This window comes from Zingiber officinale, chromosome 6A, assembly GCF_018446385.1.
Source record: "Zingiber officinale cultivar Zhangliang chromosome 6A, Zo_v1.1, whole genome shotgun sequence".
Lineage (NCBI taxonomy): Eukaryota > Viridiplantae > Streptophyta > Magnoliopsida > Zingiberales > Zingiberaceae > Zingiber > Zingiber officinale.
The window spans coordinates 79,106,307-79,178,084 of NC_055997.1; the positions used below are offsets into that span (position 1 = coordinate 79,106,307).

At 39.9% G+C, this 71,778-nt stretch overlaps 3 protein-coding genes across 7 annotated transcripts; 1 reads left to right on the forward strand and 2 right to left on the reverse strand.

Annotated features, from left to right (window-relative positions):
- Positions 1-9,648: 9,648 nt before the first annotated feature.
- Positions 9,649-11,577, reverse strand: LOC121994108. Of its 3 annotated transcripts, XM_042548264.1 has the most exons (5): positions 11,482-11,577; positions 11,367-11,406; positions 11,151-11,287; positions 10,285-11,067; positions 9,649-10,206 (listed from the first exon to the last, which is right to left on the reverse strand). In XM_042548264.1, exons 1-5 carry the CDS (start codon positions 11,518-11,520, stop codon positions 9,763-9,765), a joined length of 1,443 nt encoding a protein of 480 aa, XP_042404198.1. In that variant the 5' UTR covers positions 11,521-11,577; the 3' UTR covers positions 9,649-9,762. The 3 variants fall into 3 exon arrangements, with proteins under 3 accessions (XP_042404198.1, XP_042404197.1, XP_042404199.1); XM_042548263.1 differs by having other exon boundaries at positions 9,649-11,067; XM_042548265.1 differs by lacking the exons at positions 11,367-11,406; positions 11,482-11,577 and having other exon boundaries at positions 9,649-11,067; positions 11,156-11,282.
- Positions 11,578-11,994: 417 nt separating this feature from the next.
- LOC121996681 (DNA replication ATP-dependent helicase/nuclease JHS1-like) lies at positions 11,995-28,545 on the forward strand. 3 transcript variants are annotated; one of them, XM_042550725.1, is made up of 35 exons: positions 11,995-12,393; positions 12,471-12,641; positions 12,728-12,928; positions 13,029-13,082; positions 13,164-13,361; positions 13,448-13,501; positions 13,600-13,661; positions 14,364-14,496; positions 14,630-14,740; positions 14,848-14,944; positions 15,040-15,122; positions 15,701-15,766; positions 19,852-20,007; positions 21,640-21,695; positions 21,812-21,872; positions 21,940-22,050; positions 22,126-22,182; positions 22,281-22,415; positions 22,498-22,731; positions 23,524-23,598; positions 23,811-23,932; positions 24,013-24,085; positions 24,159-24,263; positions 24,502-24,669; positions 25,254-25,323; positions 25,409-25,560; positions 26,073-26,150; positions 26,230-26,322; positions 26,427-26,564; positions 26,641-26,680; positions 26,757-26,830; positions 26,985-27,119; positions 27,413-27,632; positions 27,751-27,955; positions 28,100-28,545. In XM_042550725.1, the coding sequence occupies exons 1-33, from the start codon at positions 12,076-12,078 to the stop codon at positions 27,419-27,421; spliced, it is 3,690 nt and encodes a 1,229-aa protein (XP_042406659.1). In that variant the 5' UTR covers positions 11,995-12,075; the 3' UTR covers positions 27,422-27,632; positions 27,751-27,955; positions 28,100-28,545. The 3 variants fall into 3 exon arrangements, with proteins under 3 accessions (XP_042406659.1, XP_042406657.1, XP_042406658.1); XM_042550723.1 differs by having other exon boundaries at positions 26,985-27,632; XM_042550724.1 differs by having other exon boundaries at positions 25,412-25,560; positions 26,985-27,632.
- Positions 28,546-30,778: 2,233 nt separating this feature from the next.
- Positions 30,779-31,766, reverse strand: LOC121994109 (ethylene-responsive transcription factor 2-like). Its single transcript, XM_042548266.1, has one exon. The coding sequence runs from the start codon at positions 31,697-31,699 to the stop codon at positions 31,067-31,069; it is 633 nt and encodes a 210-aa protein (XP_042404200.1). The 5' UTR covers positions 31,700-31,766; the 3' UTR covers positions 30,779-31,066.
- Positions 31,767-71,778: the final 40,012 nt, after the last annotated feature.

The following is a 71,778-nucleotide window of genomic DNA, read 5'->3' on the forward strand; positions in this document are numbered from 1 at the left end:
CAATAAGTATTTCCTAATAATAATTATTCTCTAATAACTAGGAAACAAATAACTATTTTCTAATAATAATTATTCCCTAATAACTAGGAAATAAATAACTATTACTTATAATAATTATTTCCTAATACACCCGAGGTCCCAGAAATGACACTAATCTTGCTGTAAATAGTAAACAACCGAGGTCCAGAAAGCGACTTTGTAAGTGTATCAGCCAACTGATCCTTAGCAGGAATATGAGTAACTCGTAGTTCGGAGGCCTGCACCAGATTACGAACAAAGTGATAGTTAATAGCCAGATGCTTCATCCGAGAGTGAAAAATATGATTAGTTGAAAGATACGTGATACCCAAAATATTAGTAAAAAGCACAACAGACGTGGTAACCGGAAGAAGTAGATCTGTCAAAAGTGACTTAATCCATTGGATCTCAATTGCTGCGGAGGCAATGACATGATATTCAGCCTTAGTTGAAGAGCGTGCAACTATGCGTTGTTTGGTAGATTTTCAGGAAATTGAATTAGCACGTAGAAAAATAATAAATGTACCCGTAGAACATCGTTCATCTGAATCTCTTGCCCAGTCTGCATTGGAGAAACCATGAAGAGTAAAAGGTGTATCCGCAAGAAGATGAATGCCAAGATCCTTAGTAGACGCTTCACAGCACCCTAATCCGTCTCTAAAGGAGCATGCATAAACTGTGAAAGCTTGTTGACCGTAAAGGAAATATCAGGACGAGTCATACGAAGATATTGTAAGCCTCCAACCACTTGTCGGAACTTAGTCGTATTAAAAGATGAAGACCCATCATGCAAAGTAAGATGAGAGTCAACAACAATAAAAGTAGAGACCATCTTGGAATCATGCATGTTGTGTTTGTAGAGAAGATCAGTGACATACTTTTGCTCAGACAAGACAAAACCATTTGAGTTTGGGCGAACTTCAATACCGCAGAAGAGGGAAAGAGCTCCAAGATCCTTAATCGTAAATTTTGCATGAAGTTTACATATTATAACGTCAATAGAAGAAGCATCACTCCCTGTAATGATTAGATCATCAACATATACAAGGAAATAGATAATAGTATCATCCCGAGAATGAACAAATAAGGAGGTGTCATCTTGGGATGCGATAAAGCCAAGAGAGACCAAGAAAGTGCGAAACTCCAAATACCAGGTGCACGGAGCCTGCTTCAGACCATAAAGCACCTTATGCAAATGACACACATGATTCGGAAACTCAGCACTGCGCATACCCGAAGGTTGCACCATATAAACCTCCTCTGCAAGATGACCATTAAGAAGTACATTGTTTACATCAAGTTGACGAAAACACCACTTCCGATTCACAGTTGTTACTGGATTAATAACAGGGTTGAATGTATCATGAAAGTCGACACCAGGGCGTTGATGAAAACCCTTGGCAACAAGGCGAGACTTATACCGATCAATTGAGACATTAGAATTATGCTTAATGCGAAACACCACTTATTACCCACAAGATTTTGGTCTGGCGAAGGTGGGACAAGAGTCCAAGTATGATTACGGAGAAGAGCATCATACTCTTTATGCATGACATGTACCTAATTCGGATCTTTGAGCGTCTGCGTGACAGAGGAGGGTTCAAAAGGTAGGAGAATCAAGAGTATTTGTGAGAGATAGTCGGCGGGTGATATCGTGAGTGGCGGCCATTGTAAAAGGTGGCTGGAGCCGGCGGTTGATGTCGTCGGCAACAGCCATTGTAGAAGGCGTCTGGTAGATATTGTGGAGAAAAGAAAGAAAGAAAAGAAAAAAAGAAAAGAAAAAAAAAGTTGTTGTTAAGTTTAGAGGTCTGATACCATATTGACGATAGAATTCATACATATTATTAATGATAGCATATGGTATATATAAATATTATTACAAGTGAAAATAGAAAAATACATAAATTAGGAAAATAATAATTATTCTCTAATAACTAAAAACAAATAACTATTTTCTAATAATAAATATTCCCTAATAATTAAAAAATAAATAATTATTTACTTATAATAATTATTTCCTAAAACTAAACTCTCTAATATGGCATCTATCAGTCGTTGAGCTACCTTTGGACTTCCACCGCATACTTTCCCATTTTTTCTCTGGTCATGAGACTTTTGAAAGTTGTTAAATGTTGGAACCCCGAGGTGTTTTGATGTGATCAAACAAGTTAAGCTATGTCCTGCGTTGTTCAACTCTTGTGTCTAAGTGTGCAGGACCTTAGGAACACAGGAAGTCGAGTGGAAGACGCGGCTAACGAGAAGGACGGCACGGGGAGAGAGCCGACGGACTCGGTGCGTCCGAGGGACGAGGTGACCGCGGAAGAGTACACCGGCGGACGAGAAGAACGTGCGCGGCGTTCGAGGAACGAGAAACCGGGAAGGAAGGCTGCTCGAGGAGAAGGCCGGAACATGGGTTCGGGTGAGCCCTATTCCGGAAGGCCGAGATCACCCAAGCAAACGGAGCCGGAGCAAACAGACCCGGACCGAGATAAGCTGGATCGAGACGAGCTGAACCGGAGTCGAAAAGTCAACCTATGTTGACCTTAGGGCTCCGGGCGCCCAGAACCGACCGGGGCGCCTGGAACCCTTCCGGGCGCCCGGAATCGACTTTTCAGCAGGATCGAGTTTTGACTCGATCCGACCGTTGGGGGATAAAATTTATCCCCCCAGGGCGCCCGGAACCCTTCCAGGCGCCCGGACCAAGATTATAAATATAGCCTTGGTCCAGAAGCAATTATCAATTAAGAACAACTACTTGTAATCCAGTGCTTTCATTTGTGTTATTTCTTTCTGTGCTTTCAACGCTGTAAGAGACTACTCCGCCCAGAGGAGAATCAATTAGTGCGCCTTCTTTGTCTTGGATTAGCAATCCTCTGATTACAAACCAAGTAATTCCTCTGTGTCTACTTTCTGTTTTAATTAGTCTCTGCCTTTTTAATTACAAGTTCTTTTAAGTTAGTTGAATATCCAAGAAAGATTTTTGATTTTATTTTTTAGGGCAATTCACTTCTCCCCTTTTACCGGCCTCCAAAGGGACCTACATTAAACACTTGTATGCAATGAGCTGAAGAGAAATTAGACATAACTGTTAACATATGCATTATTTTATATTTGCATTTGTCCCACATCAGTAGATGTGAATTATAGAATTATGTTTTAACCTTATATAAAGGGATGTAATATCTTCTTTCAAGTACATCAATAGATATTAAATTAGACTTTTCTTTTTGACATACTTGTAAGGATTCATGAATTCTAATTTTTAATTCATGAATTCTAACATGGTATCAGAGCCTGTTTAATACTTGCTGTTTCACTGCTCGTGGGTTTATGTTTTGATTTATCTCCACCGCTTCCGCATCTGAATTGTTAGATCTGCCCTAAATGTTTTATTTCGTTTGAGATTGGATATTGTTTTGATTGCCTTGATCGTTTGTTAGCTGGGATTTGAGACTCGTATTGGAATGACTGGAGGTGACGATTCGTTGCAATCTATTGGTGTTCGTTTAGATGGAAAAAATTATTCGTATTGGAATTATGTGATGACTAATTTTCTGAAGGGCAAAGGAGTTTGGGAATATGTTTCTGGAAAAATCAAATGTCCTGTAGTTGGTGTTGAAAAATTTGATGAATTGTTTCGTATTTGGGATACAAATAATTCAAAGATTATCACTTGGATCAACAACTCTGTTGAACACAGAATTGGTGTTCAATTGGCAAAGTTTAAAACTGCAAAAGAAATTTGGGATTATTTGTCAAAATTATTTGTGCAAAATAATTTTGCTGTCAAGTATCAATTACAATCTGAAATTCGTGCATTAGTGCAAAATGACTTGAGTATTCAGGATTTTTTCTGTGCAATGACTACTCTTTGGGATCGGTTAGCATTGACAGAATCTGTTGAATTACAAACATGTGATGCTTATATTAAATGTAGAGATGAGGATCGCCTTGTTCAACTACTTATGGGTCTTCGTCCAGAATTTGAAAATTGTCGCTCAAGTCTTTTGCACCGTAAACCTCTACCATCTGTTGAAGATGTAATAAATGAACTCATGGCTGAAGAAACTTGTTTGAAGACTCTAAAAGGGGTGCATAATATTTCTACTTCGGTTTTGGCAGCCTCTCCGTCTGCACCGATCATAGCAGCTCCTGCACACCAGTATAAAACATCTGTCACAGGAAACTGTAATTATTGTAAGAAACCAGGGCACTGGAAGAATCAATGCCCTGAGCTTCGGAAAGAATCGGCTAGGAAGCTTCCAGGGCACGGACGGAAGTCTCCACAACAATATCAAGGCGGGCAACAAAAAATGTATTTTGAGGGTCCATCTCAAAATCTTTATCCATCTACTCCGGCAGCTTTTATGCCCTCCTTAAACCACTCAGCTTCAGCTTCAGAGTTTTCTGTGAACACTGGTACTAATTCTATTGTCGACCAATTTCAGAAGTTCCTCGCCTTTCAGCAATTTCAAAAGGACCCTCATAATTATGCTCTTTCTGCTCCTTCCAGCTCATCTTCGTCTATTGGGTCAGGTATTCCTTCATCTCCCTGGATTTTAGATTCTGGAGCTGGTAATCACATGTCTCATGATTCTTCCTCTTTTACATATATGTCTCCTGACCCTCCATCTATTTCTGTCATGACTGCGGATGGTACACAAATGTCATTGAAAGGAACTGGCTCTATCCAAACACCCTCTTTATCTCTACATGATGTTTACTTTATCCCTAAATTACATATGAACCTTGTTTCTGTTGGTCAATTATGTGACTCGGGGTGTTTTGTTGGTCTTCTTCCAAATTCTTGTTATGTGCAGGATCTAAAATCCAAGAGAGTGATTGGGACAGGGCATAGAAAAGGGAAAGGTCCTTATGTGTTGGATGAACTGCATCTTCCCACTCACGTAGCAGCAATGCCTGTCAATTTGTCTTCTTTTCATTTGACACCTTCTTCTTCAAAATTTTATTTGTGGCATTCTAGACTTGGTCATCTATCAGGTTCTCGTTTACGTTCTATGTGTACTTCTGATGTACTTGGTGATTTACCACCTGATGATATTTCTGATTGTAGTGGATGCAAACTTGGAAAATTTTCTGCTTTGCCTTTTATTTTAAGTACTTCCACTTCTTCGGCACCTTTTGATTTAGTTCATTCTGATGTTTGGGGACCAACACCTATTCCCACTAAGGGAGGTTCTCGATATTACGTTTCCTTCATTGATGATCATACTCGTTATTGTTGGATTTATTTAATGAAACGTCGTTCTGATCTTAGTCATATTTATGCTGAGTTTAAGGCCTATGTAAAAACTCAGCACTCTGCCACTATCAAGTGTTTTCGAGCTGATTTGGGGGGAGAGTATACTAGTGGAGATCTTTCTGGTATTTTCAAAGCTGATGGTACAATACATCAGTCCTCTTGTACTGATACCCCACAACAGAATGGAGTAGCCGAGAGAAAGCATAGGCATATTATTGAGACCGCTCGGTCTATGCTGTTATCCGCCAGTGTTCCTAGCGAATTTTGGGGAGAAGCTGTCCTTACATCTGTGTATCTTATTAATAGGATCCCTACCGCTCATAACTCTGGGATTTCTCCATATGCTAAATTATTTGGTCACACTCCATTATATTCTCATTTAAGGGTTTTTGGCTCTACATGTTTTGTTCTTCGTCCACATGCAGAACGTTCTAAGTTATCATCTCGTGTGGCCATTTGTGTTTTTCTTGGATATGGGGTTGTGCAGAAAGGTTATCGTTGCTATGATCCAGCTTCTGAAAAATTGTATGTTTCTCGTAATGTTTCTTTTATTGAACATATTCCTTTCTTCACTATCCCACCTACCTCACATGACATGTCGAAATCTGATCTCATTCAGATTGATCCTTTTATTACTGATTGTCCATCTGAAAATGCTAACCCTCATGAAACTATTGCTAACCCTCATGAAACTATACCGAATGTTCCGCTTCATTCTACTTGTAGAACAAATGATGTTGACACCCATCCCCTTTCTACGACTGCTTCAGAACCTCCCATAATTACGGATCCAAACTTATCTCGATATCCTACACGCACTCGTCGATCTACTCAGGTATCTGATTTTGATTACTCTTGTTATACACCATCTTTCGCTTCCTTTTTAGTTTCCAACAATTTTCTTCGTGAGCCCACCTCTTACTCTGAGGCATCTCGTGATCCTCTTTGGCAAGAGGCCATGAATGAGGAATTGTCTGCTTTGGACAGAACTGGTACTTGGGATTTGATTTCTCCACCGGTTGGTAAAAAAATTATTGGTTCTCGATGGGTATACAAGATTAAAACCAAGTCTGATGGCTCTATTGAGCGATATAAAGCTCGTCTGGTTGCAAAAGGTTATGCTCAGGAGTATGGTATGGATTATGAGGAGACTTTCGCACCTGTTGCAAAAATGACATCTGTCCGGGTTCTTATTGCAGTAGCTTCTGTTCGTCGCTGGAATATTTCACAAATGGACGTCAAAAATGCTTTTTTGAATGGAGATCTTCAGGAGGAAGTTTACATGGTCCCTCCACCTGGTGTTTCTCATCGGCCAGGACAAGTGTGCAGGCTTAAGAAAGCCCTGTATGGTCTTAAACAAGCCCCGAGAGCTTGGTTCGACAAGTTCTCCTCTGTAGTATATTCACTTGGTTTTACTTCTAGCTCTCATGATTCAGCATTATTTGTTAAATCGTCTCCTGCAGGTCATATTATACTCTTGTTGTATGTTGATGATATGATTATTACAGGAGATGATGCTGACGGTATCTCAGATCTAAAAGCTACTTTGTCTCATCGTTTTGAGATGAAAGATTTAGGTAATCTACGTTACTTTCTAGGTATTGAGGTAGCTTATTCTGAAAGGGGATATCTTCTATCTCAGTCTAAGTACACTTCAGATATTCTTGAGCGGTCTCGTCTCACAGATACTTGTGTTGTTGACTCTCCTCTTGAGGTCAACGCTCGTTACAATCCTACTGATGGGGATCCTCTTGCTGATCCAACTTTATATCGATCAATCGTGGGTAGTCTGGTGTACCTCACTATTACTCGGCCTGATATTGCATATGCCGTTCACATTGTCAGTCAGTTCGTTTGCTCACCTACATCTGTTCATTGGGCTGCAGTTATGCGTATTCTTCGTTATCTTCGGGGAACGCTATATCAGAGTCTCTTATTTCCATCGACCTCATCCTTGGAGCTTCGCGCTTTTTCTGATGCCGACTGGGCAACTGACCAAACTGATCGAAAATCGACTACGGGTTATTGTGTATTTTTAGGTGATTCACTTATTTCATGGAAAAGTAAGAAACAAGATGTTGTTTCTCGCTCTTCAACTGAGGCAGAGTATCGCGCTATGGCTTCTGCTACAAGTGAGATTATATGGTTACGCTGGCTATTGACTGATATGGGCGTCTCCCTTAGTGGTTCGACACCGATGTACTGCGATAATAAGAGTGCTATTCAGATTGCGCACAACACAGTCTTTCATGAACGTACCAAGCATATTGAGATCGATTGCCACTTTACTCGGCACCATCTCGAGCGAGGCACCATATCCTTACCTTTTGTCTCATCCTCGATGCAGCTTGCAGATTTCTTCACGAAGGCACACACCATCAAGCGTCACCGGTTCTTTCTTGACAAACTCTCAATGTTTCTCACTACACCATCACGAGTTTGAGAGGGGATGTTAACATATGCATTATTTTATATTTGCATTTGTCCCACATCAGTAGATGTGAATTATAGAATTATGTTTTAACCTTATATAAAGGGATGTAATATCTTCTTTCAAGTACATCAATAGATATTAAATTAGACTTTTCTTTTTGACATACTTGTAAGGATTCATGAATTCTAATTTTTAATTCATGAATTCTAACAATAACGACAGGGGCATAGCTGCAGTCTTCTGGTGTCGAAGGCCAGAATTTGATCCAGTGGCTAAGTGGATTAGCATAAAGTTTTAGAAAGGTCGTGTCCTTGGTGCCATCATCCATGAATCCTTGGCCATATCTCACAGACTTTCTTACATCATCTGATGCAAATTGTGTTTTTGCGGCAGCTCGAAGAAAATACTGGCAGCTTCCAGCGCACCCTTTACGATTTATCCATGAATTCCATGATTGACAACCTGCAGTTCGCAAAGGTGACAAAAACAAGCTTATTAATTTGATTGCGCTTACACTTTTCAGCAAGCTCGTCTGAACTTGTAAGAATTTGGAAGGCCAATAAGTTGATATAGAAATGCAAACCTCAAAGCAGCCGATTTTCTCACATGCTTCGACGATATCTTGGATTGCCAGATCTCTGCTGATCGAGATCGATCACAGGGATATAGAGATGTTCTCCACTTTGTGCGGCACATCAGTTCCAGGACCATTCATTGGGAATGGTGGTGAATAGAGTGGAGGACTAAGAGCTATTTATTAGCATGCCATTCTCCCCTTGCATTGAACCTGACAATGGCTGCTGTTGTTCCAGGCTACTGACCAGGGTTCCAGGGGAGGGAAAACCTGAACCTGCACGAAGAGTTTTCTGGGTCAACAAAGTCTTGGAAGTAACAGATCAATGATGCAACGGCAAATTAAACCCTAATATCCATTACGAGATTTACATCCAAAAAGTTGGTAGATTTCTGGTTGATGTTTGTGGTTTTCTGATCCTACTGGTTCTGCGATCTCAGTGGTTTTCTGCATTGAATTGGACCTGCATGAAGAATTTTCTTAGGGCATCTCCTATGGGAGTTTCTAAAAAATTTATGAAATGAAAAATTTGAAGGAAAAAAAAATCTAATTACGTAGGCAAAGTTTGAGGTTTATAATTTAAGAGGGTAGAAAAATCTTACTCAATCATCTCAAATTAATAGTATATAAAAAAATTTGATAATGCAGGATTTATAAAAATGTTAGAGGGAGATTTTTTTTTATTACGGAAAGAAAGATAGAAAATTAGATGCCCTTATAATTAAAAAAAAATAATAAATCTAGTTAATTTCAATAACTAGTCTAGGATGATCGGTTCCATCGATTACTAAGGTAAATTAAAAAACATGATCAATAGATAATTAAAAATCCAGTATTATTTAATTGCACGTCTTATTTAGTAGAAAAATTTCTACAAACATAACATAATTAGAAAATGAACTATGGATATCTAAATAATAATTTAAATATTTTATCACAGTATCATAGTCCCGGAAACAAAGGCAATAGAAATAATAACGCAAGGTCAAGAAGTAAATAAACTGTAGCCTATTGTTTTATATATATAATGATGATGATGATGATGATGATGATGATGATGAGAAAATAACTTTTACTTGAATAAAAAATATTTTTCATGCACTTAGAAATTGACACATTGGCAAATATTGAACTAAGGGTATCAAAGCTTCCATCGTGAGCAGGTAATGTCAAAAAAAACCCCTTCCGCTATGAAAGGAGTTTTTTCGATTTAATCGAAAAAATAGTTCCATGGTTATTTTTTTTTAAAAAAATTTATATTAAAATATTTTTTTAATATTTGGTAAAGAAAAAAGAGACAACGGCTAATAAAATACTTTTAACATGTGAAACCTGTTAAACTTTTTAACATGGCACGAATATAATAACAAAGAACTCTCGCCTTCAACGATTGTGGAGGCTCTAACAGGGCAAACCAACAAAACCATAAAAGCTACAGACTTTGAAAGGTTTTAAAATGGGTGTTATGAACATCTATATGATCCTGGAACGGCTGTTAAGCAGCCGAAACCAGCGATCTAGCCGGAGTTGCTTCATCGGAGGACCTATATCAGCTTTTGCCTTCCGGGGACATTGCCATTCATCAGGGATTTCTTCTTCATTAGATCTATCCACCAAAGCACTTCTGCTTCCACCATGAGTTTGGTCCTCCTGTGCCAATGTTTCATTGTTCCCTTTCCAAGTTGTAGCAGCCTCAGACGGGGAAATTGATTTCAGTTCGTCAACAGGACCTTCTCTTTTGCCTCTGCACTTTATCGAGATGAAGCCATTTGTTGCTTTTGGCACTTGAGCATTTATATCGAAACATGTTGGTTCCATCTGTGGGCTACCATTTTCACCCTTATCAGCATTGCAATACATGGTATCACTTTCTCGAACACAACTTTTGTTCTCCCCCACCAAAGCTTCATTCTTGCCCTGCAATGCGAGCAATGTCAGTTCATGTATCTCTTGATTACCTGTTGCAGTCTTAGAAGCTACAAATCCATAATTCACCTGCAAACTTGACTCTGATTCAAGCATAAGATCTTCTCCTCTACAGCTTTCAACCTTGTTGTTAGAATTGCAATGCATAGTCTCACTTTCTTGAATCCAGCATCCGTCTTCCTCCATCAAAGGTTCATTCTTGCCCTCCAATGTGGGTGATGACGGCTCATGCACCTCTTGATTAGTTGTTGCAGTCCTAAAAGCAGTGGAACCATAATTCGTTGGCAAGACTGATTCCGATTCATGTACAGGATCTTCTTTTCTACTATTTGGTTCTTTCAGATCTTGAGCATTGACATCACCCCGTAACTGAACCTCCTGCTGGTCAGCAATTTTTTCCTTATCGATGTTACTGACCGGCAACATATCAATCTTCTTCATGGAACTTCCATCGACACCCTCGCATCCTTTTGAATCTGATAATATCAAGTTTGAATGACTAGCGACGAAATCCTCACCAAGAAGCTTCCGCAAGCTCACTTTTTTCTTTGGTTGTGCATAGGGAGTTCTTGCAAATTGCTCTTTTTTAGTGCTTCCATTGTTCTTCCTCCTGCTTGAATAGTCTTCAGCTGTTTGCATTTGCGAGAGACCATCCTGCCCCTCTTCATTGTATGCAGTTAATTTCCTTGAAGAAATTTGATCATCGTTTCTAGATATATTCACCTTCTTTACAGGCACGAAACCGTCCTTATCAACATGATTCACTCGATATTTGCTGTAAAAATCATCACCTGCAACTTGGACAAGTGGATTCTTGGTGTCGTATGGTGGAAGATCCATGAAAGTGTTCTTCTATTGTTCCAGAAACAATAAAATAACAATAAATTCCTCGCCTTATCACAAGAAACAATCAATAGGAATACAAGAAGCGGTACCTCACATTCTGGCGGTTCTTGGGGTTCGCTCTCATCTTCTTGGTGCAGCATGAAACTACCAATCGGATCAGGAAGACCCAAAGACTCCGGTGACTCGTACACATAGCTCGAGAACCAATTGGTGATATCCGGAGGTTCTGAAGCACATCAAAAATCGCAAACCTGAGACTACTCTGTCCAACAAAAGTATCGAATCAAAAGGAAAGTAGGACTCACGGGAGGGCAAGGAGAATGGCAAAAAGCGATCTTTCAAGCCCTAGGCGGAAGAAGGATCGTGAGAAAATCGGAGAAAGATTTAATAGGAAAGAAGCAAAGGGAGTACACTTTCTACCTGGGAATGCTGCCGAGAGAGATCAGGCGATTGCGCCATGGCGACGAAGCGATGGCAATGAGGGATTGTAGTTCTTGAGGAGGCGCTTCTCCAGGGGTTTCTGTTTCTTTTGAATGCTTCGATCTATTTCCCGCCGCGAGCAGCGCGCGTTTTTTTTCATGGATTTTGAATTTAGCGCGTCAGATCGAAACGAAGCGCGCCGTTTGGGAAGAGAGGCCGGTCTAGTTGGGCTAAATTTAGACCGGTCGAGCAAGCATCCAGATGGGGCCATGTCAATTGACCTAGTTGGTCCAATTAAAATAAAACAATTGGTTAGTGAGTTAATTGATTTCGATAAATAAATTTGTTTAGTTCGAGTCGATTAATTAGCCTAAGTGGTTTAGTCAAAATTTATCCGACCGGTTTGATTTCTGTCGTTACTCCGGCCGGTTCAGTTCCAATTCCTCACATTTTTATGTTTTTTTAAACGGGAAAAATGTTCCATTCCACTCCCGCCTTCTCACCTGGCTTTGTCGCGCGCTCAATCGCCGCCGCGTTCTCCGCCTCGAAACCCTAGCTCTCCTCCTCTTCGTCGTTGTCCACCTCTTCCTTTCCATGCCGCCTAGAAAGAGAGCTGCTGCCGCCGCCAGCAGAAAGCCGAACCAGGGCAACCAGCCATCGCAGCCTTCCAAGTACGGGATCCAGCACTTCTTCGAGCGACACTCCCAGTCCCAGGCTGCCGCTCCCTCGGTCGCAGCAGCGGGACCCTCAAAGCCTCACCCTGTTAGGAATCCTAACCATCCTTCTGCTAATGGCCAGCTGCCGCATTCGCCAGATAATGCCCCTGCCGATGGTGGCGAAGAGTCGTCGCAGATCTCTCCGTCGGTGGTAAAGTCGTCCGCTAAAAAGCGATTTAAGTTCTCCCCTGGAATGGTTAGATTCTTGATGCATCCATCGAAAAAGTCTAAAGTTTTCTCTTTCCTGATCTTCTAGTCTGTTTGGCTTGTTAGTTGATAAAGCAAAGTCAAGATGATGGGGTAGACGAAGTTACTTGGAAGATCTCTCCGGTCAATGAACGACTTCGCTCGATCTCCTCGAGACAGTTGTCTGGGAAAATGAAAGGCTTCTGCGACACATCGAGGCCACAATTATCCACCCTTCGTCCTTGCTCTTCGAATCAGGTACACTGTAGATAGTTTACTTCCATAGGATATGTGGAATGTTCCTTTTTTGGCTTTGGACTTGACATGTTCCATTTTTGGGTTAGGATCCTCGTTCTAATAGCAAATTCGAGAAGTGGATTTGTTCCGAATCAACTGTTACTAGTGATAGACCCTTGGAATTGTCAGAAAATATATTTAAAGAAACAGAGGCATTCCCCAGCCAGCAGAGCAATGTCGATTCTTCTGCAGTGGACTTCAAGAGACCTTTTAGAACTCCCCCATCTATGCCGTATGAGTCCAAAGAGGTCATCATCCTCATCTTTAGACAGTTTTTTCTAGTCAAAGTCTCAGGAAATTTCTTATTTGGTGACATTTTCTTCTATGCTATCCATCAATGGCTATCAGTTCATTGGTAGTAGTGGAGAAATGGAGCAGTTGGGTTCCCAGAAGTACCAGAAGGTTTGAGTTTCTGTTGTTGCCCATTTCAGTTGTGCAGATTGATTGAAACAGATGGCATGGCTTTTATTTATTTATTTATAGACATTACTGGAGCTTCTAGATCAAGTTGAAGATGCAATCACCGATGAACCAGTTCCAGGTAATCAGAAGGAATGTGAGCATCGTCATGCTACAAATGCAAAAAATCAGCCTGAACCCAGTGTTTCTGGCAGAAGCATTGGAGGCATGTCTAAAACAGATCCATCGTATACACATTATGATACTTTTCTGGTGCTCGAGGTACAATTCTTTTTTTCCTTTCATTGGCATTTCTTTTTTCAAGGTTTGTACACTTTAATTGCCACTCTCTTGGCCTTGAATTGTAGGTATCAGAAAAACATAAGAGCAGTGATCCCTTGTGCTGCCAAAGTCCTGTAAAGGTACATCTTAATTTGGAAAAACACATGTTGTCCTTTTTTAATTTTCATACAAATTTTGGCCCAAACACGAAATGGAAGGTGTTGTTTCTTATTTCTAGATTATTCGGTTGCTGAATGAACAAAGTGGCCAGGAGAGGATTTTGCATCTATGTGATGAGTGGTTAGTTTAGTCTTCTTAAGCACACACGTATCTGGTTGGCATCAATATTTCACAAGCAAAGTCTCTCTTTTTAGGTTTTTTTTTCTAAAACTTTTGAAGAATTGGAAGCAATATAAGAAAATGTTGCTTTGACCCCTTTTTTTATTCAACTAATGTTTTGTTCGATGGAATTTTTGAATAGCTATCTCAACATACATTATATTGCAAATAACTTAAGACAATTTTTTTCTGTTGCTTTTCCTGTAATATATTGTTTCTATGCTTAAATGACATTAAGTTGAGCTTAGCTCTTCTACATTGTCTTCTAAGAAAAGTATATTGATATGACCAAACTTGTCAGATTGTCTTGTTTCATTACAATTGGGCACTGATACAAAATAATCATTAAAATATAGAAATCTTGTTTTTTTTATATATGCACCTCTCAATTTCCTTTATTTACAGTAGCTAGTGGTAAGATAATTTCCTATTCTGTTTCAACTGTTCATCCTGTTTGTATTCATTTTTATGAGGCAAATTTGTTGTTCTTGAGAAAGCTAAGATTTTCTAAATGGTTGATTTTACTTTAAAAGCCTCGACTTAAACTGTACTTGCACTCACGGAATAGGATTTCTATTACTATAATTTATTTTTTTTCCTTTCATGCTCAATGAATATTCTATCTGTCTAAACTTGCTGTCAATGGAATTCCTTATCTTCTAGGTTCTATAGTGTCATTGGACCTGGTGATACTTTAAATGTGGTTGGAGAGTTTGATGATGCAGGGAGATGCACTGTTGATCGTGTTAAAAATCTTATCATTGTTCATCCAGACATACTCCTATCTGGAACTCGGGTAATGCTTTGATTTTCTTTAATAGTTTGGTATATCCTTTGCCATTATTAAGCAAGGATACTAAACTTTGATCTTCAAACTTTTAATATATTTTTTGCTATGTTAAAGTTGATATGCTTACATTAATTTTTAGGTTGCCTCCAGTTTTACTTGTCCTAGACGAGCTGTGCTAGATGAGAGGTTGAAGACTACTGAGCATTCTTCTGTTGCATTACTTGGTACCTTGCTTCATCAACTCTTTCAGGTTCTTGATTCAAGAATACTAACCTTATTAACCATGCAACTTTCTCTTAGCTCTGATAATCAGTCTTCTATAGGCTAGAGTCATCAATAATTTTGCTATATCTATAGGCTGGACTTCTCAAGGATTTGCCTTCTAGACAGTTCTTGGAGGAGTATGCAGGAATTATCATTCAGAGAAACATTGAGGATATATATGCATGTGGAGGTATGGTGAATTGCTTGAATAGAATATTACATGATTAATTGATGCTACTGTGAATGTTCTAATCAAAGGGACATAAACAATGCTTTTACTTGCAGCCAATGAGAAAGATTTTTTCTCCAAGCTTATAGATGCAATTCCAAGAATATTAAACTGGCTAACATGTTTTAAAGAGAAAGAGGTACTTTGCAACCTTTTTTTTTTTTAATTGAATCCACATTCTTTTAGCTTGATTATTTTCTGGAAAGACTCTTTTGTTTCTCTGTAAAATGAATCAATGACAATTGCCTCTAGGACTGCTGTATCCTCTCAAAATTCTTGCTCTTGAAGCTAGTCAGATTTTCTTATTTTTTGCATTTTCTGATTGCTGATTCTTCATATTTTGTGGATAAACAAAATATGAAGAATCAGATTAACTCATATTAACTCAGATTTTTTGGTGGATATCAAGATTTCATTTTTGTGCAAAACTTCAGATAAGGATTTGTCATTGGGCATGGATTAAGCAAGTTATGACCTGAAAGTAACTCAGATGATTATCCTGATTCTTTTTGGGCACATGTTTTTTATAATAACAGCTGGTGATAGTGTTTTTTGATGGTATAAACATTTTGTATATTCCCTAAGCTGGACATTTTTTTTCCAAGCCATTCTTTACATTGTAACTGTTTAATCTTTGTAATATATTTTGATATTTATAATACTAATATTTTCTTTATTTAATTGTGAATAATGACTGATGTTTTTTGATATTTGCAGGAAGGAAATAGTGTGCCTATTGATTTTGGACAACTGGATGGTGTGAAGGGTATTTGCATAAGTGAGGTAATCCATCTACTTGTGTTTGGGCCTTCACCAATTGTCTTTTTAATATGATATTCTTAAAAAAAATTTCATGTGTATTTTTTCTTATTAATTGGGTGGAAAAATTGGTTATGGGTCTCCAGAAGCAATGAATCATTTTGATGTTGCTTTATGAGGGGACTTTAGACTTGTTGGAAATTGATTTCCATAACTAAATAATCAAATAGGAAATATGGATGGTTATTTTGCTAGTAGACTATCGTAAATTATTTTCTTGAATGAGTGAAAAATTAATGTACGAGATTATTTGGGTTATGAAGTTGAGATTGGATTTTGGGAGGAAGGATGAAAATTAATTAATATATTATGTCTGCTTGAAATCATACCATGCATATAGTTTTTTAGAAATTCGGCAAGCATGAAAACTACAGAGAGCATGCACTAGATTTTAGTTGAAGTGATGGTTCTCATGCATTTTTGTGTAATTCATTCCTTGACTCACATGGGCTGCATGCAATGACCCGAACAAGAATCACTAACTACAGGCAATGGAGGAGCAGCTTGGCAATGGATCAAAACAACAAATAGGAGTTATGAGCAGTTGATCCACTGTATGCATGCGTCGTCTAGATGTTTGCACTACACACTTCTCAAATAGGGAACTTCTCTTGCCAATGGAACTCAAATGTAGTATAGAACAGCCAACATAATTCACACGAACAACCAATTATAGACTGATAAGAATAATTTAATTTAATTAAATAATTATGCAAAAGAGGATACACCTTTTGCAAATTAAGCTTTTCACCTTTGAGGATGTCTTTTCGACCTTTGAAAGAAATCCTTTACATCTATAAATTAATTCCCTTGTCCTCTTGCTTAATTCACTCAACTCTCAAAGTGTTGTGGCTCTTGAGTTCTTTTTTATTTTAAAAGAGCATTGCTAATGAATGATAGGCGCTTGGGTAGGACAATATGGTCTTTCAACAAACTAAACAATTTTCATTCCTAACCTTGACCTTAAATTCTCTTATCCGATGGGATAAGTTGGCCCTAAAGGTGTGATTCTACAATTGAAATTATTAGATTAGTGACAATGCTATCTGAAGGGATACATCTACCATTTGAAAGGGTGACTCAATAGTCTTGGGGTGTGTCAATAATCTAAATAGGATATAATCTGCATTGCTATACTGATGCTGTATCAATTTGAGTTGTTGACTTGTCAATGAACAGATTAATCGAACCCAACCAACCTATTGGACCAATCTTGTTAGGTGATAGAAATTCCAACAAGTTTCCCATTGGTCAAGATTTGCTTCTAGTTATTATGAAGCTCAAAGTGATCACCATTCAAAATACCTATTCAGAAGTTGTAAAATCATAAGGCCTGGCTTTCAGTTCAGAGGAATCTTGCTAATTGACATGCCTTTGGAAAAGGATGAAACATGAAGGTCTTGCCCCTAATGTGGTCAATACCTTGAAGAACCTATCATACATGTGGTTGTTTTGCTTTTGTAAAAGACGTCTGAAATTGTGGAAATCCCTGAGCTCTATGAGGGCCTAAGCCTTTGAGGTTTCCTGCTCTTGTTAATGTAGGGCTAACGCATCTCCAATCAGGAGGGATTCATCATCCACGTGACTTGAAATCAATGCCTATAGAATTACCTGATAGATTGGCATTGCTAGCAGCAACGATATAGGATTCCAACTCTCCGCTAGAATCCTGGTGATGGTGCTTCAGTGGAATTGACAAGGAGTGGGGACTGGGAGCCTCAAGCCCTTAGGGCACCCATTGTCGTGGGAGCTCTCCAAGAGTTCTCTCGATGCCATATCAGTGCCACATCAAAAGTAAAAACCCCTACATATCTCTCCAGCATACAAAAAAACCTCTAAATAACTCTTTCATGGGTCCTACACTTTTTCATTATATTTTACTTTATATATAAATAAAATTTAAATTCATAAATTATCACTAAATAATATTAATAATTAAAAAATAAATTACATTATTTGAAATAAAAGACCTAAATAAAAAGTTTATTGATTTTTTAGTTTAAATTAAAAATTTTATTTTAATTAAAAAAAAGAAAAAAAAAGAAGGAAGGCTAGGAGCTGTTTCTTCCTAAAAATGAGGGAGCTCCCTCCCCTATGCCATGTCCACAATGGAGCTCCCATTGTGGATGCTCTTATAAAGCAAAAGAGTTTTCCATTCTTTGTGACATATTTTGACAAAGAGTATAGGAGTGGGGGGCTCCCAGTCCCTGCCAAGACACAATGTCTTAATGGGCCCATGTCCACATGATCTGAGTCAATGTTCGCTAAGTAGCTAAATCACATAACAATTAGTTTTTGTTAACCTATTCTAACTTTTTGAAAGATTTTATAGTTAACATTATTAAATGCATTTTAAAATTTTTTTTTATCATGGTTATTGTTTCATATTGATATTGGCTAGACATACATCAACTTTTATGCATATAAGGTAGTAACATGTCCTAAAAAATAGAATAAAATAACTTCATATATGCATAGGAAACATGTTCATGTAATTCCATTTGCGTCTTAGACCAAGAATGCTCCATGCCCCCTTGTGCCTTTGGTCTTTAGATGTTTATATGTGGGTTGTTGTCTTTGCTTGTTACCTTTTTGGTGCTCAGCTATTGAATCTTTATTGTTGGTCTAGGTCTTACCTTTTTCTTATAAATACACTGTTCATTCTAAAATTCACATTTAATTATATTTGATGGGGCTTCTTCCTATACCTATGAATTCCATTGGACCTAGAAATGAGACATTGGAAGAATCTTTTTGGTCTTCCAATATCAATAGGTTGCTTGTTTCCCTCTTGTATCTTCCAAAAGGTAAAAAACTTTTTGAGAATTGTTTCATGGATCCATGAAAAAATACTTGGGTTCTCCTAATAAATCAAAAGTGTATCATGCGTAAATCTAACTGGAGTTCACAGTGGTGGAGGTGGGGGGAGTGGATTGGGAAAAAAAGGATTCTAGTTGTAAGATATCTCATGAAACTGTAGCAGGAATTGAGATCTCAATCTTCTGATATGCCCTTGACTCTTTTTAATTGAGAAATCCATGCATCAAGTTCAGTAGAAAGACTATGTGTATCAATGTAAAAAAATGGCATGCAATAGTTAGTTAGGTTTGAAATTGTGTTTTATAGCCATTGTTGTGATCTGAATACTGATGTCCATTCAAAAGTTGAAAGATTCTTTAATGGCATTTCTCCTGCATCAATCTGCCATCCAAGCCTTATGCATTAATATCATTTGCCTGTCTCTATTTGAGATTTTGGCATCTTTCAGTAATTATTGTGCTAGTCTTTAAATTTATAGTTATTTTGAATATCTATGAACTTAAACGCGTGATGAAGTCTTCTATGATGCACATGGAATATTTCTTTGAAGCTCATAATTCTAAAGTTGCAGATGTATAGTCAAAAATAAAAAGACAAAAATCAAAAGAGTGCCCCTTATTTTGTTATAGTCTAAAGGGTACCCTATGTCGAAGAAATACAAAAGGCGCTTTATCTTAAATTTTTCTTCCTAGTTTACCTTTTTTAACCAAATTTATCCAACACTGCTGTTGTGGTTTTTAACAGGTTTGGCCAAAACTGATTTGCATTATATCAGTTTTAGTCAAACTTGCTACAACATGGAGCACTTTTGGTCAAAATTATTATAATATTGGTCATTTTTTTTTGAAAATAGTAGGTTTGGCTAAAATTACTACATATTATAGCAGGTTGTGCCACAATTGCTACAGTAGTATTGGAGTTGATTTTGCTAACTCTGAAGCGAGCGGTTTTGACTAATGTTAAAATTATTTTGACTAAAATTGCCACAAAAGTTCCGAATTAATATGCCAAAAAGGGATATTTTTGGAATGAAGGATTAGGGTGTGGTGTCCTTTTGATGATAATGAAAATAAGGTACACCCTTCTGTTTTTTTCTGAAAATAAAACAAGCTAGTTGGATGCTTTCTGATTCACATATCTATGACCTATATCAGCTAGATCAAGTTTGATTTTTGCTACTATCATACACATCTGTGATTTGGTAATATTGTGTGGATTTTGACCTTCAGGTTATGGATATTGAAGAGATGGCACAAGCCCCAACATATGGCATGAAAGGAGTAATTGATGCTTCAGTCTGTGTAAAAGTTACTTCTAGCAATGATGAGTCATATGAAACAATAATGCCTTTGGAATTCAAGACTGGTAAAAGAAACAATGGTCAGGTAAGATCATAAGATGTATCAGAATTTATTAGATCACATGTTTGTTATGCCAAATATGCTTTATTTTTTTGGTGCAGATAAATTATGAGTAACAATTTGATTTGTTTCTGTAAATCATCTCATAATCAACTTTGCTGTGCACATTACTAGTGAATGTTTTACTTGTAATTTATATAATTTCTTTGCTGATAATGTACACATTCTAGCTTCATCTTCCAATATTGCACATTTTACACATATAATGGTTGTGCGCATGGAAGCAACCACTAAAATTGTTACTATTGCATTTATGACATGCCTTTTCTTATTCTGCTATATACCTTTATGAATTATCAGAAACAACAGAAGGAAACAGAATCAAGAATTTTTGTCTTATAGCAAATTGTGTTTGCCTCATCTTTGTTGGGGTTGGCTCCTCAAATTGTCCTTTGAGCTCTATGCAAGTATATATCACCACTAATATTCAAATGCATTAAATCTTTTATTTGTTGAATAATATTCTATCTTTTTTCTCAACCTCTTGTATCTTCCATTCTATTTAATCTAACTCTTTAATTGTCATATTGTGTGGCCTCTTTTGAATATGTCAATACCATCTCAATCGATCGTCAATCATTTTATCCTTTATAATAATTCCATATATTCTTTTTAGTATTGTCATCTCCACTAAAGTAATTCTTATACATGCTTTCTAATAACCCAATACAATGACACTTAAAGTATAGCAGTGATAGCACAGTAAAATTTTCTTCTAGCTTTAGAGGGACACAACAATTGCACAAGACCTCAAAAACTCTTCTCAATTGTGATCACTCATTTAACGTAGTAATGATATTTATATAATATTCCCTTTTGCTGAATAATAGATAAGATATTTAAAACTTATATGGATTTAATACCCAATTTATTTCTCAACCTCTTGTATCTTCCATTCTATTTAATCTAACTCTTTAATTGTCATATTGTGTGGCCTCTTTTGAATATGTCAATACCATCTCAATCGATCGTCAATCATTTTATCCTTTATAATAATTCCATATATTCTTTTTAGTATTGTCATCTCCACTAAAGTAATTCTTATACATGCTTTCTAATAACCCAATACAATGACACTTAAAGTATAGCAGTGATAGCACAGTAAAATTTTCTTCTAGCTTTAGAGGGACACAACAATTGCACAAGACCTCAAAAACTCTTCTCAATTGTGATCACTCATTTAACGTAGTAATGATATTTATATAATATTCCCTTTTGCTGAATAATAGATAAGATATTTAAAACTTATATGGATTTAATACCCAATTTACATAGAACTTTGGTTGTCCTGAAAACAAAATATATGTTAGTTACAATTTGTTCATATGTTTTCTAACAAAGAGAATTAAGTCTATTTTTCGTTTGACTTTTTAGCATTGAAAATATTCCCATTTATGGTATTGTTGGTTGTTTGTTTGCTGATAATCACATCAATCAAGTGCACTACCATCCAGGTTATATAGATTCATGAGGTTGTTGAGGCTATTGGTTTAGAAATGCTTCTGTAACATTATTACACTACTATGTGACATTTACTGCATAGGTTTCAAAGATATTTCTTAAGGCTTGAGGTCTCTTAATGCCCTAACTGTGCAGGCTGCAATGGAGCATTCTGCCCAGGTGATATTGTACACTCTTTTGATGTCTGAAAGGTAATTCTAACATGTAATATTCTTGCTATTTCTTTTTTCCTGACATTTCCTTTGGTGATATTGTACACTCTGTTGTAGGCAAAATTGGTGTTTTAATTGGAATACTACTCTTTCAGATATTTGAAAAGGGATATCAATATTGGCCTTCTATATTACCTCCAGACAGATCAGACAAGGGTAAAGTGCTATTTCATAACAAATTATGGAGGTCTAGGTATTGTCTTGCTTACAAATTTTCTTATAGGGTGTCAAAGTTCAACGATCCGACTTAGTTGGACTAATTATGCGCCGCAATGAACTAGCAACTGATGTCCTAAAGGCTTCAAGAACACGGCACCTACCTTCAATGCTACAGGTATTACTAAATGAAACTTGTCTGATTAACTGGATTGGAGGATCTCCACTAATATTTTAGCGAATGTTTCTGTAGAATCTAGCATTGTGCAAAGTTTGTCGCCATCTTAATATCTGCACAATCTTTCATAAGGTACATGAAAGAGTTCTGTCTTTTCAACTCTTTATTATTCAGACCTATTATTGCCATCTAACGATGACATGATATTGTTTTTTTTTTAATGGAAATAGGCTTATGGAGGTGATTCTAATAGCAGTGGACTTGGTGATTTCTTTGATGACCTTGTGGGCCACTTAACTGTTTCTCATTCTAATTTTCTTAAGCATTGGGTTCGTTTGGTTGACTTGGAAGCTCAGGCATCTAAGGTTTAACCTACTTTTATCCCTGACAACTATTTTTTGCATATGCTCCTGATGAGCTAAGCTGGAGAAATACTTAAAATCTCAGGTCAATAAGAAAGAAAGGTTCTCTTCACATACTCCATGGGATGAGAACAGTACCAGAAGCAGTTCTTACATCCTTGTTGATTTTAAGAACGAATTTTCAGGCAGTAATTCTTCTAGAAATGACAGATTCAAGTATTGTTTTGTGCTGAATGAACAGAAAGCTCGGGACCAATATGATTTTTCTAAACTCAGAATGAGTGATCATGGTTCCACACTTAAACGTGGTGATCATGTGGTATGGTTCCCACATTTTATTCTGCTATTTCACTTTAGCCCTAAATAGCCTTTTTAGATTTTCTCTTTTTGTTGTGAGGATGACTACTGCTACAAGTTGTTTCTACTACATGTTAATAAGGAATTGATAGTGAGTATTTTCATGCTGCCTATTTGTTAACAACATTTTCAAATGAACAATTGGAGTATATATATATCTTAGATGGAGCTGGACAAGACTAGCAACATCACTTTCATATGGGAAATGCTTATTTATAGATGTCAACGCGAAACCAAAGTTTCTGCATAATGTGTATCTATATTTGAAGATGGCAATGATCACTCTTCACCATTGTTCTTTAACTAGGCACTTTCGACATTTATGTAATGTATTTATTAATGGCTGTTCTATTTAGGGCTAGAAAGAACTCAGACACCTGAATGGCCTAGAAATTCTCCTTTTTTCACAGATTTTGGATGTCTTGAAATTATGGTTTTTGGTTTTCTATGAAGATCCCGACCCCAACTTGGGGTTGTATGCTGAAAACACTACAGTTAAGTGCAATCTGATATATTACGCAGTTTAGAGCTTGATGGTTTCAAACAGTTAGTTTGTGTGTTTGTGCCGTTATAAGTGAGTAGAGTCACCCACCTTAATAGCTAGTTATTTTGAATTGGATATGACTATGCCCAGGCCTTCAATAGAAGTGATATATTTGATTATCTTAGTATACTTTACTCAGGATGCTGTATTTGTTACTTTGGATTGTCCAAACTTTTTGATTCCTTTACTTGTCTTTGTTCTTGATTGTAGGTGCTTAGCACAGAGTCTGGACATCTTGCTGTTGCAACTGGAGTAATAGATGATATTGGTAAATCACATATATCTGTAAGAAATTCTTTCCTTCGAGTATCTTGGAAAATTTTATTATGAACCTTGCTCGTATTTTGTATTAAGAAATAAAGTGTCTATGTATCAAGCATAATGATTGGATAAGTAATGTTATAAGATGGTTAGAAATTGTAAAGTTTCTATCTATTGGCATATTGGTTTCATTTATAGCATCATATTTATCCTTACTTTATCTTGCTTTATGTCAGGTTTTTTTTTCTCGGCGATTACGACTCCCAATATGTGAACATTCACTAGATCTAGGTCGTCTTGGTCAAGAAGTTTGGAGAATCAATAAGGATGAATTTGCTTCCTCTTTTACAACCATGAGGTACTTTTCATGTCAATGTTCTTTTCATTTAAGGAATTTTATTTAAACCCAAGGATACATGATTTTTTATCCATCTTCAGATACAACCTTGCACTGTTGTTTGCTCAAAGTTTGCAATTTGGACGTTTGAGGAAGATGATTGTCGATCTTGAGGTGATTATTTTTCTCATTCCACGTCTCCCTTTTCATGTTGTAGACTCTTCTAATATTTTTTCCAATTCTGCAGGTACCTAGGTTTGATAGTGAAGGAACATTGAGTCAAGATCCAGCACTGTCATATATACGCTCACAAAAAAATTTGAATGATGATCAAAGGAGAGCCATTCAAAAGGTACCCCTTGCAGTATTTCTTTTTGTATGTTTCTTTCATTTGTTTTTTGAATGAGACTTAGCTGGTGAACGTCCAGAGAGAATTTGAATATTGGCTAAAGGATATAGATTTATAAATCAGCCCTTATATCATTTAATTACATGAATTTAGTGCTTTTTTTGTTAAACGTAGAATGCTAGAATTTGTTGATGTTTGCCTGAAGTTCGTGTTTTTTTGATTTTTTCATTACACATTTCAGATTCTAGCTGCAAAGGATTATGCCCTTATTTTAGGGATGCCTGGCACTGGAAAGACATCCACGATGGTGCATGCTGTGAAAGCACTACTGATGAGAGGATCTTCCATATTACTCACTTCATACACAAATTTAGCCATTGATACCTTGCTTATCAAATTAAAAAATAAGGTAAATTAGCAGGATTATGTGCTGTATATTTTTTTTTGCTAATATACTGCTATCTCTGGAACTTGAATAATGACTGTAAAGAGTTGCATTTATTTATAATGTTCAGTCACTTAAATGAGTTTGATGTAATTCCTTGGTGTGCCATATTCCAGTTTATGTTTCTGTGTTTCACTAAAAGTTATTTCCAGTATAAACAATTTTATATTTTGGTGTTTTGACTTGACCCTGATATTATTCTACTACATATACCATATACTAGTAAACTGCATTTGTTAGTATATACACCTTCAATTAGGTATTTAAATTTTAGACTATCAAATCTTTTCTAGCTTGTATGATGTATTCAGAGTTCCATACTATGTTTTTTTTGGTTGCCTAAGGGTTCAAAGGAAAGAAAAAGAAGCATTTGTTACTGTTGGTTGTGTGTCCAAGGCATTTTCGTAGCTCTTTGTATGCTATCTTGCTGGATACAAGGGTTTTGTATGGCTATGAAATTTAACGTAACAAACACCTACTAGTCAATAAAATTGATCTGTGGCCTGCAATTCAAACAATCACCAGATTGACAAATCACACCTTTTTAGGGCATTGATTTTGTGCGTATCGGAAGACGTGAAGCAGTGCATTCTGACATTCTTGAGTATTGCATCCCAGGTGATTTTTCTTCCGTTCTTAATTTTCAGTATTGTTCATTATCATTGTTTTTAGGTTGTTCAATGAGGTGTTTTTTTTTGGGCAGCAGAGAACATAGGCACTGTGAATGACATCAAAGAAAAGATGGAACTCACTCGTGTAGTTGGAGTAACTTGCTTAGGAATAAATCATCCATTGCTTACGAATAAGAAGTTCGACATCTGCATAATAGATGAGGCTGGGCAAACCACTCTTCCCGTATGCCTCCTTTTTTGCTTTTGTTGTAGGAATATATACTGTTCTTTGCTTGTAAACTACCAAGTAATAATCATAAATGCATATTCTCTACAGAATTCTAACTAGTATAGTCTGGTGACTATGTCAGATCTAGCTAGCTAACAGATCAGTATGGTATGTTGGTGAAGATTGATAGCTTATGTATGAGTCACCTGTTATGTTACATCATTGCTTTGTCCACAGTGATTACTTAAGGGTCTATTGCAGGACTGAGTGTGATCGACATGTGTTTTTGATATTTGTAATAAACTAATGCATCTTTGAGAAAAATATTTTCTTCTCCGCCATTTGTTAATTTTCATGCGCCCATTTGCAATCACAGAAATAGATGGTCTGTCATGCTTAGGTGATAAACTGGTAGACGATAGGGGTTCGTGAATTGGAATCAAGTGTTGTATCAGCTTCTGTTACTCATTTGTTTAATGGAAAAGAAGGTTTTAGGAAAAAAAAATCATATAGCTATCTTGCAACAGATTTCATTGGGACCTTTGATGCTTGCCTCAAGATTTGTTTTAGTCGGAGATCATTACCAGCTTCCACCACTTGTTCAGGTTCATAACCTACTCTGATCTTTGATAAGCCACCGTGTTTCATATGATTCAGATGAATAAGTTAGCCTCTCATATGTAGAGCGTGGAAGCACGTGAAAATGGAATGTCCGTTAGCTTATTTTGCAGGCTATCGGAAACACATCCTCAGGCAATATCAGCACTGCAGTGCCAGGTTCTGTCAGTTATTTTGGTGTTTGTCTACCTATGGACGTGGTTGCTTTATTTTACCTGCAACCTTGTGGTCATATAAGGTTGATCTACCATTTTTTATGTCAGTATCGAATGTGCGCTGGTATCATGGAACTTTCAAATGCATTGATATACGGGAATAGATTACGGTGTGGTTCCTCTGAAGTTGCAGATGCAAAGCTCAAATTATCTTGTAGTAAACCTGTCACATTGTGGTTACAAGAGGTAGAGTACATCTTGCTTCTTAATATGTTTTAACTTTAGTACTCGTTCTTCTGGCAACATGATTTTTCTTTTTCAGATTCTGAATGCAAACAAGCCAGTCATCTTTGCAAGTACAGGTTAGTAGATCTTTTTGATTCTTGAGAAAATATCATAAATTTCAATTAAAAATCCTATTCCAATTTGCTTCTTCAGATATGCTTCCTGCTAACGAGGAAAGAGAAAATACTAGTGTAGTAAATTATACAGAGGCATACATCGTAGCAGAGGTACGGATTTTTGATCTAGTCATGGCTTTGTATTCAGCAACTTATAGCCATGCTTGTGCCTTTATCCATATTGCAAAGTGGATTATCTAGGTGGTGCTTGTTTGTATCTGGCACTCAACTTTGCTGTCATGCCTTCACTTTTTTTCTTATCCAGATTACTAAAGAACTAATAAAGAGAGGCATTGCTGGAGATGACATTGGGATCATTAGTCCATACAATTCACAGGTCAATATTATTCGGCAAATTCTTGATGCTTCTATAGAGGTCCAGACTATTGACAAATATCAGGTAATGACAGGAATCAGGATTCAAGTTTGTAAGGCAGTTGTTTTATATCATTCATTAATTTTCTCCCCCAAAAGTTCACAATGTTTCAATAAGGAAATGGGTGCACATTCTTTTTTCCTACTTCTGGATCCTATATCAACGGTGACATGTCTCTTATAAAATCTTGTGGTCTTACGTAGCAGTTATTCTTTCACAGTATTTTGTTTCTTTTAAGCTTATAATTTCTTTTACTTCCAATACAATTAGGAGATGATGAACTATCAATTTGTTTCATTCAAAATGTTCTTTGCTAGACTGGTTAATGAGGTCATTTTGACGAAGACTTCATTCCATGGCTCTTTCCAAAATGTGTATGGTTTGTTCCATTAATTAACACTATGGTATGAGCCGCATGGAAGGGACAAGGATTGCATACTCTTATCATTTGTACGCTCTTTGAAAAACTCCGGATCCTGCATTTCTTCTTTACTTGGAGAGTGGCATCGGATAAATGTTGCTATCACACGTGCAAAGGTTAGCTCAAGCAATGAACTCAAAACTGTCAGAAGAACTTGGCTTTCTATTTGCAAATTGTGTTCTTTTAGTGAATATTTTTAGTCCTTAACTCTTCTGCTCATGTTCTGCGCTGCAGAAGAAACTTATCATGGTTGGATCTCGCAAAACGCTGTCTAAAATTCCATTGTTAAAGTTACTGATCGAGAAAGTAAGTGAGCAGGATGGCATTGTACATCTTTCCAACAATGATATTCCTTGCTCGGAGAAACTAAAGAAGTCCTGCAATCCAAAAAGTGTACAGTAGGTGAAATCATGATCACCACATTGGTAATCTTTGCTCTGTAAGTCGCTCTCTTCAATCTTACATGCAAATACTCTCGTGCTCTTGCCTCCAAATTGATGTAATAAAATGCATATCTAGAAGCTGTGAAATAAATGATAAATCTTTTGAAGTACCTTCTGAGCAAGACGAAATGTGTTTCCAGTTTGACAGAACATTCCACAAGTATGGAGATAAATTTTGAAGGGTCGGAGCAAATTGGTAACAGATTAAAAATGGTCTCTTTCAACAATTTTTTGTCTGGTGGTGGGGTTGAGTCAACTGTTCTTGCAATTTTAACTGGCTTAAGCTCAATAATCATGTTGACGGAGCCCAATGTGTCTTCTCCAGCTCAGATAACAGTCTTTGTCGAGAACATTCGACGAGCAGCTCCTGCTAAAACCTCAATATATAATTTTCCCAACATTGAATTCTTCTTGTATCTGTTTTGGGTCCATCTGAGCACAACATGAAAAGTATCTAGTGAACGATGGTAATTGTCAATAGCTATATATCTTAGCTGAATGGGTATTTGGAAATTTGCAAGTAATTGCTAATTATTTACAAGTGAAACTAGTATTTTAAATTAATGAAATCATTTGCCCTTCTTAATTTAAAGTTTTTGTTTGTAAATTGTAATTGTGCACATTCAATTAAATCATGTATATTCTCTTGTAGCATATTATAATTCTAGGAGAAAGTAAAATGTGCTTTCAAAATAAAAGTAAATGATTTTATAAAAATTATATATGTCTTAGTAAATTAGTGTAAATAATTTATAACGGATCATTAGAAGTCTACGGGTTTCATTCACGATTAGGCTTGTGTTAGCCATCTACCTGCCAAGGATTGTTCCTACTCCTGTTCTTGAACTACATCAACTTGAAACACAAATTACATGATAGGGTTTGTTGCCTTTCGAAATATATGATGTTTTTTTTTTAAAAAAAAAGATTGAAATATTAACATGCTTCGACTTTATTCAGTTTTGACAATTCACTCCAAATCCTCCCAGCTTCGTAAGATATTTCATTTTATTATAGTAAATGTCTCTTTGTCCCATCACAATTAATTGACTGCGTTTGCTTGTAGAAAACTTACTCTTTGCAACCTAATTTAATTTTCCGTGCGTTGACTCTTGTCCCTGTTACGTTCAAGCAAAGATATTTATCTCTTCACTTTTTTTTTTTTCAAATGTGTGTTTGTATTGTTCATCAATGCAAAAGACAATTGGGGGTGGCCCATGTATATAATGGAGTTGATACTCATGTGTCAAAAGAGAGCATCAATCGAATCTCAACAAATCTCTTGGAAATAAAATTTCTTTCACTTAAAAAATGCCGCTCAGTCATCATGACCCTTTCAAATGTCTTGGGAGGGACATGGAGAGACATCTAGGATGAGTATATAACCTTCTATCACAATTTTTGAGAGATAGGGATAATTTCCCGGCCATGGTGTAATGACAACACACTTTAGCAGTTTCCCAAACATCTACAATTTGAATCTCAATTACGAACAAGATATTTTTCTTCAGTGAAATAAAAAATTTGAAATATTGGATGTAAAATTTGCTTGATAGTCGATCTGTGGAGTTAGATCGTCCACTTTCATATATAAATATATATATATATATATTTGTTTTGGAATTTAATTATATAGTTTAAGACCCGTGTTAGATAGATAGAAGAAACATTAGTGGAGAAATTAATTAAGAAGCAGTAGATGGATGTTTCTTTGTCAAAAGGTTGGAGCTTCCTAGAAGTAATAGGGTTTGGATTTGCTTTCAAAGTGCATGCATGCACACACAGCTTGATGTTTCATTCGCTACCAAAGAAGAAATTTTTTTTGTAAATTTGTCAAATAAGTTGAAATCAGACGATGACCATCCATTTTCGATTTGCTGCATTTTATATATATATATATATATATATATATATATATATATATATATATATATATATATATATATATATATATATATATATATATATATATTCATTGACTTATCAATTCACTTTTATTGGTAAAGATCTATCATGATTAGTCATAAGTCCTAAGTAGTTAAATGAGCTAATCTAAATCATTCAGAGTTTGGAATTTTGCTAATTTATGTTTTTGCAATCCCAACGATAGAGTGATGACATTGTCTCTGGTGGTGCGATGGCAGCGATAAAGCATTTAAGAAAATAAATAAGAAGATTAGAGTTTGAATTTCTTAAATATTTTAAAGATCAATATAAATTTATTTGATAGACGAACTCAAGGGAAAAATCATGTCTTTAAAATTAATCATAGAAAAGTTAGATTTATTTTAACGTGGTCGACACATTGAGTTATTATAATAAAGATGGCATGATTTAGGTGCCACAATACAATTTGATCATCTCTGATTTTGATGTTTCGAATCATGTCTCTGATTTTGTCTTCACAAGGTGTTCAATTTGTGAGAGGATGACAAATTTATTATAATAAAATAATGGATCAATTTTCAACAGGTAAAAATCTCCCTCCTAATCCTGTAATTTATTTTCCTTCAAATATCTTAGATTTACTATATTGGTAAAAGTTAAAACCATATTAGAAGGAAGTAAATTAATAAACCAAAACTAGCCATTAAATATTTTTTTTAATCTTATTCGAATTCAACCCTTATTTAATTCTATAAACCTAATTAATTAACTTGACTATACCAAGGGCAACCTAAATTTACTACAGGACCACAACTCAGTTGCCGATTGCGATTGAATAAGTTTAAAAAGACTGACAAAATTTCCATGTCTAGTCCAGTAGGAGAACGGAAAAACTGCACCAATCTATTGGAAATAAATTAGGTACAGACAAATTCAGGAATAAAATTATGGTTAATATTTTATATATCCAAAAAGAGTAAGGTCTCCTTTCACATACAGCAGACCAGCGGCGAAATAAAAGTTGGACAAAAAAAATTATTAAATAAAAGAACAAAGTTATATTCAGATCGAGCTTCTCTGTTTTGTAGGGGGGAGAACAATTGAACGAACAAATTGCAAACACGCACAAATCGTCGAGGCATTCGGCTCAATTTTCGTCGAATTTCCCGATTCCGAAGCACCAAATCAACGATTTGAGATGTCGACCTTGATGATTAGCGTTAAGTCTCAGCTCGCCGAGAGATGGCGAGATTGCCCGATTCCTCAGGCTCTGGGAAGATTGCCGGTTGATCGGCCGGAAATAGGGTAGCCGCCGGAGCCGCCCTCTTTCTCCGCTTGGGCGAGGGCTTCTCTGCGGAGGAAGAGGAAGAGGACCAGGAAGGTGAATCAGGGGAATCGCCGATGAGGTGCGGGAAGTTGAGCAGGGCGCGGGCTCCGCGGATCCGGTAGGCGGCGCGGTCGTAGGCGCGGGCGGCGTCCTCCGCCGTCTCGAACGTCCCCAACCACACGCGCGCCCCATTGCGCGCCGGGTCGCGGATCTCGGCCGCGAACTTCCCCCACGGCCGCTGCCGCACCCCTCGGTAGTGCTGTCCCCTGGCGGCGGACGATTTAGGCGGCGGAGCGGCGGGATCGGGGCCGGATGCGGATGAGGGCGCGGGAGTCCATCCGTGGCGGAAGGCGTCCGCGAGGGCGCCGAAAACGAGCATGTCGTCGGGATCGTCGGGGAGGAAAGGGAGTGACACGGATCCGGAGCGATCGGCGGCCAGCGGAAAGGGGAAGGGGGCGGGGTCGTCGAGGAGGTAGCCGCAGACGCCGGCGAGGAGGGCCAGGTCGGCGTCAGCAATGCCGGACATAGCTAGTAGCGTTCGTGAAGAAAGCGATCTGGCAGAAGGCGGTGGCGATGAGAGGAAAGGGTTGGAGTGGAGGTTTATTTATATAGGAGTGGAATTAGGAAAGGGGAGGAAGAAGGAGATGGGTCCAAGTCGCAGCTTTTTCTTGGTCTCCAGGCCTCGTGTGCTTCTTTGAAGGTTCCTTGTTTTTTTCAGCACGTGAGGATAATCATATGCCGTTACAATTTTTAAAGGAAAAATAATATTTCGCCCTCGAACACAAAGTTCCATTCCACCTTTCTTTTTGAATTAAGATCCCAAGTTAAAATAATAATATTAATTACTAAATTAAAAAATAGGACCATAGAAATATCTCATGAAAAAACAAGAGTGCAAGGTTGATGACCAATTGACTTCTCTATATAAAAGAGATTTTATTCCTTAATGAATTATTCTCTTGGATTCCATCTCTGTTTTTTTTTAGCAATCACTCTTGATTTTTAAGATAATTATCTAAATAGTACACTTAAAATTGTGGAATTTTTAAAGGACTATTTAACTTTTAAATGTCTTAAATAATATATTTATTTTCTATTTTATAAGGATAATTTATCCTCTAATCTATTAACTTAATGTAGTGTTAGTAGCTATAGCTATAGGTTTCTTGAGAATGAATTAAATATCGTTATAAGTGAAGATAGAGTTCAAAGAGAAGACGGCAGGCAATGAAAGGGTAGGAACCAAGCAATTAGAAAGTGGATGATGACATTATGATGCAAGATTATCGTATTAAATATAACAAACATGGTGATGACTATGATACTTCATTTAAAGAACGTACCATTGTTGTTAAATTATCCTTATAAACAATTAAAAAAATATGAATTAGAAATTTAAAAAAAAATCATATATATTTTAGGGGATTTCAAAATTAACTGGGCCTTTGTCTTAAATAATTAAGTACTGGTATCCCTATCTCAACATCCTATTAATGTTGGATAGATAATCTAGTCTCATATTTTATTCACCAAATAAATTTAAGAAGTACAGTAGTTTAATTTTTTAAACACCATATGCATCGCAATATGTTATCTTGAATAATTAAAGAGTTCATATAAGGTCTATATTTTGTACAATAAATAAAGTTGTATATACATGAAAATAACTAATTTTCTTGGATTGCCACAAACTAGATGAAAAACTAAACCAATAAGTCGATATGTTGGAAATAAAAAATTTCAAGTAAATGATATGTTAATTGGATTTGACATCATGTTAAATAAACATATATCATGTATGCATGCATCAACGATAGTTTATTTGGCACGGAACTGTTATTTATTTTTTATTTTAAATTTGTTATCTCTAATTAATTGATCATTGCTAAGATCAGCAGTTTAAGGATATAATATTTTTAGTGATATATTAGATATAGTGTAGAATTTTCGTATCATTCGATGGAATCGACAATAAGTCTTTTTGTTCCATCCTTGATATAGCTCAATTTTATTTTTTCACTATACTTTTTAGATTAAAATACAACAAATTTTACAACTTGACAATATTTTAATTAAAATTGGATAAGTTAAAGGTATTAAAACTGAAAGAATTTTAGATATTTTTATAATTATATAATATTATTTATTTGACCTAAGTTTTCATAATTTTATTTTTGAGTGTTACCTAAAAGATATTATACCAATAAAGATATTTTTTTCCTTATAAGCTCATAATATTTCTTATGTGTTTTAAATGTGAAACTTTATTTGTAATTTTACAATCTCAACAATTCTCCCTCAAACAAAAGACCATAGACCCCTCCCTCAAATGGAAAGCTTATTGACTCACTAGGTCTTTCTGCCCCTCAATCCAACCAACTTATTAGGTCTTCCTGCTTGTCAGTCCACCTAATCTATTAAAACTTCCTTGTCTCTCAATCCAACTGACTTAGTAGTTCTTCCTTGCCTAACCGCAACTAGGGTGTCTTTGGCTGTCCACAAAACCTTCCTACCTAGTATCTGGTTTAATCCATACACAAGAGCCTTTACTTCCTTTGTACAAGGTCAATATTCTACTCACATGACTTAATTAGACCATAACTCTTATGTACAGTCGATAGTTAGACCTTCTTACAGTTCGAGTTCTGATACCAATTATTAGCGTAGGTCATCGATAGGTCGGCTATAAGGGGGTGAATAACTTGTAAGTTAGAATTAAAACTAACCTTTTGCTTTCTACTTAGAAGGACAAAACACATGTTAATTGAGAAAAATAAAAGACATAAACATAAAGTAAGAGACACAAAGAGTTATGTGGTTTGCAATTGGGAAGGTTACTAATTTAAGACAGTGGAAGCTCACTAAAATTCTCCTTCGATATAGGCAAAGAAGCCTTTTGCAGAAATTTAAAGTACAAACACTTAAAACAAGAAACAAAATCAATTACAACATGTGTTGTGTTAAACTTCGAAGACCGGGGCTCTATTTATAGCTCATTAGTCGCAACTAGCTGTTTGCTAACGCTGCACTTTTCGGGCGCATGGACCCTGTTCGAGCTCCTGGGTGTGGTCGACTCAATCTACTCCGCAACGACTCTTCATCAATGACTTATCCGTTTCCGAGCGCCTAGAGTCAGCTAATGTGGACTCTAGTGCTAATCCTCTTTGACTAATGCTTGACTGACGTGGCGGAATAGTCTAGGTGCCTGTACCCGATCCAAGCGCCTGGAGTTCGGGCACCTGGACATGGTTCGGGCGCTTGGACCCAATCAACTCAGAAGTTGACTTTGGGTGATTCTACAATCATCCAGAGTTGAGCTCACCCCAACCTAACTCCAACATTCCCCTTAAGCAGTCTTCCTCCTTGGCTTTTCGTCCCTCAGAAGCATTGCACGCGTCCTTCTCGTCCGCCAGTATATTCTTCCACAACTCCTTGTCCCTCAGATACACCGAGCCCGTCAACTCGTTTCCTATGTTATCCTTCTCGTTCGCTATGTCTTCCGCTCGACTTCTTGTGTTCTTAATTCGATTGATTATATCAAAACTAACCTAAGGTACTTACAATCTCCCCCTTTTTGATGTCAATCAACCCAAATTAAGTTAGGGTTAAAAATTAAACAATATTGATTTGTAATTTAAAAAAATTACTATCAATTCAATTGAAGAAAAAATATTAAATTATATACCTTCCCTTTAATTTAATTCCTAATTTTTTTCCCTCTTGATGACATAAAAAAAGAAAAAGTATGAAAAAATATTGATAATTTGTTAGGGGTTTGAAACAGAATTTTCAGTAATTTACCTTTTTATTGAAATTGATTTTCAAAGAAATAATTTTAAATTGATTAATCAAAAGTTTTTGAAAAAATAATTTATAGATTATTTAAAGTGTCAAAAAATCCTGAAATTTTTTTTGTCAATGACAATCATAATCATTTAAAAACATGATAAAAATTTCAAGCATAGAAAATTTTTATTTTAATCGTAATCAAATTTTTTGATTAGATAGAGTTACTTTTTAAACTAAGTATTTAAAAATAGTTTTAAGTTCTAAAAATTTGGCTGATTTTTCTACATATTTCTAATACAATGCTAAATTTCTAAAAAATTAAGTTGTTTAAATTTAATCTCTAAAATTTTTTAAATTTTAAAATTCCCTTTTTTTATAAAAAAAATATATAACTGTCAAAAAAAATCTTGAAAAAAAATTTTAATTTAACATAGAACAATGTTAAAATTCATTAATTGAAAGAAAATTTTTAAAAAATAATATAATATTAAAAAATCTTTGAAAATTTTTTAGTTAATAGATAATATATTTATTTTTCATAGAAAAAATTTAACACAAAACTTAAAAAGGAAGTATGCGATATAATAAATTTTGTAAACAATATTAAAAATTTAATCAGATTCAATTTAAACATGCATAAAAATTAATTTTAATAAGACTAAACATGATTTAAGAACATTAAATAAGTTTTTATTTACTGGATTTATCAAGTATTTTTTAGAAATATATTTTCTTACTACTTTTATAATCTGTCCCTTATAATTCCTATTATAGTAATTTAACCCTCCATAATTTTCAAAATTTGAAATTGGTAAAGAATTGGAATTTGAACTTATAAAATTCTTTTCTAATAATTCCATTTTATCTTTTTGTTTTGCATTTTTAATTTTTAACTTTTTAAAATTTTCTAGTAAACAAGTGTAATCTTCATATAATTGATCAAAGGGTAGAAATCTTATCTGACTTATCTTATCGGACTCGTAGGTAGATGCTCCCCTTCATCGTTGTTTGCTTCCGAAGTGGCTTCGTCATATTCTTTCTCTTAGTGATTTGCTATTAGCGTAAGCCCGACGTACACTTCGACTTCAAATTTTGATAATGTATCGTCCCATGTTACTTTCAAATTCTTGTGCTTTGATTGACTTACCCCTTTGTTTTTATCCTTTCCATTATTTTTTAGTTTTGGGTAGTTATATTTTACGTGTCCTTCTTCATCACAATTGTAGCACTTAGTTTCTTTTTTCCTCGAAGAATCTTCTTGGTTAACGACTTGTTGACCTTGCTAGACTTAAAAAAACTTTAAAAATTTTCTTACCATGAATACTCTTTTATCTTCGTCAAAGGATATGTTAAAATCTGATTCATCCTTCTTGGTTTTTAGTGTTAGATTCTGACTTGACTTCTTTTCTTTTCTTAAACTTGCATATCTGGACTCATGTAATTCTAAAGTTAAAAACAATTCTTCAAAATTACTTATTGTTAGTATTCTAAGGTAGTTTTGATGTGATCAACCAAGTCAGATTAGGTTTTGTTAGTTTTTAACCCTGCGTCTAAGTGTGCAGAAACTTAGGAGCACAGAAAGTCAAGCAAAAGATGCAGCTAGCGAGAAGGACAACGCGCGAGAGAGCTGACTGGCTCGGTGTGTCTGAGGGATGAGATGTTGCGGAAGAGTACGCGGGCGGACAAGAAGGGTGCGTGAAGTGTTTCCAAGGGACAAAAAGCCGGAGTGGAAGATTGCTCGAGGAGATGAGCAAAAGACGCAGCTAGAGAGAAGGACGACATGGAAGAGAGCCGATGTGCTCAATGCGTCTGAGGGACGAGGCGCTACGGAAGAGTACGCCGGCGGACAAGAAGGAAGCACGCGACGATTCCGAAGGACGAGAAGCTGTAGCGGAAGTTTGCTCGAGAATGCTAGAAATTGGGTTCGGGTGAGCTCTATTCCGGATGATCGAGATCACCCAAGCGAGCGGAGCTTGTGCAGAAGACCCAGACCAAGGCTAGGAGAACAGGAGCAGAAGTCAATAGGATGTTGACTTTCTTGGTCCAGGCGCTCGGACTTGCCGGACTCCGGGCGGCCGGACTGGCCGAACTCCGAGCGCTCGGACCAGGACTTTTATCCGGATCACGTCAAACATGATCCGTTACGATGGGGATAAAGTTTTATCCCCCTCCAGGTGCCTGGAACCCTTCTAGGCGCCCCGACTAAAGCTATAAATACAGCTCTGGTCCCAAAAACCTAAAAACAACAAGAACAACACTTGAGAACACTTGTAAATGATTTCTTTTATCTAGGTTCATATTTTTAGTACTTCAACTGCTATAAAGAGGCTTATCCACCTGAAGGAGAAATTAGTGCACTTTCCACTTCCTTAGATTAACAACCTCCTTAGTTGTAACTAAGTAATTCATTGTGCTTCTTCCTTTTTAATTAGTCTTATATATTTTATGAAAGTGTTAATTTTGTTAAAGTTATAAAAGCTCGAGGAAGGTTTTTTGTTTGTCTTTGCAGGGCTATTTACTTCCTTCTAGCCGACCGCCAAGGGTCCTAATAAGTGGTATCAGAGCAAGGATGCCTCAGAAGGATTAACCGCTTACTGAAGCAAACAAGAAATGGTCGGAGCTAGCATCTACCGACCAATGTTCAAGGAGGAGTTCACAGTTTGGAAGCGGCAAATGGAGATATTTCTTAAAACAAATTTTAATATTTTATTAATAATGAAATATGTTTATGAAACACCAAAGAACACGAACGGAGAAGAACTCGAAGAACACCTCTAGACCAAAAAATAGCGTGATAATTTTACATCAAACGGTAAGGCTGAATTTCATCTTATAATCATACTACCTGATCCTGTCCGAACGCTGACTCAACGGACGCTGGGCACGTGGCGCTCTCTGGTTGCTGATGTGGGTCTTCGACTGGTCGTACGAAGCTCCGGCGACCCTGCACAGAAGTCGGGCCGGGAAGGGGTTCCCGGCGGTGACCCTCCGACGCTCAAGTCAGGCAAGCAAGTGGTCGAAAAAGTAGCTCCAAAGATTGTAGAACGCGTACATCCGACGAAGTCTGTGACTCTTTATATAGAGCGGTGAAAGAGCTTCTACACGCCCACCGAGGCGCGTACGTGTCCGCAGCCCATACCTCGGTATGTGTTTGTCAGAAAGCTTAGCTGACGCCATACTGCAACAGTCCCATCGCGCCTCTGATGGGACAACAGGACACCCCGTTGTCAGACTAGGAGTATGGCTTAGCTATACGATTTGACGGCTGTCAGCAGATGTTCCTGTCCCTATTTACCCACCGCCGGCCAGGACGTCCATCCGGCTGGCTAGACGAAGAGTGCCGTCCGGACGGACCTAATTCCCTGCGCCGGCCTGGCGGCGCGCCCATTACGTCCTGCCTTCTCTTAGGCCTTCCGCTTAGTTATTATTTACTGTTCCATTGAGCGTCGGAACCCCGATCCCTGTCAAGGTGCCTTTTACTATCAGATGTTTACTGGCAGACCGATCGGCTTGCCCTTTTCTCATGAGTCCGGTCGGCTCACCCTTATTCGACGGACCACCTGGCCTTTTGACCTCCACGTGGCGTTGACCCCTCGTTAGGGGGTCCCGGGCTCTTACCACCGGATCACTTGCCTTCCTCTCGAGTCTAGTCGAAGGAGTACTATCAGATGTTTACTGGCAGACCGATCGGCTTGCCCTTTTCTCATGAGTCCGGTCGGCTCACCCTTCTTCGACGGACCACCTGGCCTTTTGACCTCCACGTGGCGTTGACCCCTCGTTAGGGGGTCCCGGGCTCTTACCACCGGATCACTTGCCTTCCCCTCGAGTCTAGTCGAAGGAGGAGGAGTCCTCCGACTGACTGGACTGCTGATCTGACTGAGCAATGATTACTGCATTAGGCCGCTCGGCCAGGCATAGGGATGCTCATCCGTTCGGTGGTATCTTGTCCGTGCCTTGTGTTCTCTTGGAATCCATGTCCGATGCTCTCCCCTACTACCCATCACGTGTGCTGCGCACGGTAAGGGGAGTTCATTAAATGCGGCCAGTATCCTGCTGACACGTGGCGATCGTGCGTTTGTCAGCGTATGGCGACGGCGTCACTTCCGATGGGACAGCCGCCGTTTGAAATGAACGGCTAGATGACGACCTCGATATCGGCGACCTGGATCGGACGGCTAAAATTAATAGCGGCCGCCCTTATAAAGCTACGACTTCCGCTTTCCGCTGCATTTCGGCCTCCTCTCCTCCCAACGTTTCGCTGCTCCTTTCTTCTCCGGCGACCTTGCGTTCCGGCTCTCCGGCGACCCTACAGCTTCTTCCGATCATCTCCCTTGCCCGTAAGACTTCCTCTTCCTTGCTGCCTCTCCTTTCTTATCTCTATTAGCTATTTCTTTTATCATCCCGCACTCTTTCCTAGTTTTATTTCTCCTTCCTTCCATCATGCGTCCATCCCTGGCCTTATACCATGACCAATACCTCACAGCCGACCGGCGGTGCTCCGGGTCTTTGGTATTCGACCATGGAAAGCCGGTTCGACGAGGAGGACGCCTTGCGCCTCACTCAAACCTATGATCTGCCGACCGACCACCAAATATTGTTAGCCACACCGACCGATCGGCCTCATGAACCGCCGCCCGGCACCGTTCTTTTCTTCCGAGACCAATTTTTGGCCGGGCTACGTTTTCCACCCCACAAGTTCTTCTTACAAATCTGTAATTATTTTCGTATTCCGCTCGGCCAGGTAGTCCCTAACTCCATTAGGCTATTGAGCGGAGTGATAGTCCTTTTTAAACTGAACAACATCCCCCTCGACCCTAAGATTTTTCACTACTTTTTTTATCCCAAGAAAGCCGAGTGGGGTACCTTTATTTTTCAATCTAGGATAGGTTTCGTCCTTTTTGATAATATGCCGAGCTCCAACAAACATTGGAAGGAGCACTTTTTCTATGTGCGTTTTCCCGAGCCGCCAACTTCTCGTACCAAGTGGCAGACGGCGATGCCGGCGCAACCGGAGCTCGGCAAATTTAGAGGTGATGCGGCCTACCTTCATGCGGCCGAGCGGTTGGTGGGTCAGCGCTATCACATTGACAAGCTGCTCCTCCCAGGAGTAATGTATATATTCGGCCTGTCTTCCACCCCAGCCGATCTGCCTTGCAGCATGAGTAAGCGATTCTCATCCCTCCTTTTTCTTTTGTTCTAATTGATTTAATCTTTGTTTCTGCAGCTGAAGTTATGTGGCGTGCTAAGGCGACCGAGAAGCTCAAATTGAAAGCCGCTCAGATTGAGGCGGTGACGAACAAGGAGGTCGCCGAGTGGGGCCTTGATCCAGCCGATTCGACCGGCGAATTAGGCGAGGGGACTCAGGATGCCCTGAAGCCTTAGCAGCTACTACCTCTCACGACGAGGCAGCGGGCGGCACAGAACCTTCTACCCAAGCTGAGGTGGAGGGCCGTTCGGCTGATGATGTTCCCCTGCTCACTCGGAAGCGCAGACGGCCAGAGCCGACATCTGCATCAACTGCCCTTGATGAGCCACAGCCCGAGCGGGGCGCGGATGCTCCGATGTTATCGGGGACCATTTCTCTAGAGAGTACCCCGACCCCACATGGCTCTCCGAGGGCAAGCTCTGAGGTGCCGCCGTCCAGCCCTTCAAGAACTTTGCGCCGTATCAGCCGTTTGGGCGAGCTTCCTTCCTCGTCCACCGGTGGGCCATCCGGTAAGGCCGATGCTTCTCAGAGCGAGCCGAGCGGCTCGAATTTAATTAAAACCGTTCTGCGCCTCCCCTCAGAGGAATACATGGCTGCTGCTGATCGGCCAGTGGTCCCCGAGCAGCAGATTACCTTGACGGGCCCTCTTGCAAAAGCTTGGGAGGACGCTCGGCGCCGAATAAAAGCGATGACTCCTGGGCAGCTCGGCGACAGCAACCTCCAACAGGCCACCGGGGTATGCTCTTTTTCTTTGTTCGTGTATTTGAATTAAGTTTTTAACCTGTTCACTTTTGCTCGTAGAACTGGGTGGAGCAAATTGCCGTTAGCAATCGGTTGGCCGAGCTGGAGGATGAATTGAAAAAACTTAAAGCCGCCGGGGACAACCGACAATCGACGGCCGCTTTGGAGCAGGCCAAAAAATTACTGGAAGCCGAACGGAAACGGGCTTCCGATCTGGCGAGCAAGGTCGTTCGGCTTGAAGCGATGGTCAAACAACGAGATAAGGAGATCAAGACGGCGACCACTCGGAAGCAACAGGCCATTGATGACATGGACCGAATGAAGGTGGAGATCAGAGGGCTGGAGCAACGCATCAAGGATCTGGATGCTCTTCTGGCCACCGAGAAGGAGAGCCGCTCGGCCGATCTTCAAAGATTTGATGGAGATTTGAAGGATCTCCAAGCTGCCAGTGATGCTGCCCACGCCGAGCTCAAAGAGTATCAAGAGGGGGAATCGGCTCGCTCCGACGAGGTGAGGAAGGCATTCGTCCGCTCGGATGCCTTTGGGGAGAAATTTACTGACAAGATCTCCCTCACCTTTGAAGAGGCGATCAAAGCGGCTGTGGATCACTTAAAGGCCAAAGGCCACCTGCCCGCCGAGCTGACCATCCCTCCCGAGGACCTCGCGACCGTGATGGGCGCCATCCCTGATACTCTTTTTGATTTTGACGCATGAGGAGTGTTTCTTATGAACTTTTTTGTATCCCCGCCGTTCGGCCAAACTTATTTTTGCTGTAACTTTTTTGGTTAGCCCTGTGCTTAATAGATAATCCTTTCCTTTCCTTCAACTTTTGTTTTGGCAAGAAATTTTTCTCTCGTCATAACTAAAGTGTTCTTTAAAACTCCTCCGCTCGACACCACGCTCTGTCAGACTAAAGTCGATTGTCTTTAATAATGTCTTTCATCATGCGACTGAGCAGCCGCTCGGCATGAGAACGCCCTTTGTTGGTATGGTAATTATCTTTAGTTCTCATTGACCAATTTTTGCTTTGTGCCTTACCCCCAAAGGGGTTTTCCGTATATTTTTGATAAGCGAGCCGCTCAGCCGTATGTTGGTCTTAACGACCAGGCTATCGTTGATTGTATCATGTGAATGGCTATCCGCTCGGACATTTATAGACGCCGGCTCGTCTCTCGATATTTAACGTTGGAGCTCGACGGTCTTCCGCTCGGCCGTTTATAGACGCCGGCTCGTCTCTCGATATTTAACGTCGGAGCTCGACGGTCTTCCGCTCGGCCGTTTATAGACGCCGGCTCGTCTCTCGATATTTAACGTCGGAGCTCGACGGTCTTCCGCTCGGCCGTTAATAACGGCTCGTCTCTCGATATTTAACGTCGGAGCTCGACGGTCTTCCGCTCGGCCGTTTATAGACGCCGGCTCGTCTCTCGATATTTAACGTCGGAGCTCGACGGTCTTCCGCTCGGCCGTTTATAGACGCCGGCTCGTCTCTCGATATTTAACGTCGGAGCTCGACGGTGTTCCGCTCGGCCGTTTATAGACGCCGGCTCGTCTCTCGATATTTAACGTCGGAGCTCGATGGACTTCCGCTCGGCCGTTTATAGACGCCGGCTCGTCTCTCGATATTTAACGTCGGAGCTCAACGGTCTTCCGCTCAGCCGTTTATAGACGCCGGCTCGTCTCTCGATATTTAACGTCGGAGCACGACGGTTTTTCGCTCGGCCGTTTATAGACGCCGGCTCGTCTCTCGATATTTAACGTCGGAGCTCGACGGTCTTCCGCTCGGCCGTTTATAGACGCCGGCTCGTCTCTCGATATTTAACGTCGGAGCTCGACGGTCTTCCGCTTGGCCGTTTATAGACGTCGGCTCGTCTCTCGATATTTAACGTCGGAGCTCGACGGCCTTCAAGGCTAATTTTGACGCTGCCGATCGGTGGATCCATTGGCCATCCTTTGAATTAATTTTGCTTCCTGCATTACAAGGACATGGGCGACTAACATATACAAAAATGATTTACATTCGTGCACCTTTCATCCAGCTCGATAAGGTTGGAGATGATTTGCACTCCACGGTCGATCCAGCTGCCGCCCGTCTTCATCCTCCAAATAATATGCGCCCGAGCAGAGCCTTTCAATAACCTTGAAGGGGCCCGCCCATGGTGCCTCCAGTTTGCCGACGTCGCCGACCGGCTTGACTTTCTTCCAGACAAGATCGTCGACCTGGAATGATCTGGGGATTACACGGCGGTTGTAATTTTGCTTCATCCGCTGCCGGTACGCCATTAGCCGAACGGACGCCTTGGCTCGCTCCTCGTCGACCAAATCCAGCTCCATGTTCCTCCATTCGGCGTTGCCATCATCATAGCTCTGGATCCGGACGGACTCAACGCCGACTTCAACCGGAATAACCGCCTCGCCGCCATACACCAAATGGAATGGTGTGACGCCCGTCCCTTCCTTCGGAGTCGTTCGGATGGCCCATAAGACGCCCGGCACTTCATTCGGCCAACTTCCTCCCAAATGGTCGAGCCGAGCGCGCATAATACGAAGAATTTCCCGATTGGCTACTTCGGCTTGACCGTTGCTTTGGGGATAAGCCACGGACGTGAAGTGTTGCTCGATGCCGTAGCTTTTGCACCAATCCTCTAGCACCTTCCCTGTGAATTGCCGCCCATTGTCGGAAACCAATCGGCGAGGGATGCCGAACCGACAGATGATGTGTTGCCAGATGAATTTTTTGACCATCTGTTCGGTGATCTTTGCCAGCGGCTCGGCCTCCACCCACTTGGAAAAATAATCGACCGCCACTAGCAAAAATTTCCTCTGCCCGGTCGCCATCGGAAATGGACCGACAATATCCATTCCCCATTGATCGAACGGACATGAAACGGTTGATGCCTTCATTTCCTCGGCCGGTCGGTGGGAGAAGTTATGGTACTTCTGGCACGAAAGGCACGTAGATACTGTCCGAGCGGCGTCTGCTTGTAAGGTCGGCCAAAAGTATCCAGCTAGCAGGATCTTCTTAGCTAGTGATCGTCCGCCCGGATGTCCTCCGCACGATCCTTGATGTACCTCTTGGAGGATGTAAGCCGAGTCTTCCGAGCTCACGCATTTCAACAGCGGACGAGAGAAAGCCTTCTTGTAAAGCTGATCGCCGATGAGTGTGAACCGACCGGCCCTCCTCCTTAACAGCTGAGCTTCATTCTGATCGGACGGTGTAGCTCCTGAGCGTAAAAACTCCGTGATGGGTGTCCTCCAGTCGCTCGGGAACATAAGGCCCTCCATCCGGTCGACGTGCGCCACCAAAGCTACTTGTTCAATTGGCTGCTGGATGGCGATCGGTGTTATCGAGCTTGCAAGTTTGGCTAACTCGTCAGCCGCTTGGTTCTCCGCTCGGGGTATCTTCTGGATAATAACTTCTCTAAAGTTGGCCTTGAGTTTCTCGAAGGCTTGAGCGTAAAGCTTGAGCCGAGCGTTGTTGATTTCAAAGGTGTCTGTCAGCTGCTGAGCGGCCAATTAGGAGTCTGAATGGAGTGTTACCCGTCCGGCACCTACATGTCGGGCGGCCTGTAAGCCGGCTATGAGGGCATCATATTCTGCTTCGTTGTTTATAGCTTTATAATCCAGCCGGACGGATAACTTCCGAGCCGAGTGGATGATCCGTCCACAAATATTCTCCACATAGCTTCCGGCTCTGAATTCTGAACTTCAGTCACAAAATCCGCCAAGGACTGCGCTTTGATTGCCGAGCGAGCCTGGTATTGGATGTCAAATTCACTTAACTCCGTCGTCCATTTAATGAGTCACCCGGACGCTTCTGGATTCAGCAATACACGCCCGAGCGGGCTATTGGTTTTGACGATGATGGTATGCGCCAGGAAATATGGACGAAGGCGCCGAGCGGCGAGGACCAGAGCGAAGGCTAACTTTTCGAGCCCAGTGTAGCGAGATTCAGCATCTTTTAAAATGTGACTAAGGAAATACACAGGCTCCTCTCCGCTTGCCCTCACCAGTGCTGAGCCGATTGCCTGCTCGGTCGAGGATAGATAAATACAAAGTGGCTCACCAATAGTCGGCTTGGCTAATACCGGGAGCGAATTCAGATATGCCTTTAAATCTTCGAACGCCCGGTCGCATTCTTCATCCTAGTGAAATTTTGTAGCCTTGCGTAAGATCTTGAAAAGAAGAAGGCTCCGGTCGGCGGTTTTGGAGATGAATCTGGACAGAGCGGTTATCTGACCGGTCAAACGCTGCACTTCCCTTGTATTTCTTGGAGGCGGCATATCTTGCAGAGCTTTTACCTTGCTGGGATTTGCTTCGATGCACCGCTCGGTCACTATGTACCCCAAGAAACGCCCTCCTTTTACTCCGAACAGGCACTTCTGGGGATTTAGCTTGACTCCATATTTGCATAGCGTTCGGAAGGTTTCTTCCATGTCCTTGAAGAGATCGGCCGCTCGGACGGACTTAATGAGAATCTCGTCCACATAAACTTCTAGATTCCTCCCGATCTGCTCTCTGAATACTTTATTCATCAAGCGCTGATATGTGGCCCCCGCATTCTTCAATCCGAACGGCATCACATTATAGCAATAAGTGCCGTCGGCCGTCACGAAGCTGACTTTTTCTTGATCTTCACGGGCGAGCGGCACTTGGTGATAGCTCTGGTAGGCGTCGAGCATACAGATTAATTCGCAGCCGGCCGTAGAGTCCACCAGCTGATCTATCCGGGGCAGAGGATAAAAATCTTTCGGGCAAGCTTTGTTGAGATCCCGAAAATCTATGCACACTCTCCACTTGTTGCCTGGCTTGGAGACTAATACTACGTTAGCCAACCAGCTCGGGAACTGCACCTCGCGTATATGGCCGGCCTCCAGAAGTTTTTCCACCTCCACTCGGATGATGGCATTCTGCTCGGCGCTGAAATCTCTTTTTCTCTGCTTTACCGGCCGAGCGTCCGGTCGGACATGTAACTCGTGCTGCGATATGCTCGTCGAAATTCCGGGCAGCTCATGTGTCGACCAGACGAAGACATCATGATTCCTTCGGAGGCATTGGATCAGTTCTTCTTTCTGCTTCTCCTCCAGATCGGACGCAATAAAGGTTGTGGCCTCCGATCGGGTTGGGTGAATCTGCACTTCCTCTTTTTCTTCATAAATTAAAGAGGGTGGCTTTTCAGTGATGGCGTTTACCTCGATCCGGGGCGCCTTCCGAGCGGAATTGGCTTCTGCTCGGACCATCTCGATGTAGCATCGCCGAGCTGCTAGCTGATCTCCCCGTACTTCTCCCACTTTGTCCTCCACGGGGAACTTGATCTTCTGATGGAAGGTTGAGACGACCGCTCGGAATTCGCTGAGCGCCGGTCGTCCCAAAATGACGTTGTAGGACGAGGGAGAGTCGACTACCACGAAGTTTGTTGTCCTTGTCCTCCTGAGCGGCTCTTCTCCCAGCGAGATAGCCAGCCGGATCTGTCCGACCGGCTGAACTTCATTGCCCGTAAACCCGTAGAGCGGGGTCGTCATGGGCAGCAGCTCGGCTCGATCAATTTGTAGTTGATCGAACGCCTTCTTAAATAGGATGTTGACCGAGCTTCCTGTGTCAATAAATACGCAGTGAATAGTGTAGTTGGTTATTACCGCTTTGATGAGCAGAGCATCATCGTGGGGCACTTCAACTCCTTCCAAGTCCCTGGGCCTGAAATTGATTTCGGGTCCCTCCACTCGTTCTCGGCTACAGCCGACCGTATGAATCTGGAGCTGCCGGACGCTCGCCTTTCTAGCTCGGTTGGAGTCTCCTCTGGTCAGCTCGCCAGCAATAACGTTGATCTCGCCTCGGGAAGTATTGCTTATAATTTCCTCTTCCCGAGCGGACGGTCGAGACCGTTCTCTGGACGCTCGGCGATTCTCCTTCCTTGGAGAACGATGCCGATCGGGATTCTGTTGCCGTGGTCTATCAGCTCACGTCCGATTGGCTTCATGAGTTCTCTGTTGCCTGTCGACTGAGGGAGACCGTCGTCCGGCATTCCGGGGCACAGGATGAGCCACGAAGGGAAGACTTCAACAATCCCTTGTGTTGTGCGTATTCGTCCGGTGGAAGGAGCAGAACATCGGGGTCCATCTCTTCTTTGGCTTGGGCCGGGCGGCAGCTACCTCTTGCACATGGGACCTGGCGTGGGGGGATCGGATTGCTTCGGCCCTTGGTCCTCTAGGCGGCTGATGAGCGGCGTGCTGTTTCCGCTCGGCCGGAGTTTCCTTTTTCCTGGCCGCTTGCGCTTCTTCCACGTTGATGTATTCGTTAGCCCGGTGTAGCATGTGATCGTAATCTCGGGGCGGCTTTCGGATGAGTGATCGGAAAAAATCCCCATCCACTAGGCCTTGTGTGAAGGCATTCATCATGGTTTCCGAAGTGGCCGTTGGAATATCCATCGCCACTTTGTTGAATCGCTGGATGTAAGCTCGGAGCGATTCACGGGCTTCTTGCTTGATGGCGAACAGGCTCACGCTCGTTTTCTGGTAGCGTCGGTTGCTTGCAAAATGGTGGAGGAAGGCCGTTCGGAAGTCCTTGAAGCTTGTGATGGATCCGTCCGACAACCTCTGAAACCACCGTTGAGCCGATCCCGAGAGAGTGGTAAGAAAAACTCGGCACTTTACTCCATCTGTGTATTGATGGAGAGTAGCTGTGTTATCGAACTTATCTGTCAGTTGTCCCATTATACTCGCTGATCGTCGGAGGCACATAGTGCTTCGGCAGAGGATCTCTCAGAATAACCTCTGAAAATTGGCGATTAATCCTCTCGGGTGATGCGTCCGCTCGAGGGGCTTTCCCCTTTCTGTCATCTCGTCTAGGCATCTCATCCGAAGAAGATCCCCTATCTCTATGAGCTGGTACGGCTTCAGGGGTGAGGAATAGGGCTCGATGAAATGCAACGGTGGCCGGTGGTGCTTCCGCTCGACCACCAGACGCTAATGTTGCTTGCTGCTCCGGCCGCTCGGCTGTGGCTTTCTGTTTTTGCTCCACGAGCTTGGCGGCCCTTATCTCGATCAGAGCGTCGAGTTCTTCGTTCGAAAGCGTCACCATGTGTTGTCGTCCAACCTTGTCCATTGCTTCCGATCGGATGCAGGAGCGTTCCCACAGACGGCGCCAATTTGATCCTGTCCGAACGCTGACTTAACGGACGTTGGGCACGTGGCGCTCTCTGGTTTCTGATGTGGGTCTTCGACTGGTCGTACGAAGCTCCGGCGACCCTGCACAGAAGTCGGGCCGGGAAGGGGTTCCCGGCGGCGACCCTCCGACGCTCAAGTCAGGCAAGCAAGTGGTCGAAAAAGTAGCTCCAAAGCTTGTAGAACGCGTACCTCCAGCGAAGTCTGCGGCTCTTTATATAAAGCGGTGAAAGAGCTTCTACACGCCCACCGAGGCACATACGTGTCCGCAGCGCATACCTCGGTATGTGTTTGTCAGAAAGCTTAGCTGACGCCATACTGCAACAGTCCCATCGCGTCTCCAATGGGACAACAGGACACCCCGTTGTCAGACTAGGAGTATGGCTTAGCCATACGATTTGATGGCTGTCAGCAGATGTTCCTGTCCCTATTTACCCACCGCCGGCCAGGACGTCCATCCGGCTGGCTAGACGAAGAGCGCCGTCCGGACGGACCTAATTCCCTGCGCCGGTCGGGCGGCGCGCCCATTACGTCCTGCCTTCTCTTAGGCCTTCCGCTCGGTCATTATTTACTGTTCCATTGAGCGTCGGAACCCCGATCCCTGTCAGGGCGCCTTTTACTATCAGATGTTTACTGGCAGACCGATCGGCTTGCCCTTTTCTCATGAGTCCGGTCGGCTCACCCTTCTTCGACGGACCACCTGGCCTTTTGACCTCCACATGGCGTTGACCCCTCGTTAGGGGGTCCCGGGCTCTTACCACCGGATCACTACCGGTTGAGGATCTCGATAGAATTGACAACTACCAAAGTGCAAAAGAAATTTAGGAAAAATTCTTGAAGCTTCATGAAGAATCGAAAGAAGCCGAATCCAACTCTTTGATGGACACCGAATCGTCATCAGAAGAATCTGAAACTGAGGAACTTGTCGGAACAATTCTTATAGCCAAGTACCTACCTGAAGATAATAAAAGCTCGTCCAAGATGAATATCGATGAAGGGGGAGAATCTTCAGATGAAAGTATCGATGAAGGGGGAGGATCATCAGAGGAAAGCTACGATGAAGGGGGGCATCAGAATACTAGGTAAGTCAGGTACGCGCCTTATCTACTGAAAAGTCATTTAAATTTATTAAGATTCTTTCCAAGGATTTAGTAAAATTAGAAAAAGAAAATATAGACTTGAAAATATAATTAGCTAATGCATGCCCCTTATATTTGTTTGATAATTAAAATTAGAAAACGATAAATTAAAAATACAAATCGCCTTAGGGCTTTGCATATTTAGGACTTATTTTTTAATGAAGTGGTTGATGATCCAATAACCAAAAAAGCCTAGTTCCTCGCCACAGTCTTGAAGCCAATTACTGAATTGAGTATTTAATTGACTTACTGTGAAGCATTCAATTAATGTTTCAAATTTTTGTTAGAAAAATTTATTTAAAAAGGTCTAATCATTAAAATTTATTTAAGTTTTTCTAAAAAAAAAAGTTAATCTAAACAATCTTTTGAAATTTTTATGAACTAGTGATCAAAATGTAAATTTTTAAATTTTACAAAAATTTTCTTGTTTTTCCCTTAGACTTTTTAGACCTTTCAAGTTATATGTTAACGTACCCCACTTTTAATGTGATCAAAAGGGGGAGCAGTAAAGATTAAGTCTATCTAAGGGGAGTACAATTTTAATTTTTTTAAATTTTGTACTTAATTTAAATTTTGTACTTGCAATTTTTTGTAAAAATTATAACTGCTATTTGTTTATGGTTTATCCTAACTTAGCTTGGGTTTGATCACATCAAAAAGGGAGAGATTATTAGTATCCCAAGGTAGTTTTTGTTGGTGCGGAAGCATCCGACGATCGAACCTATGTTTTAATTATGTCAAAGGTTCAAAGTTAAGATGTTTTGTTATCTAATACGGTGAATGAGCTTTGTAGGAAAGTCCTAAGTGTACTTAGGCAAAAGTCCTAACTACGGTTAGGCAGGTGAAAAACCCTAGGGGTGGTAACCCTAGGTCCTAGGGGGTGGTAACCCTAGGTGAAGAAAAGTCCTAGCCGCGGTTAGGCAAGTGGAAAACCCTAGGGGCAAGTAATCCTAGGTCATAGGGGGTGGTAATCCTATGCAGAAAGCCTTGGCGGGTCAGAGTCTTCGGGCAAAAATCCTAGGGGGCGGTAACCCTAGGTGGAAATCCTAGTGTCGCGAACCAGGTGGAAGTCTGAACGAGTTGTGGAGCGGGCGTCCAACATGAAGACCAGAAGATTTGAGCGCCAAGCAAAAGTCCAGTCGGTTTGGAGGACCGAACTGGCAAAAGGTAACTTCTCCTGAGTGGAGTATGAGAGGACGCGTTACCCGGAAGAGGGAACAGTAGGCGTCGGTTCGACCTAGGGTTTCCGGTAGGAAATCCGAAGTCAGAACCAGACAGTCCGAAGAATGTCAATTTATTTACTTAAATATTATCTGCTATATTCTAACTCTGTTTTGTAGGAGAACAGTTCTAACAGTTTCTGTGCAGGGGCAGAATTGATCGAGATCAGTCGACCGAACGCTTGGATCGGTCGACTGAACCCCCAAGCCATAGATCAGACTTCTAGCTTGTCGACCGGGCTCGACCAGAGGATCGGTCGACCAAACCGAGTTATCAGTCGACCGAACCGAGGATAAGACTTGACCAGATTGAAGCGGAGCTAGCAGATCGAGCGGATCGGATGAGGAGGAAATCGTCTGATCGGTCGACCGATCCGCCTCGGGTCAAACTTGATCCCAGATTTTAAGAATCTGGATCAGATCTATAAAGGCTATAAAAAGAATCTCGGGCTACAGCTTCCAGGACAACTCGAATAGAATAACCTGTGCCTTTGAACGCTGCTCCGAACGCATCAACTACGCTCTGCTACTCCGACAACTGACGACTCCATTATTCAATTCTTTTGTATTGTCGATATTATTTTTTTATTTAGCACTTGTTCTCTTAAATTGTAAAAGATTTTTGGATTGATAGTGATTGCCCACCGAAAGTGATCTAGATCGCGGACCTTGGAGTAGGAGTCGTCACAGGCTCCGAACCAAGTAAATACCTTGGTCTTTTATGTGTGTTTGTTTTTATTTTCCGTTGTGTTACTTGAATTTCCGAATACTAAACGTGTGAAAGTCACGAGCGCTATTCACCCCCTCTGGTGCTTTCGATCCAACAGTTTTGATGTGATCAACCAAGTCAGGTTAGGTCATATTGGTTTTTAACCCTATGTCTAAGTGTGCAGGAACTTAGGAGCATAGGGAGTCGAGCAAAAGACACAACTAGCGAGAAGGATGGAACGGGAGAAAGCCGATGGGCTTAGTATATCTGAGGGATGAGATGCTGTGAAAGAGTACGCGGGCAGACGAGAAGGGAACGTGCGGTGTTTCCGAGAGATGAGAAGCCAGAGTGGAAGATTGCTTGAAGAGAGAGCAAAAGATGCAACTAACGAGAAGGATAGCACGAGAGAGAGCTGATGGGCTCGGTGTGTCCGAGGGATGAGGCACTGTGGAAGAGTACACAGGCGAACGAGAAGAAAGCACACGGCGATTTCGAGGGACGAGAAGTTGGACTGGAAGTTTACTTGAGAAGGCCGGAAGTTGGGTTCGGGTGAGCCCTATTTCGAATGGCCAAGATCACCCAAGCAAGTGGAGCCTGAGTGGAAGACTCGGACCAAGGCAAGCGGAACCAGAGAAGAAGACCAGGACTGAAAGTCAATAGGATGTTGACTTTCTTGGTCCGGGCGCCCGGAACCAGTCTGGGAGCCCGGACTCACCGAACTCTGGGCGCCTCGACCAGGACTTTTATCCGGATCGTGTCAAACACGATATGTTTCGATGGGGATAAAGTTTTATCCTCCTCTAGGCACCTGAAACCCTTCCAAGCGCCTCAACCAGGGCTATAAATACAACCCTGGTCCTAGAAACCTAAAAACAACAAGAACAACACTTTGTTGGAACCCCAATGTTATTTTTGGTGTGATCAACCAAGTTAGGTTAGGTCCTGTTATGTTTTGATCCATGTTTCTAAGTGTGCAGGAGCTTAGGAGCATAGGAAGTCGAGCGAAAGACACAACTAGCGAGAAGGACGGCACGGGAGAGAGCCGACGGGCTCGGTGCATCTGAGGGATGAGGTGTTGCGGAAGAGTACACTGGTGGATGAGAAGGACGCATGCGGCGGTCAGAGGGACGAGAAGCCAGGAGGAAGGTTGCTCGAGGAGAAGGCCGAAATTGAGTTCGGGTGAACCTTATTTCAGTTGGCCGAAATCACCCAAGCGGAAGAGCGAGAAGAAGAGAAAAAGAAGCTGAAGCTTTTTGCTAGAAGGCACCTTCATTGTGCATAGAAGGCGCCTTCCTTACGCATGGAAGGCGCCTTAAACTCATCATGGAAGGCACCTTCGATGACTATGGAAGACGCCTTTAACTAGGCTGGTTCGAGCCGTTGTAGTCGATAAAACTTTATCCACCGGTGCCTCGCTGAAGGCACCTTCCAGCCCTATGAAAGGCGCCTTTAGCCTATGGATAAATTTTTCCAAGGGCTATAAAAAGACCCCTGGACCTAGGAAAGATGTAATAACTTGAGTATTCATTTCCTAGCAATATTCTAAGTTGTTAGTGTGTGTAAGAGGCTTCTCCACCTTCATTGAAAGAGATTCTTAGTGAGCTTTCATCTGTCTTGGATTAACAACCGCCCCGGTTATAACCAAGCAAATTATGAGTCTCTTTCTTTTAGTTTCGTATTATTTATTTTTATGCTATTGCTGCTAATCTAAGTTGAAAGAAGAGAAATGTATTTTGTTTTAGTGTTTCAGGCAACTCAACCCTCTCCAGCCAGCCTACCCGGACCAACAAGACACTTGAGAACACTTGTAAAATGATTTCTTTTGTCTAGCTTCATATTTTTAGTACTTTAACTACTGTAAAGAGGCTTCTCCATCTGAAAGAGAAATCAGTGCGCTTTCCACTTAGATTAACAACCTCTCCGGTTGTAACCAAGTAATTCGTTATGCCTCTTCCTTTTTAATCAGTCTTATATATTTTATGCAAGTGTTAATTTTGTTAAAGTTATAAAAGCTTGAGGAAGGTTTTTCGTTTGTCTTTACAGGGCTATTCACGTCCCTCTAGCCAACCACCAAGGGTCCTAACACTTACTTCTAAGTTCTTTAAAATGTAGTAGGCATTTACTATTGATGTCCACTTTTGAGTTCTTGGAAAGGTAATGAGAGCATATCAGATTGAATCCTGATTAGTTACCATTTCTCCTAGGTTCGTCAGCTTGGTGATAAACTCCTTAATCTTTCCATGTAGTTAGGCTTCCGTTTCTCCATCTTCCTTTCGGAAGTTCGTCAGTTGATTTCTAAGTCCCATCTCTCTAGCTTAGCCTCTGAGGTTTCTTCGTGAAGCTCCAAAAATTTCTCCAAGAGTTACTTAGTGGAGTTGTAAGCACCGATTCAGTTGACTTCTTACGACAGTAAAATGCTCAACAGATAAACTCTACTTTGTCATTCGCCATAAAATTAGTTTGCTCCTTTTTGCTCCATAAGTGCTCTTTTATTTTAGTTCCGTACTAATTTATGGGTGCTACAAAATTATATTTAATAGAAAGCAATATATCAAAATTTATTTTAAAGAATGCCTCCATTTTCTTTTCCTAGATTGTGAAATCTCCATTGAATTTCGATGGATGAATGCTCGCTCTGGCCATCTTGTTGCTTTAGTTGGCAGTTAGTTCTTATAAAGTGCACCTCACTTTGATACCACTTGTAAGTCCCCGGTAGGCTGACTAGAGGGGGAGGATGAATAGCCTGCAAGTTAGAATTAAAACTAATCTCTTGCTTTCTTATTAGCAAGGACAAATTACACGTTAGTTAAATAAAATAAAAGACATAAACAGAAAGTAAGAGACACAAAAAGTTACTTGGTTTGTAATCAGGGAGATTGTTAATCTAAGGCAGTGCAAGCTCACTAAAATTCTCCTTCGATATAGGTGGGGAAACCTCTTAAAGAAATTTAAAGTATGACCACTTAAAATAAGAAACGAAATCAATTACAGTGCGTGTTGTGTTAAACTTTGAAGACCAGGAGTCTATTTATAGTCCACTGGTCGCAACTAGCTATTTGTTGATGTGGTATTTTTCGGGCGTCTATGTTAGATTAGAAAGACACTAGAGGGGGGTGGAGGTGAATAGCGTTCGTCACAAATCACATTGCACCAACAGTCTGGATCTTGTACGGGCGCCTGGAATATGTTAACGTGGACTCTAGTGCTGATTCTCTTCGACTAATAGCTCACTGACATGGCGGAACAATCCAGGTGCTTGGACCTGATCCGGGCACTTGAAGTCCCAGTGCTTGGACCTGGTCAGGGTGCTTGGACCAGCCAACTCAGTGTTGGTTGCTACTCGGAAAGCCTATAGGTTCCACTGTACAAAAATTTTGTACAAAGGTCTGAACCTTTTCCTAGCTACCATGTGTTCTTTTAAATTAAATTTTGGATCTCCTGCGGAACTTAACACGTTTGATCCAAAACTTAATCTATTTGTTCTTTTAGGCTTTGACTTGGATCTCCTGCGGAACTTAACACGTTTGACCCAAGTCTCCTTAAGTTATTAATTCCATTAAATATTAATTTCCATAAAAAGTTCCCAGTACTGACGTGGCGAGGCACATGGCCTTCTTGGATATGGGAGCAACCACCACCGACTAGACAAAACCTTTAATAGAAAGCTAATATTTAATTTCCTAAAATAACTTTAGGTTAACCAAAGAGAACAATCAAATCACAAGGAAAAGAAAGAAACAAAAGAACACAACTTCGAAAAAACATATTCGAAATACTAGAACGTAAGCCTCTTGTATTTGGTATTATTTCCATAAATAACTAGCATGATGCGGAAATAGAAATTACTATACCTTGTAGAAAAACCTCTTGATCTTCTACCGTATTCCTCTTCTAACCTCGGACGTTGTGTGGGCAACGATCTTCCAAGATGAGAAACCACCAACCACCTTCTTCTCCTCCAAGCAAGGTTCGGCCACAAAAGAAAAGCTTCACCAAGGAGAAAAACCAAAATACTAACCAAGCTCCAAGAGATGCTAGCTTTCTCTCCTTCTTCTTCTTCTTCTCCGAGTAGGATCCCGGCATCACAAGAGCCAATAGAAGGGTAGAGGTTCGGCCACCACAAGAGGAAGAGAAGGAGATGATGGCCGGCCACACCAAGGAACAAAAGAGGGAGAGGAATAATAGATGTTGTGTCTTGTGAAGGCACCCTCACCCCTTCTTTTATATTCCTTGGCCTAGGTAAATTAGGAAATTTAATTACAATAAATTTTCCTTAATTTCCTTGACATGATTTAATTGAGAGAAATAAAATAAAATTTCTCCAATTAATTTGTGATGGCCGGCCACATCATTGGAATACAAAAGAGGACAAGTTTTAATCAACAATTAAAACTTCCTAATTTGTTTCCGGAAATTTTAAAAAATAAAATTTCTCTTTAAAATCTCTTCATGGTTAATAAAAGGAAATATCTATAATTTTAATTTTATTAACATGTGAATAATTTTAAAGAGAAAATAAAACATCTCTTCCAATCTACAAATAAGGAAAGAGATCTAATCTCTTTCTTTAATCTTTTGTAGATCTTTTACAAGAGAGATATTTTAATTTTAATTCTCTTTAAAATATATCTTCCACATAATAATAAAAATTAAAATTAAATTTCTTTTTTAATTTTATTTGGCCGGCCCTACTAGCTTGGGTTCAAGCTAGGGCCGACCACCCACTTAGGCCGGCCCTAGCTTGATTCCCAAGCTAGCTTGGCCGGCCCCCTTTGGGTGGGTATAGAAGGTGGGTATAGGTGGGTATAGTACTCTATAAATAAGAGGCTACGATAGGGACCGAGAGGAGGAATTGGTTTTGGTCTCCCGATAAAATTAAGCATCCCGTGTTCGTCCCGAACACACAACTTAATTTTATCAACGATAATTCATTCCACTAGAGAACTATCATTGAACTACCGCACCAATCCCAAATTACATGTTTGGGCTCCTTCTTATTATGAGTGTGTTAGTCTCCCTGTGTTTAAGATATCGAATGTCTACTAATTAAGTGAGTTACTGACAACTCATTTAATTAATGTCTAAGTCCAAGAGTAGTACCACTCAACTTTATCGTCATGTCGGACTAAGTCCACCTGCAGGGTTTAACATGACAATCCTTATGAGCTCCTCTTGGGGACATTATCAACCTAGTATCTCTAGGACACAGTTTCCTTCTATAATCAACAACACACACTATAAGTGATAGCATTTCCCAACTTATCGGGTTTATTGATTCATCGAACTAAATCTCACCCATTGATAAATTAAAGAAATAAATATCAAATATATGTGCTTGTTATTATATTAGGATTAAGAGCACACACTTCCATAATAACTGAGGTCTTTGTTCCTTTATAAAGTCAGTATAAAAGGAACGACCTCGAATGGTCCTACTCAATACACTCTGAGTGTACTAGTGTAATTATATAGTCAAGATAAACTAATACCTAATTACACTACGACCTTCTAATGGTTTGTTCCTTTCCATTCTGGTCGTGAGCTACTGTTTATAATTTATAAGGTACTGATAACATCATCTTCTGTATGTGACACCACATACTATGTTATCTACAATATAAATTAAATGAACAACTACAAACAAATGTAGATAATTAGACCATATGTGATTCTTTATTCATAATGAATGTTTACAAAGCTTAGGCTTTCAGTATACACTCCAACACTCAGAAGTTGACTTTGGATGATTCTTCGATCATCCAAAGTTGAGTTCACCCGAATCCAACTCCGGCCTACTCCTCGAGTAGTCTTCTTCCTCGGTTTTTCATCCCTTAGAAGCATTGCACGCGTCCTTCTCGTCAGCCAGTGTACTTTTCTACAGCTCCTTGTCGCCGTCATTCTCGATCACTACATCTTCCGTTCGCCTTCCTGTGTTCTTAAGTCCTTGCACACTTAGATACAAGGTATAAAAAATATAGAGTCTAACTTAACTCAGTTGATCATACCAAAATCAATCCTGAGTACTTATAGTTAGAACCGAAAGAATTCATATGTCTCCACAATGGTATAATATTATTCACTTTAGGCCTAAGCCCTCATGATTTTATTTTTAGGTTCTACCCAAAATGTCTTATACCAATGAAGATATCTTCATTACTTTTAAATCCATAATCTTTTCTATTTCTTTCTAATGTAGGACTTTAATTGTATTCCAAACAATGCTCCTCTCAAATAAAGGACCACCATCACTCTCATGATTCTGATCTCCCCGTAATTATTTTGCTACTCTTGTCTTACTTTGGGCCTCCCTACAAGCATTCAGTCACCCTGACTTGTTCTGAACCTCCTTGTAAGTATCCTATCACCCTAACCTATTTCAGGTATCCCCACAAGCATCTGATTCTCATAACCTACTTTGGGCCTCCCTGTAAGTATCTAATCACCCTCACCTATCCTGGGCCTCTGTTAAGCATCCAATCACTCATGTCTATTGATGTAGGGAGTACAAATAATAGCAATCAACCTCTAGGATTTTTATGTTTAATAATATAACAAGGAATGGTCAAATTGACCAAAGGTTGATCCAAATGGGACTTGATATTTGGAAGTGAGTGAAGTCTAGTCAAGTCAAAATTGACCAGATGACTAAGGAGAAGTCTAGTCAGGACTAGATAACTAGAAGAAGAAGCCTTAACTAAAGGTTAGACAAGGTAAAATCCTAGTGAGTGAAGCTGACTCCGATGAGTAAAGCTAGGAAGAGAAAGTCTTAGAGAATGAATCTAGACCCTAAAAATGATGCTAGGAAGTGAAAGTCCTAGTGAGTGAAGCTAGAATGTAAATATCCTAGTGAGTGAAGCTAGACCCTACTGAGTGAAACTAGATGGTAAAAGCAGAGTCGGAGCTAGGATATTGGTCCAGTGTAGGCAAATTGTGGCTACCGCAGACAGATATGTTGTAACGCCCACAAAAAAATGCTAAGCTATACCTAGGAGTATTTTTTCCTTAAAATAGAAGAATAAAAGAAAGAAAGAGAAAAAGGGATAAATAGAAACCAAAATAAAAAGAGGTGTGGTCAAGGATTGAATCTTGAACCTCCCACAAAAGATAGAGTTAAATTGGAGTATGATAACCACTAGAGACATGAATGATATGTAAATAGAAAAGAATAGAAATATTAGTTAAAGGTGAGAGGATGGTTAAATAAAGGAACAAGGGAAAACCAAGTAGCTTACTTTCTCTTCCTCTTGGTTAAGAGAAGAAGCAAGCAAAAGACAAGTTGCTTGCTTCCCTTCTTCTCTCTATTTGCGTGGGAATTAAAAGAGAGAAGTAAATAGGAGGGCCAAGGGGGATGAATGAAGGTATGTTCATTACAAAGGAAATAAAAAGGATGAAAAGAAGGAAAGACAAGTGATTAATCTTTTTTCTTTCTTCTTCCTCCTTCCTTCTCCTTCTTCATTCTTCACCGAAACCAAAAGCTCTCCCCCTCCTCATTTCCAAAAGCTAAGCTAAGGTTCCTCTCCAAGGAAACTAATTTACAAGAAGGTGCCTTCAAGGTCTACCCCTTCCCAAGCAAGAGAAATTAAAGGGAGTACTAGAAGAAGAAGCTCTCTTCTTCCTCTTCACCTAGAGTATTCTTCCTTAAGAAAAACCACAAGCGAAAGGATGTAAGTATCCCCTCACCTGTGGTACAAGTTGCTTTTGTTTTTATAAAGGAGTAGAATGCTTAAAACCTATGGTAACAAGTTGGAACTTTCGGCCAAGAACTAAACTAGGGCTTAGAGAAGCTAAAAAGTTAACCTAACATGCTCATGTATCTCTTGATAATGTGATATGAATGTAGTTAGGTGCTCATGCTTTCATGTTGTTTTAAAGTTAGCTTTCTCCTTATGTATGTTTCGGCCAAGAACAAAACTAGGGCTTAGACAAGCTAAAAAGTTAACCTAGCATGCTCATGTATCTCTTGATAATATGATATAAATTTAGCTAGGTGATTATGCTTATATGTTGATTGAAAACCTAGTTTCCCTTCATGTGTATTTCGGCCAAGACCAAAATTAGGGTTTTAAGGAAACTAAAGGATAACCTAGCATGTTCATGTATCTCTTGATAATATGATATGAATTTAGCTAGGTGATTATGCTTATATGCTGATTGAAAACCTAGTTTCCTCTTCATGTGTGTTTCGGCCAAGAACAAAACTAGGGCTTAGACAAGCTAAAAAGCTAACCTAGCATGCTCATGTATCTCTTGATAATATGATATGAATTTAGCTAGGTGATTATGCTTATATGTTGATTAAAAACCTAGTTTCCTCTTCATGTATGTTTCGGCCAAGAACAAGAACTAGGGCTTAGAGAAGCTAAAAAGTTAACCTAGCATGCTCATGTATCTCCTAATAATATGATATGAACTTAGCTAGGAGTTTTCACTTGCATGTTTCCCATAGCTTGATTTTTCTCCTTATGAGTGGTTCGGCCATTATGAGTTAAAAGCTTAGATATGTCTCACATGATGCGTGATGAATTAGGAAATGTTATTTACGGATGCTATGCATGTTTTATGATATGATAAATGACATGTTCATTATGTATGCTTATGATCCATGCATGTGCTGTGTGCCCAAATATGCATGTTTTATGATGTGAGGAATGACATGTTCATTAAGTATGTTTATGATCCATGCATGTGCTGTGTGCCCAAATATGCATGCTTTACTCCTCATGATATGATAAGATAAGATGTGTTATGTTATGATATGAACCATGATATGATATTTTACTTTGTATGACTTGTACCAAGGGTGGGCTCCATAAGCGCCCCTAGGCCGACGGACTATGAACGGGTCTAGTAAAGGGATGAGCTCCTTAGTACGCCCCTAGGTCGACGGACTATGAACGGACCTAGATCCCTAGTAGGTTCGGGGCTAGCTACCCTGTCCTAGGGATTGCGCGCATTTATGTATGTATGTGGTACAAGCCGGGCCCTCATGATAATATTATGTTCAAGTACTATATGCTATGTTTTAAACCATCTTGCATAAGACATGACCCATGTTTTAAAAGACATCTTGCATGATACGATTTATGATTTATAGGACTTGATGATTGATGATATGATACAACATGATGTTATTTAAGAACTGATATGATATGATTTACGATATGACATGCTATGCTCCTATGACATTTGGATTTATGATATGATTTAGCATGATGTTCCTTATGATTTATGATATAACATGCTATGCCCTTATGATGTTAGATGATCATATTTTATGGTTGTATGCTTATGTGTTTATGCATTGATATATGGATTTTGTGAGTAGGAAAGGATCTTACTAAGCCTGTATGCTTATAGCTTACTTTCCTTGTACCACAGATAAGGGCAAAGAATGGATGACCTAAGGGAGCTACAGGAGAGGCAATGAGATGTGTGTGGTGGTGGCTCGGCTAAAGCAAATGAAGACCTGCTTAAGTTATTTGGTTATGTTAACATGGACTAGTGTGTTATGTTATTGTCCGTATGACTTCGAGATATTCTGATGTGTTTTTATTTTTAAAAGAAATTTTAATATGCATATATGCTTCCGCAAATAGAAATAGAAATGGTTAAGTACGTAACCCCGCACCCTACTAGCAGGAGGGACGGGCGTTACAGGTGATCTCACTTGGTTAGCAGGATTCATAAACTCTAATACTTAAGCTTGGAGGTTTAGAGTTCGAATCCTTGGGGAGGCAAAAATCCACTAACCAGGGGTGGAAAGTCCTAGTGAGTAACGGCACGGCCAAGGGTCGTCGGTCGACGACATTAGAGGTCGCCAAATGGGCCGACGACAAAAGGGCCGACGGTCGACGACATGAGAGGTCGCCAAATGGGCCGCTAAATGGGCCAAGAGGGCCGGGTCGTTACATATGTTGCGGAGGGTGCCTCCCTCAATCCATTTCCGACGATGGGCCCAACAGTAGTGCCAAGATAGCTCGAGGTCTCTACAACTCGTGAGTAGTGCACACAAGCAACAAGGAATGCTTCTTGGGTGAGATGAACATAAACAATAAAGAAATAATCCTTGGAAATTATCCTAAATAATAATGTTTCTTGAGTTGTAAATAAGGTCTATTATCCCATAAGTGATATTGATGTGACTACTATTTCTTAATGATGTATAATTTATGATGCCCTATAGTAGGTTGCTGATGTATGGCAAATTTGCAAGTACACGGAAGTGTCGTCAAGTAATAATAAGATTAAATCTATAAGGGTTGTTGATTAAGCACTAGCTAAGTTTACAAAGCAAGATATCTAGACAATCATGGGGGTGTGTGGTCACAAGAACAAGTTATAAAGAGAGAAGGAAAGTTGAGAGAGTAGAGAGAGAGTGAGAGTGAGAGAGTTAAGCATGAGAGAATTTAGGAAGAGGCAGAGAAGAGAGCTGGGTTAGAGGAGTGAGTGAAGGGTGAAGTGATTCTATGACTTCGATTTCACTCAAATGATTGTAAATGTTAGGGCACTCTGGAGCTAGAGGGGAGGGGGAGGGGGGTTGAATAGCTCACTTGCTTCATCGATGATGATCTTATAGGGGAAAATCGAAGCGAATACTCCACCAATGCTAACACAAAGAATTTATTTGGTATCTACCTCAACGAGATGACTAATCCAAGGATCCACATATGAGCACACTCTCCACTATGAAATATACTCCTTCTCAGAACAATCCGGAGGTGGAGAAACCTCGTACAATTTTATACAAGAGTACAACTCAAAACAAGAAGTAAATACATAAATATAAATGAAAACCTCTTCTTTTTTGATCTCTTGTAGATTGTAATCACATCTTGAACCATAGAAGTATAACAACACTTGTCTCTAAGAAGCTTCAAGAATTGGTGACAATGCCGGAGGAGATGTGCGTGAGAGCTTTGCACAACGATCATGAAAAACCCTTTTCTAGGGATTCTTCTAGTGCCTTAATCGCTTAAGGAGATGCTTAAGTGATTACCATGTTAGTAACCTGCATAAATAGCTAGTTTCAAACCATAAGCGATTACCCCAATCGCTTAAGTCATGTTGAATTGATTAGCCAGATCGATTTAGCAACTGACTATGCTTCGCGAAGAATAGCTCTTAAGCGATCATCCTGATCGCTTACCGAGCTTAAGCAATTACCCTAATCGCTTAAGCATGTCGTAATCGATTACCCTAATCGATTACGACCCTTTCTATTCGATCGGTAAAGACCCGTAAGAGATTAAGTAACCTTGCTTAACCATTTACCAACCTTTCTACTTCCTCATAGAAAGGTCCTTAATCATGCTGAATCATTTACCCTAACCAATTCAACAACCCTAGCTCCTAACTCGAGTCATAGGGTTTCTTATGCAACATCTAGTCAATCATGACTTGTTGAAACTCCTTATGGCCTAACATCTGGTTAACCGTGACCTGCTAGGACTTCTTCACCAAGTGTTCGGTCAATCATTTGACCCACTTGAACTTTTCTCCTTGTGTCAAGTGTCCGGCCCTCCATGACTCATTTAGACTTCCAAACACTATGTGTCCGATCAACCTTTTATCCACTTGAGTTTTTCAATGCCTAACTTCACTCATCTGGACTTTTCACCACCTAGCTTTACTCACTAGGATATTTTCACCTGGCTTCACTCACCAGGATTTCTTTACTGCTCGACTTCACTCATTGAGACTTTTCTCATTTGCATGACTTCACTCACTAGGATTTTTCATCTGTCTGGTTTCACTTACCAGAACTTTCTAAACTTACTAGTTTCACTCACCAGGACTTTCTATTGACCTGGCTTTACTCACTAGGACTTTCCATCTGCTTGGTTTCACTTACCAGGACTTTCTCAACTTGCTGGCTTTACTCACCAAGACTTTCTACCAGCCTTGCTTTGCTTTACTCATCGGACTTCTCAATTGCCTGGCTTTATTCACCAAGACTTCCCACTGTCTGGCTTCACTCACTAGGACTTCTCATTGCCCAGCTTCACTCACTAAGACGTTCGTCATTTGCCTAGCTTCACTCACCAGAACTTCTACATCTGCTTGGCTTTACTCACTAGGATTTTTAATCTGCCTGACTGCACTCACTAGGACTTCTCACACCAATTGTATGGTCAACACTGACCCACTTGAATTTTCTTTTTTTTGCCAACCTTCCCATTATTTTTCCCTTGTTTAACCTCCAGTTAGGACTTCCCAATCAAGTATCCAATCAACCTTGACCTATTTAAATCTTTTGGTTAACCTTTGATCGTTAATCTCTCAGATGGATAATTGCACTAATAATCTCTATATATTGTCAAACATTGAAACTCAAACATCAAGATTCAAGCTTGAGCCAACTCAAGCTTAGTTAACCTGGTCAACCTTAACCCAGGGGAAATTGCACTAACAGTAATCACCTAATCTATGTTTGGTTTCTTATCTTCAATGGGTGTTTATATAGGTAGATCATCCTATAGTATCCGATGTGAACTTTTACTTCTATAATGGCGTATCAACCTTAATCATTGTCTACAATGAATTAGGTTTGATCCATTAAGCTCTATGATGGCCTAGGGCTCCTCGCGGAAAACTGAGTTGCATACTTTCATATCCAACTCTCCATGTCTCAGTCTTTTATGGGTCGGAAGGTCAAGTTCTTCTTTCGGTTTATCCCTAAACTCTCATGGAATTCTTATCTCATACTTTTAGCATTGAGATCATGTTAAAACAATAGATCTAGACTATAAACACATATTTCATTGAACAAGTAACATGCAAACATATGAATCAAATGAAAAGATGTTCACATATCAAAAGGAGTTACTTCCTGTATCCTAGAATCAAGAGAACTACTCTATAATAAAGGAATTATTAACCAAAGACACAAATAAAAGCATTCTTACAATAAAAATGTGTGTGAGAGAAGAAGAAATACTTATCGAAAAGATTCCTAATGTCTTCGGAGTGGTTCCCTTGCGCTGGAGGCGGATGGATCACCGGAGTGGATGAAGTTGATGGCTCTAGGATTTCCTCTAAAGGGAGAAACCCTCTTCCAAGGATGAGGACAAAATTCTTGGTCCAAGAGTCCCCAAACAAGTGTTTGCTTGACCCTTTTATACTTACTCCCAAGCTGTCCAGATCTATAAAATTACTTGGCTCCACCAAAATTGATTTTTCGACCCTTAAACCCGGTTTTCTTGAGTTAAATCCTGAATAAAAATTCTAGATCTTAAAATTATCTACATTTCCATATATGGTTTGACCCCTGTCTCCAACCAAGCCAAAAGTTAAAGCCATTCAAAGTTGGTCTACAGTTTGGGTCTAGCAAGACATATTTGCTAGATTTACCGGGCTCCACCAAACCAGATTTTTAGACCATTAGATATGGTTTTCTTGAGTTAGACCCTGAATAAAAGTTGTAGATATCGAAGTTGTTTTTTATATTTGGTTTGACTTGTAACTCAAACTGAATGAAAAGTTATGGCCGTTTGAAATCTAGTCTATAGTGTAGCCAAAGCTCTGCCACGGGCGCCTGTGTTCGGCTCGGGAAAATGGTCATTTCCACCACGAGCTGTGCCCAGCAGCATGGGTGCCAATGATGGGCTTTGTTGGGAGGTGTTTTGGGATTGTTTTACGCCCATTTTCTTCCATATGAACATGTTTATGTCATGAAACATTGCCAAAATGTGCTGCTTGCTCAAAACTTCATATGATGGGTTTTTGAATTTTTTTTCTTCCTGGACGCTTCATGTGTTCAGCCTGATAATGAGGCTTGATGTTCAATGTCCATTTTAGCTCTTAATTCACGTTCTATCAATGAAAATAACCAATGAATAGTTTTCCAAATTAAAAGTAATAAAATGAAATACATAAAGATGAAAATATGAAATATATGCATATAAAATGAGATAGGATGTATGCCAAACTACAGTAAAAAAACCTATATAAAATGCACACATAAAAATCTCTCAAACTTGAACCTTTACTTATCCTTAAGCAAACACCAATATCAAGAATGCATGTGAATTCATAGAGGTTTAAATGAACCAAGCCGCTCATGAACTATTCAAAGCTCGATTCGATAAAAGCTCGTTTAATGAGGCTCATTAAGATAAATAAACCATGCTCAAGATTCACAATTTTTGGCTCGTTAGCTCGTGAGCATGCTCGTTAAGCTCATGAATCAACTTTAAAATAAAAAATAATAGTTTTGATATTAAATTTATAGATTTTACACTCTACCTATGAAACATATAGATAAATATGTTAAATTTATTTATTAGAATAAAATTATAAATTTTAATAAGAATATTATATTTTTCTCTAAATATATAATTTAGATTTTAATGAATATTTAAATTTATAATATATATTTATTAAGCTCGTTTAGGCTCGATAAAAGCTCGAATAAGTTCGTGAGCCATGAATATATTCGTTAAATAAAGCTCAAGCCCGGCTCGATTATAAATGAGCCAAACTCAAATATTCAAGAGTTCGGCTCAACTCGACTCGATTACACCCCTATGAATTCATGTCTCCTAAATTTCAATAAGTTCATTTAATCCTATCAAGTGGTATCCTTAAGCGAAGGTGTTCAATTAATTTCATCAAGCCTAACAAGCTAGCTTAAGTGCATGAGTGCTTCTATTTGTAGTCCCCTCGGATGGGTCTAGTGGCTAGCGCATGAGGTGTTGCCACAATGAGTCTGGGGTTCGAATCTCGGCAAAGTCGAGGTAAATGCCTCCCTTATATACTAGTCACTATTCCAAAGGCTAGTAGCCACCTGTGATTTGCCTCCTCCGTGTTGGCATTGAGACGGGTTAGCAGGGGCGCTGGGGGCGAGCGTATTCGTCTTTTGCCACCATGAGTGCTTCTATTTGATACGAAGCAAGCTAGAAGAAAATTTTATTATGCAAAGAGAAATATGACAAACCTAACTAATAACCCAAAGTATATATATTCCCCAAACTTAAAATTTTCAATGTCCCAGAGAAATCACAACTCTAATTTGGAGAAAGTTTAGTGTGAGGGGAGTTACCAAGTGATGCATGCCAAATGTTTAAATCATTCATGTGTTGAAGGCACCCCTCTATCTGGTATTCACATTCCTATTCAACCTTGAATTCTAAAAAGAAAATAAGATAAGAAAGACCAAGTCGAGGGTTAGGGTTGGGAAAAAGGAATGAAGGGAGATTAAGGGAGGCATGACCCATATTTTTTTTCCTGGTGCCCTCCATGGTCGTGGCGCCGAAGCTGCTATGGGTTGTGGCAAGGCAACCGAAGTTGCCACTGGTCATGACAAGGCAGCAAGGCAGTTGAAATTTCCATGGTTGCTCGTGGCAAAGTAGAGTCCTAGCATGCTCCTTGCCCTGAAATTAAGCAAAACAAAAGGTTAAAACTATGAAACAAGAGAAAAACATAAATAAAAACAAGAAAGAAACTTAGGTCGCCTATCAAGAAGCGCTTGTTTATGGTCATAAGCTTGACCCCTTATTAGATTCATCTAAATTGCGATCTTAGAGGGGTAAGATATTTCAACACCCTGGTACCAAGGGCTTTTATTATGGAGAGAGCTTTAATCATAAGAACTATAATGTAAAGTATTGCTCTTTCCATCTTTTCCTTCTTGAAAAGTCTTTCAGGTGGTTGAAAACAGTTTAGTGTGAGCTTCCAAATTCTGGTCTTGTGAAATCCTACACATTCAAAGGAAAAACATACCTCCCTCAAACATGCTATATAAGATAGAACTGGAACTATATTAAGATGAACTGAGTATGTATCGAAAATTGAATCACATCTAACAAAATCAATTGCAGGTATCTCTATGAAATTTTCTAAAAGATTACTAAAAAAACTAACCTTGCATTGCTAAGAGTCACCTAAGAGTTCCAAACATATGGATGTGATTTCCTCGTGGTCTTGTAGTGGCTCTAGCTCTGGCTCAAGTGGTGATGTCTCTGAAGGTGGTGGTTTTTGAGGCTTTGCTTCCAGTGTACAAGACTCTAGACATTTATCATCAACTAATTTCATTCTTACAAATTCTATAATATCAATCAGCTGTGTGATCAAAGGAGGTAATTTTTGGGACGTTTCATTCATAGTACATGTCCCTACACTTTTATCCACTACATCATCATCATAAATGGTGAAGAGTCTACTAACATCAATATTATCAACTAAAGGATTGACAACTTCATCAAAAATTTCAAATTGATCATTCTTATTGGAAAATTCTTCATCAATTTGTTGTAATATCCATAGAAACCAAATCCCCCATTGAACCATTAACTCTTCAAAAACTTGTATTGCAATCTTCATCTAACTGGGAGCAAGAGTTTCTAATTCTTAGGATTCTTCCCATAAAGTCAGCTTAATATGTTGAGATTGACGTAAACCATCTAGTGTTAAATCATTTTGAAATTCTGACAGACTCTGAGATGCTTGAAAAGATTAATCAACACCTTGCATGCTTCTATAATCAAAATTTTAATGATCCATCTAATCTTAATTGTAGTACTAAGGTGGATTAGGGATATGCTGTTATGTTTGGAAATACTCATACTGCTTGCGAATTTCTTAGAGTTGGAAGTTCTGAATTTGATGATTTTCCAAATCATATCTATCAGTGCTAGAAATTTGATCATTCATTCTTGGTGGGACTGAAATGTAGCTAGAGGGGGGGGGGGGGGGGGGAATAGCTCTTCGCGCTCGGCGTTCTCTTCGTTGCTTATTTCTTCAAAGATATGCAGCGGAAATACAAGAAACAACACATACAATACTAACACAAAGGATTTACTTGGTATCCACCTCAAGAAGAGGTGACTAATCCAAGGATCCACGCACCACGCACCCTCCACTATGAAAACACTCCTTTTCAGTAACTACCAAAGGCGGAGAAGCCTTACAAGCTCTCAGCACAAGAAGAAAAGAAAGGGAAACAAAATACAAGTAAAAGCTTACAAGTTTGCACAAGAAAACCCTAACCCTAACTTCTTCCTCGCCTCTTGACTTGGACGTGCACTAGCACAAGCCTCAAAGAACCTTCAAGAACTGGCGGTGAGAACTTTGTGGAATCGCTGTGAAGATCGCTGAAGAGAAGGATCAAAGCCGTGGAAGATCTGTCGAGAGAAATGCTCGCCGACAGCTAAATACGACGCCAACGGTCGAATCTCAATCGATTGGATTGCTCCCAATCGACTGGGGAGGTTTTGGATCAATCGGTCGATCGATCCAGAGTGCCTCTATACTCTCGGAAATTGCTTGGATTGATCGGCCGATCGATCCAGGGCTTATCGCGAAAATCGCACCTCCCAATCGATCGCCCAATCGATTGGAGGCTCTCAATCGATCGGCTGATTGATTGGGAGGCTTTCTGTTCGCGCGACACTTCTCCCCAATCGATCCACTGATCGATTGGGAGGAGGCTCGTTGCGGGGACTCACCCAATCGATCAACCGATCGATTGGGCATGAGCCAATCGATCGGCTGATCGATTCAGCTCTTATTTTTGCCCCAAAACAAGTCCAAAGTCCCCTACACCAACATCTGGTCAACCATGACCTGTTGGTTCATCATGCCTAGCATCCCGTCACCCTTGACCTGCTAAGACTCCCTCACCAAGTGTCCGGTCAATCCCTTTGACCCACTTGGACTTTTCTCCTCATGCCAAGTGTCCGGTCATAATTGACCCACTTGGACTTATCTCCACTAGGTGTCCGATCAACCTTGATCCACCTGGATTTCCCGTGCCAAGTATCCAGTCAATCACTTTGACCTACTTGGACTTCCTAACACCAGATGTCTGATCAACCTTGATCCATCTGGATTTTCTGTGCCTAGCATCACTCGCAGGACTTTCACCTAGCTTCACTCACTAGGACTTCTCATTTGCTTGACATCACTCACCAGGACTTTCCATACTGCTTAGCTTCACTCACTGGGTCTTTCCATACTGCCTAGCTTTACTCACTAGGTCTTTCACCCGGCTTCACTCACCAGGACTTTCCATACTGCCTAGCTTCACTCACCAGGTCTTTCCATACTACATAGCTTCACTCACTAGGTCTTTCACCTAGCTTCACTCATTAAGATTTTCCAGCTGCCCGGCTTCACTCACCGAGGCTTTCACCTAGCTTCACTCACTAAGATTTCCCATTTGCCTGACTTCACTCACCAGGACTTTCCTTCTGCCTTGCTTCACTCATTAGGACTTTCCCATCTGTCTGGCTTCACTCACCAGGACTTTTCAGTCAAGTATCCTGTCAACCTTGACCTACTTGACTCCCCTTCACAATCTCCCCACATGAACAATCGCACCTGCAATCTCCATGTATTGTTAAACATCGAAACCCAAACATCAAGACTCGAGCTTGAACTAATTCAAGCTCAGTCAACCAGGTCAATCTTGACCTAGGGAATATTGCACCAACAATCTCCCCCTTTTTGATGTTTGACAATACCTTTAAGTTAGGCTAATCTCATAGCCTCAACTCTCCTTCTTGCCAATGTAAGAATGATGGTTTTCTTCATTCTCCTCCTTTTCTAGAGGGCAAACTCCCTCTTAGGTAATGAAGACCTAACTTAACCACACATTCTCCCTCTATTGGCACACATCAGAAACTCTCCCCCTGAAGAGTTACCCAAACGTTATTTACAACTCCACTCATTGTTCACAACATAATAACGAAGGTCCCATACCCTTCATTATTCTAAACACTCATCCTTGAGCATATACCACTTGGTATATTCATACACGATTGAAACGAAGGTCCCATATCCTTCATTGTCATCTAATGCTCATCCGTGAGCATACATCACATGAATAATGAAGATATCCACTCTCCATTACATTCAAATGTCCAACCTTGTGCATTTTCGCTAAAAAAGGTTAACCACCTTCCAAGGTGTATGAAAAATAAATTTTCATGTCCTTAAAGAGTAACTCCCCCTAAAGACATGCACGTAACCTATGTCATTACACCAACAATGGCTTGGAATCCCTAAACCTTTAGGAAACCCAAATTTAGAAGTTTTGAGGTTCAAAAATTCAATATTGAAATCAAACCTCAACCTAAACCTCTACTTAGTCTCTCTTAACCAAATCATCCTTATTTTCATCATGAAAACTCCCCCTAAAGGTATACAAATGTTTTTGAGGGGTTAGGAATGGTTTTATAGACTAAAGATAGTTTAAAGTGCTGAAATTAGGCTTTCCCAGCCAAAATCAACATCCTAGATCGATTGGGGTTGGGCCCCAATCGATTGAACCTTCTTGAATCGATCCACTGATCGATTCAGCTAGTATGGATCGATCGGCGGATCGATCCAGCGAGCTTCTGCTCACGAGAAATGCCTTCTCAATCGATCGCCCGATCGATTGAAGCACTCCAATTGATCGGGTGATCGATTGAAGCTCTGAAATTGCTGAAATTTCATTTAAGTCAACTTCAGAAACTCTCCAAAAATCCTAAAAAATTCTAAAAATCGTGAAAATTCATGTAGACATTCCTTAGGGCATATATTATCAAGGAAAAATAGTTTTCTATGAAAATACTTCCTATTTTCAAAGATTGACATAAACTTCGAAACTTGTAAAAACTTTAGTGTTTCTTCCAAGTTTGTGCTTAACTATTTAATGACGATTACTATCAAAAGATAGTCTTCACCAACGTTTTCCAAAACCATTTTAAAATCATTTTCAAAACCGATTTCCAACCATGTTCTTTGGGCTCAATGCACATGACTTGTACATTAGCTTTCCCAATGATTGGAAAACACATAACTATGTGTTTTGATGAATTTTAAAACTCAAAAAAATGCACTAAATCAACATCTTGAGTTTTGTTCATCATCCTAACATCTCACTTGCATCTAATGTGTATGAAAACACATACAAGGTACCTTATATTTCTTTGTGAGATGTAAATTTTTTTTTTTTGCCATAATCTAGGGATTATACATATCTATCTAGGCATTTTGAGGTTAGGAACATCCACTAAGGATGTTACTTGTTAACAAATGTCATTTGTCCTTAATTTCAAGGAATTTAAAAATTATGCATGATGCGATATGACATACATCAAAGATAAATAATTTGCAAAAGAAAAAAAAATTCCTAGAACTATATGATGTGTGTATGGCATGACATGGTATTTTTGTATTTTTCATAATAAAACATGAATGCAAAACATGATGCCATGACATATGATTGGAAAACAAAGCATGGCAAATTTGCATAAATAAATACCTAGAATAACTATCTAAGTATCCTTAAACCTTAGCTAATCTTAAAATTTTAAACTTAGATTGCCCAATATTTCCCAAGAGAATGCCAAACCCCAATTTTGACATTTTCTTTGCTTTTCCTACATTGTGCCAATTTAAATTAAGCATATTCCTCAAATTTTGGCACAAATTACTCTTTTAAAGAGTAATAACCATTAAACAAGGCTTAGATTTGCCTTTAACTTCCTAAGAACATACCAAAATTCCAATTTGGTAGTTCTTATGATTTGATTTATTGTGTCAATTAAAATTATATCCAAATACTCAAATTATGGCACAATTTACTCCTTTTAAGAAGTAATTTATTTATCCATTTCATTTTCAAAGGTTAATAATAACCTTGAAAATGTTTTCCGAG

Bases quoted from the DNA above. Each gene is read 5' to 3' on its own strand.
- LOC121994108 (XM_042548263.1), bottom strand. From the start codon at position 11,520: ATGGCGCAATCGCCTGATCTCTCTCGGCAGCATTCCCAG. The intron at 11,407-11,481 runs GTAGAAAGTGTA...TCTTCCGCCTAG, and splicing joins TCTCTCGGCAGCATTCCCAG to GGCTTGAAAGATCGCTTTTT. The intron at 11,288-11,366 runs GTGAGTCCTACT...GATGTGCTTCAG, and splicing joins GCCATTCTCCTTGCCCTCCC to AACCTCCGGATATCACCAAT.
- LOC121996681 (XM_042550723.1), top strand. From the start codon at position 12,076: ATGCCGCCTAGAAAGAGAGCTGCTGCCGCCGCCAGCAGAAAGCCGAAC. The intron at 13,502-13,599 runs GTACATCTTAAT...TCTTATTTCTAG, and splicing joins GCTGCCAAAGTCCTGTAAAG to ATTATTCGGTTGCTGAATGA. The intron at 24,086-24,158 runs GTGATTATTTTT...CCAATTCTGCAG, and splicing joins AGATGATTGTCGATCTTGAG to GTACCTAGGTTTGATAGTGA.
- LOC121994109 (XM_042548266.1), bottom strand. From the start codon at position 31,699: ATGTCCGGCATTGCTGACGCCGACCTGGCCCTCCTCGCCGGCGTCTGC.